The sequence below is a fragment of the Aythya fuligula genome, chromosome 2, assembly GCF_009819795.1.
Source record: "Aythya fuligula isolate bAytFul2 chromosome 2, bAytFul2.pri, whole genome shotgun sequence".
In the NCBI taxonomy this organism is placed as follows: domain Eukaryota; kingdom Metazoa; phylum Chordata; class Aves; order Anseriformes; family Anatidae; genus Aythya; species Aythya fuligula.
The window spans coordinates 147,042,041-147,114,129 of record NC_045560.1 but is presented as its reverse complement, the minus strand read 5'-3'; the positions used below and the strand labels follow the sequence as shown (position 1 = coordinate 147,114,129).

At 41.1% G+C, this 72,089-nt stretch overlaps 1 protein-coding gene across 1 annotated transcript; it reads left to right on the top strand.

Annotated features, from left to right (window-relative positions):
- Window positions 1-34,484: 34,484 nt before the first annotated feature.
- On the top strand, window positions 34,485-52,003 carry HAS2 (hyaluronan synthase 2). The gene is made up of 4 exons (XM_032182144.1): window positions 34,485-34,739; window positions 43,542-44,168; window positions 48,708-48,809; window positions 50,904-52,003. The coding sequence occupies exons 1-4, from the start codon at window positions 34,713-34,715 to the stop codon at window positions 51,831-51,833; spliced, it is 1,686 nt and encodes a 561-aa protein (XP_032038035.1). The 5' UTR covers window positions 34,485-34,712; the 3' UTR covers window positions 51,834-52,003.
- The last annotated feature ends 20,086 nt before the right edge of the window (window positions 52,004-72,089 follow it).

Here is a 72,089-nt window from a genome sequence, read left to right as displayed (position 1 = left end):
CAGTACACAGCTCCATGTGTCAGTACAAAACTGGTGTGGTAACACCATAGAAAACCTGTGGTAAACACTGTAATTGTACCAATGTGTTGCTAAAATCTATTTGGGTGAGCTATGGTCTACTCCATTACATGTTAATTGCAGGGATGGGAAACCTGGGATTGAAAAAGGTTGATGAAAATTCAGCACCAAGCTGCTCTCACAAATGTGCTGAAGAGGAATATCCACTGCCCAAGCAGTGGTGGATATATGACTGAAGCTATGGGGAAATAGATTTACTTCCCATGCTTCTCTTACAAAAAGAGATGGGGTGGTATTGTGATAACAGAATGGTAACAGAATAACAGATGGTAACATAAAATTATTCTGTTCATTGAGTCAGGACAAAGAGAGACCCCATGGCAAAAGGCAATATATATCGTCTTGAAGGCTCTTAGCACATGTTCACAAGTGGTGGTTGAACCCTATAATCCTTCTCTGGGGCCTGGTATATTAAGTGCAGCTCATGAAAAGAAAAAGCATTGGAAGCTCTGTTGCAAAGACAGAGCTGAAAAGAGGCCACAGCAGGTCCATGAACGTTGGAGCATGAAGTGGAAATCAACTGTGTCAAAATGAGGCAAGCAAAAACCTTCATTTCTCTCTGGCTTACCATTTCCAGAATATGGGCTGTACTGCCATAACAGATCTCCCTTAAATCTGCCCCAGAGTAAGCCAGACAGCTGCATACATTACATCATTATCCACAGACAACCAAGATTCTCCATGTTCTAATCTTATATTTTTAATAAACCCACCAATCTCTCACCAAGCAAGCAAAGCAAAGATTTGACAAGACTTATTTCTGTAGGACTGACTCACATGGCGTTGTGCCTCCTCAGAAAGGGCAAAATGTTCAGACAAATTTATGAAGCAGTTGCTGCAATGAGTGAAACATGCCTACGTGGACTTGGGCTCATAAGAACACTGCATATGGGTGGAGATTAGCAATGAACTGGGGGTGACCAGACAGGAGACTGTTAAATGAAAAATGTCTGGATGTCGAGGCAAGAGGCAAGAACCTGGTATAGAAAACAAGGGAAGTAGAAGGGTTCTTGGAGATGGGAAACGTAAAGAGGAAAAGACCACTGAGTTGTGTGGAAAAGGGTGAGGAAAAGACCTTCCCACTCCACCTCATCTCTTCTTCCTTATTTCTGATATTTCACATTTAAATATCCAGCTGACATTATTACTGGAAAATCTAAGCAGTTAACTCATGGGCCTCTATACCTTGTCCCCAAAGGGTTGTGGTCTGCACTTTTTGGAAGTGTCACTTTAGTTCTCAATGCCAAGACCCAGGGTCCCTGCCAGCAGTAGCAGTGCTTCCAGGCAGATGGGGACTCTATGCACTGCTGATTGGCAGCATGGCCAGGTGTAGGATAAACCAAGCATCCTGACTGCTTGTGAATCCTTGCCTGTGCAGGACAGGCTTACCCTCACCACCTGGATGATGTTTAGTTCATCCTAGCTGTAGCAGGCTACAGAAAGATACCTTTCTCTTTTGTGCTTCTATAAAGCATCTTTGGATGACCACTGAATGCGCTTGTTGCTTTCCCCTTTCACCTCCCTACACAAACTCACCCAGCTCCCAGTAGACTGGTTTCTCTGAACATTGCGCCAGTGGTGAAAGCTCAAGGCTGAAAAGCTTTATTTTTTTTCCTTGTTATTAGTCAGCCTTACACATGGCACAAATTTTCTCAAGAAAGATCCCTACTTATATTTCCTGTACAGCTGGTCAGTTAAGCCAGAACTGTTTCCCAAATGCATCAACAGATGTGTCTTTGCAGGCCTAGAGAGTAACATCTTGGACATGAGTATTTCATCTTCAAGGAAGTGAATCCACTTTTAACAGTTTTAGTTTAGATAAAAGTCTTTAAACTGGATTGAGTTGGTTTCTCTAGCCATCAGCCTCATCAGTTCAGTAAGTGGTTAACTCTTTCACTCCTGTGATGCCTTTTGGGCTGAGGTTTGTTATTTCTTTGTGCTGTTAATCACCTGATAACACTTCAAAAGACATGTAGGTACCTAGGACTACATTTCTCATATACTTGCTAGAGACAAAATCTGAGCAGCTTCTACTGAGCTACAACAATAAAGACATTAAGGAAATCCAATCAGTTCCACAAATACAAGGTGCAAGACCTCCTTTTGTTCAGGTAAGTATTTTCCTGCCTCTGTTCAAGAGAAAACAGTGGTCAAATGGTTAAGCTGTATGCCTTAAGAAAATATTTGTTAGTTGAGCTACAGATACTGAAGTTACACCTGAGTAAAGTCCCTATTATTCCCAAAACGAAGTGGAGCATATACCACACAGACTAACTTAGGAAATTGTACCTACTGATAGGACTGTCTGTTCCGAGTAAACATTAGCAGACATCCCATTTTCTCAGGTAGTGTAAATTTGCCAGCTACATAAGCCTGTTTCCACAATCTGTAAAAGGTCTGCTTCACTTTTCTCAATATCATAACTGTATTTAAACAAATGCCTTGGTAACGTTCAATTCAAGCAGCTGGTCCCTTCCCTCTCTCTTTTACAGAATACCTCAACCACTCTTCCGACAGAGTTAAACACCTTCCTACAATCCACACCTGGAGACCACAAGTATGCAGAATAACAAAAGTTAGTAGCCCAAGGTTAATTTGATATCATCTATTTCTTCAGGTGAGTCATACTTCACAACCCACTTTCTTATGGTGTTTAGTCATTAAAAAAAAGAAAATCTGAGAAGGCTTCCTCTTAAGTGTCTCTAATTCCCTCTGCTAGTTATCACTAACATTCAAATTTGAAGGCTTACACAACTGTTTTATTGTAATTCTTGGAACTAAACCCTTGTGCATCACAGCTTTTGTGCAATAAATATATGCTAAAGTAAAATTAATATCCTCTGTTTAGTCTGAATTCATTGGCACAATGCCTAGAGTGACTAAGGAAAGCGACTAGCATTTATAGAACAAAGCTGGAATTAATTCTTCTAGGGAAATCAACTGGGCTGAGAAAAAGTGTGAGAGGTGGAAAACAATGAGACTCTCACTATCCACAAATCAAGAATCGTCATATGTAAACTGGGGCCCAGGAGTTGGAAAGAAGATAACATGTAATAGCTCAGAGAATAAAGGATCTGATCCAAACTTCTTGACTGTTAGTAGAAGTCCGTAAGGTTCTGTCAGTGGGGCTTGGATGATGTCTGTATACACTGAGCTGCTAGGAGTCATACATCCAAATTCTATTCTCATTCATCCTGGTGTAAAAACAGAATTAATACATCAGAATACAAACGGATACACTTCTCACCATGGGGCAGACAAAGCAGCTTTGTAAACAAAGCGGCTGTACACACCCAAAAAAAAATATATACGACCCCACCCATTCAGTGTGATGACAAGGAAAAAATTGCCTGGATTATTCAATAATATCCCAATATAAATGTTTTGGTCAAGACTTTGAGCCATAGAAATGTAGTTGAAGGGCTTTCATAGCACAGACTGTAAAGGCTGCAGTGATGTCTACCTTGCTGTAAACTAGGTCTGTGCTAACAAATTAATTTTTGCTATGAATTCAGTAGCAAAAACAAACTCACATACCCAAAATGCTTGAAACAGAATGACTAATTAAGTTCTACTAATCTGTAAGCAGTTTATAGTTGAAACATTTGGGGGTTAAGTAATGTCAGGAGGGGTGTCATATTATGGGTGAACCTGGAAGCAGCTGAGCCTGAAGGAAGATGCTTTAGATTAGAGGACATGGATACCTGTTTTGAAACCAAAATTTAATCACTGTTCCTATAACAAGTATTTCCATAATATTATCACATCAAAGGGATGAGCTGTGTTTCTTCAGATAAGAATGGTACATAAAAACGGTAGCAACATTGAACATCCCAGCTCTACTGAAGAAAAATTGTCTTACAAGCTGCAACAAAGTAATTACAAAAGGTCTCTGTATTAAGACAAATTGACTCAAGAGAATGTGGTAATTTTGGCTGTTATTGTTCAATATGTATTGTATTAGAATATTTCCCTAGATCTACCAACTGAATATTTAAATTAAAATATAACACTTATCTGCATGTATAGAGAAAAGATAAAAACAATGGATATCAAGCAAATGGGTAACATAAACAACAAAAAAAGGTTGGAAACCTAATCACAATTGTACCTCTAGTTTCAATTCCTTGAGAAACAGCAATTTAAATGTGTTTATTAATAAGTATTATAGAATAAAGGGCTTGGTGCATGAATTACGATTACTTTGATTATTTATTTATTTATTTATTTAATGTGATGCAGTTAACCACTAATCAAACAGACTTTCTTGTATGTTAGTATGTAATATCTTTCTGGTATCAGATTGTTTCTAAGAACAATAATAACCAGCAATGATATCACATGAAGTTCTAGTTGAAGGAGAATGGAGCACTCGATAATTGATTAAAGACATCCTTCAACCCTTGAAAGAGTTGACAAATAAAATCACAACGAGTTTTATGGCCCCAAAAGGAAAACAAGTCTAAAAGAAATTCTGGAGGAAAGGTTTAACTATTCATACACAGTTTGAGCAGGTCATGATATTTTACTTATCATTAAGCCTTGGCACTGTAGTTAATAAAACTACAGGGGATTATATCTCAGCTGTCAGTAATACACCATATGATTGTAGTTGTTGCAAGGCAGTAACTAGATCCGAAAAGTATGATTATAGGGTGCTGTGTTGTTCATTATCAGGACTCTGCAATGATGTTTGTAGAGATGATGCCATGTGTTGCTTACTTCTCTTTAACTCTATTTAATGTCTGTAATTATTGATACATGCATTTATTACCAAAAAGTTAGCATTAAGTATAAATAGCATTAATAAAGACAACTTTTTATGTTTACTGCTATTAATATAGCATGATACCGGTAAAGCAAAGATCTGTATAAAACTAGATTTACTTGGAAATTCAATATTTCCATTCCCATTTCTGTGCTTTAACCCAGCAGGCAGCTATGCACCACACAGCCATTTTGCTCACCTTATCCTCCCAGTGGGATGGGGAAACTGGGAAAAAAGTGTGTGTTGATATAAAGATGGTTTAGTGGGAGAGAAAAGAAGAAGGAGAAGTAGAAGGAGAAGAAGGAGAAGGAGAAGGAGAAAACAAGTGATGCACAATGAAATTGCTCACCACCTGCTGACTGATGCCCAGCCCGTCTGTGAAGAGCTGGTGCCCCCGCCATGGCTGCCCCCCCCTTCCCCCCCACCCATATTAATAGTTCTGCATGATGTCAGATGATATGGAATACCCCTTTGGCTAGTCTGGGTCAGATGTCCTCATTCTGTTCCCTCCCAGCTCCTCATGCACCCCCAGACTCCTCACTGGTGGGGCAGTTTGAGAAGCTGAAAAGTCCTTGACTTAGTGTAAGCACTGCTGTGCAACAACTAAAACAACAGTGTGTTATCAATGTTATTCTCATCCTAAATCCAAAACACAGTGCCATACCAGCTACTAGGAGGAAAATTAACTCTATCCTAACCAAAACAAAAAAGAGAGGTTAACCTAACCAAAAAGAGAGTTTATGATAATTTTGTAACAGAGACTAAATTAAGGGAAACAGAATCTATGGTCAAATCACGGCAGCTTAAGGTGTTCTGTGCATCATCAGAGGAATGATTACTGCATATGTGTAGTTTTATTTATGGCAAAATAAAGTTTAATTAGGAGCTCATTCCTATGAAAAACAAAAAAAAAAATGACATTAGCTCATTGCTGTTAGACTGTTATATCTCTTAGTTACAAGTATGTGCACATATATTTACCATCAATCAGCTTGCCTACAGGAACACATTAAACCAAGATAACATGATGGTGGTATCTTGGGCTTAAACCAGATATCTCATCTGTTCAGTTTTATGAAACTTGCCAGTCTTGAGACAAGTGTCTCAAGAGTGTGTTGCATTATTTTCAAACACTTACTGCAAAGAGTACCACCACATCTACATAACTCGAGGAAAAAAAAAAAAAAAGTTATTTAATAGGTATTAAGTCAAAGGAAATTTTGAAGCAATGTATTTTGCAATTTGAGCCTATAATATACACAGAGGTAAAACTTGCTATTTCTACATTCAAATATTAGAAAGAAATACATTGAGGTGAACACACATACAAAACACAAAGTGGAGCTATAATTTCATGCCTCACTGTAGTTATTTACCTGGAGTGTGGTAAGGAGTTTGCTGCTTTGCAAACTCAAGGGGAACCAGGACTCTGAATGTGGTGTCCTTTCAGCAATGCCTGAAGTGTGTAGAAACATTTGTAAGACTGGCACAGCTTTTAAAGGCCCAAAATCAAGGAGTGGGTTACTGAGACTCACTTGGGAAATGATAAGCAGGATGATGCATTTGCTAATCAAAGACAACCCTAGGTGAATTCAAGAGAATCCTGTAAAAGAAATGATCATCGCTAATAGCCAGGTCACCCCTTTGGCTCCTTGTATGGGACTGAGAAGCAAAACTCAGGGGCAAAATTGTGCAGAGAGGCAAAATAAGGTCACATGGCCCGCAGGAGGAGGCTGAACTTGGTATGGGAGACAGGAGTAAGGTGACAGAGGTCTTGGGTTTTGTTATGGCCTGGAAAGAGAAAAGCAGGGCTTCTGCAGGAAGTAGCAAGGTTTGGAGAAGACGAGAGGGAGATAACCTTTCTTCCACAGCTTTGTTTAGATTTGGAGGTGGTCCTAATGTTGATCTTGAAGCCATTTTGGTCTGCAAAGCAGTTTGTTTTTCCCAGGCCCTTCTCTTTCCCTGGATTGCCTTTTAGAAGACAATGTGAAGAAAAAACAAACAGTAATTAAGTTCAGGTAACACTAAATGTCTGACCCGAATTCACAAACACAAGGGGTCTTTCAAGATGAGTCTGGAAACTTCATCCCTAAGTCAATTGTCTCAGTATTGTTGCAAACTTCAAGCTGAGATCATCTAACACACTGAAACCACGGGTAATTGTATAAAGAAAACAAGGTACCCTGAGGATGGTGTTTGAACTTTAACTGTGTACATTCTGGCTTTTGTTGGCTTAAAAGAATACTGCTACCTATGCTTATTGCAAGGTCCTGAAACAATTGATTATAATATAAACTTTGCTTTGTTCAACAAACTGTAATACTCAGTCCTGAGAACTAAAAAGCGCCAACTATGAGGTGTTAACAGTTCAAAAAAAAAAAAAAAAAAAAAAAAAAAAAAAAAGGCAGATCTTAAAAGGTGAGCTTATATTGATCTATTTACTGTAATTTGCATATATATAATGCAGGGGGGATTTTTCTTTATGCTACAGGAAACAAGGAGTTTACATCAAAGAGCTCTGAAAGGTGTTCTGTAAGTTCACAGAGTAAGAAGCCCCTTTGGTCTAGATATCTGGATAGAAATCTCATGAAAACAGGCTCTTCCATAATGTTTCCAGTCATTTCTAATCCTAGCTGGCTCAGAAACATCAGAGTGATAACATTTCTCAAGTTATTTCAGTAGTCCTGGTTTTGGTCAAAGCCAGGAAGTATGTAAACTTCACAAACAGAAGCCTAAGAGCCTCAGAAGAAAGGCTTAGTTCAGATTTAGTTCAAGCATGTGTAAAAATTTAGAGCAATTCTCCTTTTATAATATTAATAAAAATGCTTTGTACTCCCATTCCAGAATCATGTACCCCAAGGCCTAGTCTGTACTTCAATTTTTAAACTATGCAATTCTGCAAACACAGAGTTTCTTGCTGTCATGGTTAAAGCTTTTTAAGCTGCTCTACCTATATGAGGCATTTTGTGCTACTATGGATTTTCCTGATTCACTGAACCAAAATAAACCTCCATTTGGAGTATGCTGGTTTGGCTATAGAAGGGAAATATTTCAACATATACATGACTTTCTACCAGAAGGAAAACAATGTGCTTTTCTCATACCATGCTGCTCAGTGACCCTTTCTCAGTTGCCAGGGGTGCAGGCAGTGTTGCATTGTGCATCCTTCTCTCCTTGCTGCACATACAATGTCAGTGACAGACTACAAAGAGCATCTTGTGCACATCCCTCTGATTACATTTTTTTTATGTTATCCTTTGTTCATGCCTAAACTGGGAGTTTTTCGAATGTAATTCACTCTGCGTTATTTCATAGCTTACTTTTAATCATCTTAGGCTTGCCTGAAGCTTTGAAATCAATCCACTTGCTTCACACTGGGGCTTGTGAACACCTAAGCCTTGAGACCGGCATTCTGCATTAAATGATCAATTAACTCTCCTTTTCTTGCCTAAGCAGAGTGTGGAGATCTGTATGGCAGATGCAGTGACATCCAGTAGCAGCCATGTTAAAACATTAAGAACGTTGGTTTTCTTCTTTTGCGTAACAGTTTGTGACTTAATTTAGAAGTGACATGACTACTATGGAAATGAGCATGCCCAACCCACATCAATCTAAGTCAAGATAGGAGATAATTGCTTATACCAAGTAATCATGACAATTTGTGCTTTACAAGTTTCCCATGTACTTTAGAAGAGAGCAAATTGCAGTCCAGTCTGCAGTTCAGTGTTGAATTTGCCAGTAGAGTTATCAGTCTGAAGAAAATTCAGATGTTGCCAAACAGTACTACTCAGTAGTATTGTTTGTCTAGCCTCGAGAATAGCCTAGTCTTGAGAATAAATGACAAAACGTTGCCAGGAGGAAGAATACCACACAAGCCACAAGACACAAATATTACAAAACCCCAAAGGTTTATTTGAAGTCCCTTCATTAAAGTGTAGAGATAAGAAAGTATTAGGAAGGAGAAACACAGCTGGTCTGTGACTAGAGAACAGCTGCAGAAACTCTTCCCTTCGGAAAAATAAATAAATAAATAAATAAAAATCACCTTAAATTGCTGTTGGCTTCAGCAGGATGATGGTCTGATGGAGCAGACCATTCAACGTGGTCCTTCTAGCCCATCACAACACTTCTCCATGTTTCATCCTCCAAGTCACTCAGATACATGTCGCAAAGACAGAAGGTTTTTTGTGAAACAGAAGTACTTAAAATTTGCAAATCATTTTGTGATCTGTGGATGAAAAATGCAAAACATTATTGCTAATGACATGAATCCCTAGTTCCTCAGATATTTTCCAGAAACCTTATGAACTCCTGGTGAGAGAACCTTTCTTTTCTTCACGTCAAACTGCATCCTGTACTTCAAAACACACCCTATATATCTGAGTAACAGACTGAGTAAAACTCGCAAAAAGTCTTAACACAGGGAAAAAATAATAATTAGGATAGCTCTAAATGCAGCTTAATAAAATAAAAATATGCTTGGATACCTCCATTCAATTCTATTTACAATTAATATACTTGGTACATGGATGTTTCTCCCCACTTTAAGTAGAAGTGTTTCTACCCAAGTAGGCCTTGGGTTTATTATAAATGTATGACCCTATTAGATTCATCTGATTCTTGCAAGGTCAAGGACTCAGAATGAAGAAATAGAAGCCAAACTTTGGGAGCTACCAGCCATGTGCAATTAAGAAGATCTGAACCTAATAAAGGAAGAGATCTGAAAGCAAATTTTTCCAGGGGCAGTTTGATTTTAAAGTATTAAGTATGAGGGTAGATTTCTCTTTTCTTTTCTTTTCTTTTCTTTTCTTTTCTTTTCTTTTCTTTTCTTTTCTTTTCTTTTCTTTTCTTTTCTTTTCTTTTCTTTTCTTTTCTTTTCTTTTCTTTTCTTTTCTTTTCTTTCCTTTCCTTTCCTTTCCTTTCCTTTCCTTTCCTTTCCTTTCCTTTCCTTTCCTTTCCTTTCCTTTCCTTTCCTTTCCTTTCCTTTCCTTTCCTTTCCTTTCCTTTCCTTTCCTTTCCTTTCCTTTCCTTTCCTTTCCTTTCCTTTCCTTTCCTTTCCTTTCCTTTCCTTTCCTTTCCTTTCCGTTCCCTCCCCTTCCCCTTCCCCTTCCCCTTCCCCTTCCCCTTCCCCTTCCCCTTCCCCTTCCCCTTCCCCTTCCCCTTCCCCTTCCCCTTCCCCTTCCCCTTCCCCTTCCCCTTCCCCTTCCCCTTCCCCTTCCCCTTCCCCTTCCCCTTCCCCTTCCCCTTCCCCTTCCCCTTCCCCTTCCCCTTCCCCTTCCCCTTCCCCTTCCCCTTTCCTTTCCCTTTTCTACCTAGATAAAATTTAACCGATAACTACATTTCTATAGCATGTGCTTGAACTTCAGTCACATATTTGTAGTCTCAAAAAAAATAATAAAGAGAAAGAAACACAATCCCATTCCTCCCTGAGATACCTGGACTGTCCTCAGAAGTCAAAAGAGACCTCTGAAAGTTCAGTGCTTTGGAGCCATCCACGCCCATCCTCTCCTTGTTGTATCCTGCTCATTGGTTTTGATCCAGACTCGCAAATCTTGCTGGTAGGAAGGTTATTCTGGTGCCCAAGAAGAACAGCCATCCTTGAGCTCTATCTGTCCCCTGAGGCAGCTGGCTGACTCCACAACTGCCCTGGTCACTGTTAGTGCTTACAGCCAAAACCCCATTTGCCATCAGTCCTTCCCTTTGGGCTGCTCTTGGTGAGTGCTTTCTGCTGGCAGTGTCTGTGGCTGGCTCTTCCTGCTGACTGGAGTTACTGTAAGCTACCCTGGTAATTGCCTTCAGTTACTTTTTCCAACAAGGTATACTCCTAAGCTGTCTTTCCAACCACCTATCTGCCGCTTCACCCATTAATTTTCCAGCTGCTGCTCCAGTTTGTAGCGGAAGCTCTCACAACAACCCCTGCAGTGATCCAATTCTTTTATTAGGATTAGTGATATGCAAAAGCCACAGGCTCCTCAAAGCCTGAGGACACCCTTTGTACAATCATTTTCATCCTATGAAACTTAAAATCTGTCCAGCATCTTCTCTCTTTTCCACCATATCAGCATAGCTGTAACTAAACCTTCCCCAGTGTGCAAAATGAGACCGAGCTTTCTCCCCCTTAAAAACCTGGCTGTTCATAAAAGAAATGCTTTTATATACTGACAAACATGCTCATACATTACTTTTACATAATCCTATTCCATTGGCCTTTTCCACACTTCTGAACAGATACCTACCAGGTGTATCCCTCTCTCAGTGCATCTCTGCAGCCTTCAAATCAACACTTATACCGTAAGTGTCATTGGCAACATTGGTTTTGATGACTTTGATTTGATTATTATTATATTATTATGTTGTCCTTCTAATGAATTAATAATTTTTAACGCTCTATGATCCTGAAATGAAGAACTTTATATATATGCAAACATTACCAAACTTAGGCCTCTCTCATTCAGATTACAACTAAGGAGATCCTTCTAAGAAGGATATGCATTTATTTTGCAGAGTCAAAAACAGAGTCACATCACAGGCACAGGTTTCTTCCTTTCCATGGCACAACTCATTAGTGTCTTCCCTTATTTTTGGAAAGAAAAAGAAAGAACAGCAAAACAAAATAGTAGGCAAAATTTAATGTGTACCTTCACAATGAACCTTAAAAAGCTAAATATTTTGTCCAGGCCAAAAAAGGCAACAGAAAGAATTAAAGCTAAACTCTGCCTGACAAGCAGCTAACAGTTTACAGAAAACATATACATAACTAAACGCTAAGTACTCTGACAGACATAGCAAGAAAAATCAAAACTTATTACAAAATGTTCAAATAAAGAGTCAATAAAAATGTTGAACAGTGTTAGACATGGAACAGCCTGTTAAGGAATTTCCCTAAGGAATATATCCATTTGGTAGCAATTCCCAATCAACAACTACTTTTTGAAATCTGCCAGCTGGCCAGATCTTAATCCATTTAATGTGTGCAATATAGACATTTTAACTACGATGGTGCTAAATTAAATAACTTTGCAGGAATGCAACTATGCTAAATCTGAACAATTATGTTTATTCACCAACATCTAATCTTCCCCCCCCCCCCAAAAAAAAAAAAAAAAAAAGAAAATATCTATTTGAATTTCCACTAGTAGAAAATCTATTTTCCACAAAATTGTGTTGATTAGCATAATAATATACCCATTTTATAATTCCTTGTTGATTGGTCTTGTGTGCTTTATCTTTATTTTGCCTGGCAGTGAAAGCTATCTAGTTTAAATTTAAAACTGAAACATTAGGAAAACACTCTCCTTTAAAAATGAGAGTAGGAAAAAGGCATTGACAGAATCTGTAAGTTCATCTTTACAGAGGACACTCAATGTCAGACTTGGCTACTTTCTGTCTGGGATGGTTTAAGGGTAGTGAAATTAGCAATACTGCAACAGGGGGGAGGGCAAACCTTTACACACAAAGGGCAGCAGGATCATGAATCATCAGAGAAGTACATTGTACAACTTCCATGTATTACAGTTTCTCAGGAGATTGATTTTATGAATCACTTTCTTTCCCTTTTACATTTTTTTTTCTATTCTTGTTATAAAATTAGCAGTTGTTATTAATACGGTTTAGACTTTTAAGAATTATTTGTTGTTCTTTTTTAAGACGTATGATTTTTTTTTTTAAACTGATATTTTTTCTATGCCTGAAGAAAAAAAAAATAGCCTTAAAACTAATTGGTTGTTAATGGCAAACGATCCTTTGTGAGTAGATTCTTCACAAACAGAGCTCCTGAGCAGTGATTGTGTTCTTCCCTGGGGGAATTTTGTAGTGAGTTTGAAGTAAAATAAATCCAGAAAGTGAAAATATTGATGTGGCCTTTTCCCTGAGCACCATTCAATATTTAATTGAATTTAAATTTAAATATTAATTCAAAACATTCAACACATAATTTAATTGAAATATTTAAATGACAGCTCCAGATTGTAAATGTTATGGCTTCGACCTACTGAATTCTATTACAAAAACCAACATTAAAGTAATTTACAGCTTTTGAGAAAGATGCAGAAAAAATGATGGTAGGGAAGATGTTACAAACTTTGTTATATACAATCTTAATGACTTTTTGAATGAAAGTCACAGAATCACACAGAATTTCTAGGTTGGAAGAGACCTCAAGATCATCGAGTCCAACCTCTGACCTAACACTAACAGTCCCCACTAAACCATACCCCTAAGCTCTACATCTAAACGTCTTTTAAAGACTTACAGGGACGGTGACTCCACCACTTCCCTGGGCAGCCTGTTCCAATGTCTAACAACAAAGCAATTCCAGACAATTTCATTTTTTATTTCTTGCTCTCCAAGAGATAATCACATCCTTAACACTATAAGATCTTTAATATTATTTAAAAAAAAATGTATATTAAAGCAGGAGATAATTGTGTTCTTATGAAAATTTTGTGTAGCAGAACAGAAAAATGAACAAAGGATGCCTTCAAAGACAAGTATGTGGGAAAAAAAAAAAAAAAAAAAAGAAAAGAAAAGGAGGAAAAGAGCAGAACAACTGGGAGGTGCAACATTTTATTCTAATACGAAGTTTTTCACTGGTTTGCTGAAGAGTTGGAGGTATAGAACATCCTTTTTTCCAAGATACTTTGAGGCCTTACAAATTCACATTAGGCATTAAGCACATCAAGACTCTTCTGCCCTTCTGTACCTGAATAGGTCATCTCTTACTTTCAGAGTGATGAAGGCGTAAATAATGTCAAAATGAATTTCTTTGGGAAAAGTGTGACCAGGGATGGTGTCCAAAGGGATGAAGATCAATTTTTGTTTTCTCTCTCTCTCTTTCTCTCTCTCTTTTCCCCCGATAATAACACTTTTAACAGGTTTTGAAATTGCCACCCATTTCCGGTAAAGAGTGCTTGAGAGAGAGAGGTCAGGAAGACTCCAGTTCCTAGAGGATTTTTAGTACTGTGTACAGGAAATATAACAAAAAGAAAAGATCACAGATAAGCAGACTAAATATTTGGAAATTGTTACAGATGACTGAGCACATACGTGTTTTTGTGCTCACGTCTGAACTTGCGAACAGTTTGCAAAGAAGGAGTGTCCAGGGGACAAAAAGTAGTTTAGCTACACTCAATCTTTCAGAAGAGGATCTCGCTACTGTTCAATGTCAAGGAAAGATACGTATTGACTTTCAAGGGAAAATGTCAAGCCACCCCACAGGAATGCAGACGGTGGGAAATCAGCTCAGTTAAAATCTAAATCTGTCTACAGTCACAGATGGGCAGTTCCAACCTGATTTTTGTGTCTTGGCTCACCTCTCATGGTCCTTCATCCTTGCCTAGGCCCTACATGACCATGGCCTAACAGTATCCCTTCCTTCTAAGCTTCCTTGAGGCTCTTCAGTTTCTGGTTATCTTCAGTCCAGTTCCCATTTCTATCTTGTAAATGCCCCAGAAGGATGAATCTGCCAGGCCTGAAGCATGTCTGAAGGGGAAGACCCCAGCTCTGCGAGGTGGATCAGCAGGTGCAGAAAGATGAGGTGTCTTTTCCAAGGACAATACTGGCCACAGAAGTCAGCTCTCTTCTGTCATATTGTCATGATCCACTGAAGATAATTTGCCTGTCATGCAAAAGGAGTTGCACTTAGCAGTGGATCACTGATAAATATCTTAGATTCATAAAAATTTACATGTATGAATAATCTAATATATATAAAATAAATGGTTCATGACATGCTAGCAACATAAATAAGAACTGTTCCTTTCTTTAAAAACTATTACCATACCCAGATATGATACTGATACTGCTGTTATAAGCATTTAACATGGGAGGTTTCAAGAAACAAAGATTTATGAAAGAAGGCAGTGAATGGGAAACCAGAAAACCTTTACAGTACACATGGTTTGATGTTTAAGAAGTGAATATATATTTATAGTGCTTAAGAATTATCAAGGGAAAATACTCTGGCTTGTTAACACCTAATCGGGGGCTTCACACTGGACTGATAAAATTAAAAGGGGATTATGCTAAAGCACTGGAAGTTGATAGAGTGTTTTGTTACTGATAGTCTCATTCTTAGGAAGGCTAACAATGTTTGTATAATCTAATTAGAAGGGAAATTGAGCACAAAACATTATCATGTCTTGAAACTGGGGACTCCAGATGAGTTAGTGGAAATTTTAACAGGCTTGGAAGGAAAATTATGATTCGTAGCACACGTGTGACATGGAAGGTTTGAACTCCTGCATTTAGGAAAGGGGAATTATAAGAAATTATTTAGAAAAACACATGTAGCTCCCTGGAGCTGCCATTGTTCCCTTTTCTTCAGAAAATACTTCAAAGAGTGTTGATCCAGTGTGAGCAGAGGAAGCGGTGTAAGCAAATACAGGGAGCAAGCTGAAGCACTGCCATAGTGCCAAGTCTTGGAGGAGCCATGCTGCTGTTCACCTTGCCCTGGAAGGGCAGAGTTGGACCCATCCCATGAGCGCTCCTATAGCTGCATCCAGATAGAGCAAAACCTCCAAATGCCCCAGAGTAGGCAGACCACAAGGTCCAGGAAGTCTGCATGAGTCCCAGATCCACAGCAGTGGGATCCTCTCATCTTTCACTGGGAAAAATCCCCTCTCATTGTGTGTAATCACTCAGCCCGCAACTGTGGTGCTAAGGTTACTGTTGACTGACCGCAGGAACTGTAATCACTGCGTCAATCTAACACTTTTTCTGATGACTTCAAGGCAACGTGGAGACAAAACTACTTGAAGCTGTGGAAAGCTTTACTCATGTTTTTATGCTGCTGGAGCTTGTCATCCTTGGGTACATACATATGTGTGTGCTTGTGTGTGTACTAATACGTATTGATTTTGAAGCCCATCGAAGTCTAGAGGGAGTTTCCTATTTACCAACATTGTTTTTAGCTTAAACCCTGTGGGACTGACATTTACAGGAGCTAGAAACTGGGCAGGGACTCTAGAGATCAAGTTTATGCAACTATTTTTTCCATTTTCCTCTTGATGACCTAAGTCACCTCTCCCCATGACTCAGTTTTGCCATCTGCAAGGGGGTAATAAGCTTCACTTTCCTTGGAGAAGGATTTCTTTCTGAGGAGGAAAATCTAAAGACAAAAAAAGGTGAGGTAACCTGACTGCTCTTGTTCTGCACTTGGAAATCAGGCATGAAGGCGAAAATATGTGCAGTGAAAGAAGATGGCAATCATAATCCATGTGAGTAAAACGCTTTAGCTTCTGGAGGGGAAGCTGAGCTCTCATAAGAATTTGTTTATTGTTAGCAGACCAATTTCTCATCAGCAGCTGCAGAGATTAGTAATCTGCAGCTACCCAGAACAAAAATCTATACTGTCTGCACTCAGCGTGTGTCAGTACCAAACCTCTGTTAATCACTGAGCTAATGAACCCACCATAGCAAAAGCTGATTCCCAGCCTCAGACCCGTGCTCAGCGAACATAAAAGTGCAAAACTCTCCTTGCCTCTCCTTCAGGAAGCAGCATGAGATTGAACTAAACTAGGAACCATGCTGGAAAAAGAAGTCTGGGGCCTAATCTAATCAGTGGAAATTCTCCTCACCTCTATAAAGCCAGGTTTTAGTCCTGTACCCAAAAATAATTTTCATGGATTTTCCAGTGTGTATCTGTGTCTTTTAAGAATTAGCCCCAATCAGCTTTCCGTGAGCTGTGGCAGCCAGAAGTATTCTCATCAGGAGCATTTGTAAGCATCTCCCTCATCACTATGTTGTATGAAACCAGTGCCCATGGCTATTGCATCCATTCCACAGCTATTGCAATCATTCCACAGAGCTATTGACCTCACAAGTGCATTTAAGAACATTTTTTAACCATGGCTAAATCAAGGTTATATGCTCCCTTGTCTGGAGGGTGTTTTGGAAGACAGTACAGCCACATACTTGGAATAAGTGAAGCAAGTGAATCTCATATGTTCAATAAAATTTTCATTGGCTTCTACAGCTACTGGGATGGGGCCGGGAAGAAACTGAAGTCCACTCACATAACCGGAATCAAGGAAGAAGACAAAGGATTAAATAACATCTCAGCTCCCCACGATCTAGTAACAGGAGTTCTTTGGCACATGAGTCTTCCATTAACCACGCTTTTGGAACCAGCCTGATGGTCAGGGAGGGCTTTCTGTTTGCCTGATAGATTTATGATAGGATTTCACTGGCCCTCTGCTCTGTGTTTATCTGTCTCTCATTTCCAGTTAAGCATTCAAAGCAATACCCTTGGGCTCTGACTGCATGAGAACCAAAACTGCTGAACTGAAATGGCTGAAATTTGCACATCTTGCTTAGGAGTTCATGAATCCTTGGAGATAAGTGAGGAAGTCTTGTTGCTGAACGAGTTTAGATAGGCAAACTGGCCGAAGCATCAAAGTGATTCTCCATGGCTTGCCACTACATGCTGGAATTTGGGGAAAAATAGAAATGGGAATTAAAAGCAGCACAGACAAAGTAACAGTAGGGCTCAAGGAGTGCATGAAGGGAAGGGTGGGCATCAGAGGTGCAAGTCAACAAGGCTGACCTCAGACCGTGTGAGGAAAGATCATCTTGTATGCCAGTAATAAAACAGATGGGGATGTGACGTAACACTGACTTCCCAATACCTCGTTGACTAATAAAATGACCAATACCATAATAATACTTTTCACCACAAAAATCTACAAGTGCCTAAAGACTTCAAAGATGGTAAATTCATTTAGTAGACAACAAACATTGAAGAATAAGATAAGAGACCCATAGCCCAACACTCCTACTTTAGAGTTACACAGTGAATCATTGGGGCATAATGTGAAACATGCTCCGTATTTTAATCAGTGGATATTTCTTCTCCACCCACAGTAGGAATAATAATCATTTTGCATTCTTTGTGGTGGTATCACTCATTAGTGAAAGAATATAAAGGAAATATATAGCATCAAAAGTAACAAGATTTAGCCCTTTTATAAGTATTTGCTCTTGAAACAAATAAACAATATTGAAAAGATACATTTTTTTTTTCTTGGTATAAGGCTTTACATTATTTTTTTTCTTTAAAAAAATAAAAAAGGAAAGCAAATCTCAAAAAAAAAAAAAAAAAAGAAGAAGAAAAGATTACAGTTTTCCCTGCCCTCCAGCCACCGATGTAAACCACATTAAATATTACAAAATTGCCTAATGTTGAGATGTGAATGGTGATTGATCATAGCTGTGTTGGTTGTTTTAAGGAACCAGGCCCACAACTTTGATTTGGTTTCACTGAATCGGTCAAATCCAAACACAAATTCAGCCTTTGTTGTTTTATTTTGGAAGTGTGGCTCTGGAAGTCGCCCCAATAACTTTGCCTATTCATTCATTTGGTTTTTATAAATGTAAATCAGAGATCTGGAGTACTGATTACACAGTGATTTTTCAAAATTATTCCGACCAGAATACTTTTAGAATACTTTTTTTTTTTTTTCCTACTGTGGGTATTTATGTGATTTTATGTAGTCTGATGTCATTTGGGATAGGTCAGGTCATCCTGAATTTGCCTCTAAGTGAACCAGCATAAAATTACGGAGAGATTAAAGTCCATATTTTCATATCTTTCCATGTGTATATTATTTAGATAAATATCACCAAAGTACAAACAGGTTCTACAGAAATATAACATCCAAGATTTTACTAGAAATGGAAGCTGTGATTTTTAACAGCCTGGCTTAGTTTTACAGAAAATTGTGAATTTATATTTCATTGTTCAATTGTTTATTTCCCTGTTGTCAGACATTTTATTTTTATTGATAACATCTGTAACTGAATCCACATCTGTTTATTAAAAGACAACTACTTTCAAGTTGTCTGTTCATGAGACTTTCATCCTATTTTACAAGGTGTATTTCTTACCAAAACAAAACAAATGAGCAAACAAAAAATCAAGCTCTATCTATTTGCAAAAGAAAAAGATATATTCTAATATGTGAAGGGGGCTAATATAAAGAACAAAAATATTGCTCTCCAAGCAGACTGCTGCAAAACAAGTTCTCCTTCACATCATCATACAGTTTTCACAGAGGAAGGCAAATTTCAGCTGATCTTCCCTTCCCATTGCTCCAACTCAAAATCAGCCAGGACTCAACCTGGTCATTTTCATGTGGGAGAGAGGAAACTAATCATCTTTTGGATTATCAATCTTAATTTCCCAGCTCTCCTCCACTGATATTTCTCAATATGCAAAGTTAATTATAACAATTTTGCAACATTTGTCTACACCAGTTACTCTTAATGAAGCAGATTTTGACTCCTGTGAAAGCCAAGATTTAGGGTCTTAAGGATGGGCTTAGCTTAACTGCTTCCAAAATTAGACATTCTCTTTAATTGATAACCCAAGGTTTCTCATGAAGCACTCATTGAATCTTTCATCCAAAGAATCTTAGGAAGGGATAAATTGTTATCAGCAGTGTCTACCTTTGTCTACTGAGTATTGAAGGAGAATTTAAATGATCATCTTAAGAGTTGACACCTAATACTTAGATATATAAAGGAGAGATGAACTCAAGCACAAGAAGTACGTCAAAACTACTTAGAAGTTTTTGAAATTTTTATTTACAAATAGCATGAAAAAACTTCACCTGGATATAGATTTTAAGTAGCTATCACCATTCTGTAAATCCACATCTACAAGTGTTAGAATGAATAATCTAAACAAAATGTTAAAAGTTAAGTATGCCAACTGTATATTTGGACATTTAAAGAAGTGGTAAGTAATTTAAAGTGTAGTAGTATAGTAGTATAGTAGTACTAGTATAGTGATGCATGTGAGATGGAGGAGAGCTACTATTGTTCAGTGCTTTCAAAATGAAACCATGTGTTGAAAACCTTAAATTAATGGGAAGTTTATTCTATGTTTTTACTATTTCTATTATTGAAAGTGTTCTTATTATTTTTGATTTTGGTCTGAAGGTTTTTTATCCTCAGAAAAACAAAACAACATCAAATCTTGTTGCCTCATTTAAATTAGAATCTAAGAACAAGATTCAGATGTCCTAAAATTCTGCCTCAGGTGGGACATACACAGAGTCTCAGCACCTAAGCCCAGGCAAATTACAAGCAACTCTTCAGCCGTTAGATTGGCAAGAACCTAATATTCAATTCACTTGCTCAGAAACGTCCCAGACTTCAATAACAGTATCCTAGTTTTTGCCTATATCCAGTGGCACACTCTAGTACCTAAACTCTGCAAGAATCTACAGTAGCACCTCATACAGATAAGTGTACTCTGAACAAGCCTAGAAATAAGCAGACTCATAAATAAATAAACACTAAAAGCAATGCAGAAAGTTAGCTGGAGGGCAGTCATAAAAGTGGGAAGCAGCCCCATCTTACCCAGGTTCTTGAGTAACAAACACTACAAATTTCTCGTGGAAATCTCAGAAACAATAATGGAAGGGGTTTTGTGCATTTTCAATCTTTTTGAAGGCCACACAATGAAGAACACACACACAAAAAAAGAGCAAGTGTGTGTGCATGTGTGTGAATATATAACTGTGTTTGAGGGTCTATGTGTGTGTTCTGCATGGAACTGTACTAACTTTTAAAGTTTTTGTTTGTTTGTTTGTTTGTTTTCTGGGCTTCCTCATTGGAAATGGGGCAATAAAAGGATGAGGAAAACCAGTCACTGCTGCTCTTTATCTGCAAAGTTATTAAAATGGTAGATCCTGCCTGTCTCAAGAATCAAATACATATAAACTGCTCCTTGGAGCATAAATTTGGAAATATCTTGAAAGATAGAGGCTACTTTCACTCCAGTCTTATCATGCATATAGAGATATAGAGAACTGTCTACAGATACAGAGAACAAAACTTTTCTGTTGTTGATACTACCAAAGGCTTGGATCTCTTAAATGATAGCCAGTAACAAGAACCAGCCTAAATTAAACAATAAAACTCTGCACTACAACAAAAACACCAAATCAACAAGTAACACATTTTTCAGACTAAAATATGAAAATTAAATATAAAAGGATAGATGGGAAGAGGTATTTGCCACCTCCTAAAAAGATTTTTAAATCAAAGGGGGACATTGTGATTAGATTAAGGCCCCAGAATGACAGCAACCGAGCTTTTTCTTTGAACTTTGAGAGGCTCCCAGGATGGAGTGGTGTTCAAAGACAATTCCTTTGCATGAATAATATGGGGGAGGGTTTAATTACCACCTCCTCCTCTCATTCTTCATCTTCTCTAGCCAGAAAGCTCAGGTTTCAGCAGTTTTGTTTCTCACTGACACTGTGGCAGACTGGGGGAAGGGAGGAAACACTACAAGGCTGGGAAAAAAAAAAAGGGCTGCAACCAGTGAGCTGTAGCAAAATAAAAGGAAAGGGCACTTCCTCCTTCATATATAAAGCAGTTAAATAATAATAATAATAAAAACAAGAAAGAAAGAAAGAAAAAGCTATCCCACTGATACCTTGAATTGCTGGAAAGGGCACTATCGGAAAATGCAATTTTTGTGCAAAGCAATCCTGTGGTTCAAAAGTCCTCTCACTCAGACCTTTCCCCTCATGGCTATACTGGAAGCACAGTATGTACTGATCTGAGCAGCACTGAACGTGGTTTCACTGTGGCCAAGTCACCTTGAGCAGAACTACAACAGATGCAGACCAAAAGTGAGTAAATCCTCCTATTCCCTGTGTATGTAAACACCAAATCCATGTTGCCCTTATCTTTATGTCATCACTTTTTCTCTGTTTAATGGATATGAAATTATGTGTTGTTCCTGGCCAGTAACACTGAGCAACTGGAAGGGTAAGTCCTTTTTACATCATTTTGTATCTTTTTAAATATAATGGGTTCAAAACGTTGACTTGAGCTCATAAAATATTCACAGTTGGGAGCAGAGGTGAGAAATGTTCTTGGTGATTATTATTAATAGCTTCTGGACACCCGCAGTATCGCTTGTCTGTGTAGATCTCTTAATATATCTGCAATAGGAGTGCCCTCTCTGGGCAAAAGAGTAAGCTCTCAGCACACGTCTGAGAGATAGGGATCTGGCTGCATTTCCTCACCCTGAATGGCTCAAAGCTTTCTCTGCAATACTCAGCAGCACATCCCCTCTGGCTGCTTCATTCCCAGCTCTCTTGCAAGCTGAGGCTCTCCGAAATGTGGTGTCCCCAGCCCTCAGCACCACACGCACTTCTTGACGCGAGCTCTCCCCTGCCAGGGCTGAGCATGAGTCAGTTGGAACCGATCACTGCCTTGTGCAAAGCTCAGGTTGGGCAATAGCAGCTGTATGATGAAGCAGATTCCTCCCAGGTTGCTCTGTTTCCAGTGGTTTCTGACTAACCTCCCCCGGCCCTGCCAGGCATTGGCAGGTGACCCTGCTGGGAGGGGATGGCTGCGTTTGCTCTCCTCTGGCTCCTGCCTTGGGTGGGCGTGAGAGGAAGCAGAGCAGGCAGTTGGAGTGCACTTGGCTGGGCCCACCCAAGGACGTCTGAGACCAGGGGAACAGGCTTGTCGTCTGCCTGATGTCTGAATTACCCAGCAGGAGAAGCCTAGAGTGCCAAGGATGTTCCCAGGACCTTGGTCTGAGGTCAGGTTCTGACATCACATCTGCTCCTGTGCTAAATAGTAAGAGGCCCCCTAAAAATCCCTCAGGCTGAGCAGAGGCTATCTGAAGACTCAGCATAGGGACATTGAAGCTCCTTGCCAGGTACAAAGTGCTGGAGCCTGTCCACACTGTGGCTTCCCTGGGCTTGCTGTGCTTACATGGAGAACCACATTGGCCCACCCAGAAGCAGCCCCACAAATTCTTATACAGGCAAGAAACATGGGCCAACAAAGACACTTAAACCTGGTCTGAGGGCTATTTCAACCCAGTAGAGGTGACCCATGAGCCCCTGTTTTGGTTTGTTCAGTATGCCAAACCCTGCCTAGACATGGTGCTGCTTGGGTGTTTTACCAGCAGGAGAGGGAGATTAGAAATGCTCAGTTGAGCTGCTGGTTTCAGCAGGAATATAAGAAGCCATATATTAAAAAATAAATAAATAAAAAATAAATCACTTGTATATTTTACTTCAATTAAATACTTCTCTCCGTTTTGGAGAAAGGACTGGAGATGTGCCAGTGGAACATATCACCACAAATGGGCTTTGTCCAGTCCTGTGCCTTGGTGAGCTTGGTTGCTGATTTGCATTTACTGAAACACTGACCAGCTGCTGAGGGGGTTGATCAGCCACCCAGAAAATGATGAAACAAATGACAGTGGAGGAAATGGAGATTCCCAGTAGCAGACATGAGATAAGGACTCAGGACACATCACAGCCCTGCCCTCCTCGCTGCAGCTGGCTTGAGCAGCCCACTAGGACACTTGAGGGAAGACCGACTCCTGGAAGGGAGAAGATAAAGAAAGAGGCACGGACAAATCATCCAAGATTAATGACGGAAAAAATGAAAGGATTTGTAAAATGAAATCTTCACAGTGCCAGAATCATTACTAAGCCACTGCAACTCCCTATGACTAAGAGCTGTAAAACTTCATTGGCATTTGTAAATGTAGAAATCCATTGCACAGGAAAAAAGTGGCCAAGGTGATGGGATATGCAAAGGGCATTAGTTGCAGTGGTCATTTTTCATTCATGTTTTCGTCAATTTTTGCAAAAGTGCTTATCATCTTGTCTCTATAACTTTTTCTAACCTCCTCTATTTTTATTTATTTGTTTGTTTTAATCTTTCATTGTTTTTGACTGCCCATGCCAGTTTCTAGGAAATAAATCGCAAAGATAAATAGGTGTCAAAAATATGAAGATATTGTGAGCACTGGTTAAAGAAAGTGGCTAATAAATGCCAAAATAATTTCCCTTATTGAAGCAAATATGGACACAGCTCTTCATAGACACCATAGCAGCAAATTTTGACAGGAAACAAGCCTTGATGGTGACAGCATTGCTTGCTTTAATACAAGATGATGTCTACAGTAATTTATTGATAACCTTTTTGCAATTCTTTCGCTTCAGGGTCCCCTCCACAAGTCATCTATTGTAGCATCTTTGCCTTTCATTTTTTTTGTACAGTACATCATTATCTGAGCAAAATGAGTCTGACATATGTGCAAAACAAGTCTAACAGTGAGGCTTCCCAGTTTTTCAGCTGCAAATGGAGACCATAAGGATAAGACAAGGATCAGTTTTTTTGCCTCACAGGGATGATAGGCACTACCAGACTGCTTATACACCACATATTCCCAACTCAGGTGTTCCCAGCAGCTCTCAGCTGAAATACCACCCTGCTTTTGAGTGCAGAGCTGGCACTGTCTTCTGTGGCTGTACAGGGCTGCCAAAACACCAGCATGTGGCAAATCACAAAATTACAGAGTGGATGAGGGACCTCTGAAGTCTAACCCTCCTGTTCAAGGACAGACACACAGCAGGGTGCCAGGTCCATGTCCAGGTGGCTTTTGAAGATCTCCAAGAAGGGAGACTCCACAACCTCTCTAGGCAACCTGTTTCAGTGCTCAGCCACACACACACTACAGAAGTCCTTTCCAATACTCCAGTGGAACCTCTGGTGTCCCAGTTTGTGCCCATTTCCTCTTTTCCTTGCACCGGGCACCACTGAAAAGAGCCTGGTTCCATCTTCTTTGCACCCTCCCTTCAGGTATTTTTAGCCATTGATAAGGTCCCCCTGGTCTTTCTCTTCTCCAGATTGAACAATCCCAGGACTTTGCTCATAGGAGAGGTGTTCTATTTCCTTCACCATCTTTGAGGCTCTATATTGAATTCTCTCCAGCATGTCCATGTCTCTCTTCTACTGGGGAGACAAGAAGAGGCCAAAGTACTCCAGGTTTGGCTTACCAGTTCTGAGCAGTGGGGAAGGATCACCTCCCTTGAACAGCTGGCAACACTTTGCCTAATGCAGCCCAGGATACTGTTGGCATTCATTCTAGGAAGGACACATCGCTGTCTCATGTTCAACTTGGTGTCCACCAGGACCTCCAGGTTTTTTTTCTGGAAAGCCGCTTTCCAGGTGCTCCTTTGCAATGCCAGGTTTGTGATGGACAAAGGGCTAAAGTCCAAGAATAGGGGAAAATCTGAAAAGCTCTCTAACACATCAGACTCCCAGGTATGAATTATCATCACTCCAAGTCTCCTTAGCTTTTGGGTGCATCAGCAAACTCCTTTTGAACATAAAGGTGAAGGCTTCTCATTTTTTTGCTGCATCCTATGGGAAATATCTAATGCTGCCTCCTTTTCTTCGAGCTTACATTAAGCTTACAATGTTTGTCTGAAACAGGATTAAGAGGTACAAATCCACCTGATGGTAAGTAAATATTGCCAGAATACTGAAATACATTGTCCCTTTTTTCTTTCATAACAGAGAACAAACTGAAAGGCAGGATACAACATAAAGGTGGCTCTGAGAAGGAGGATTTGAGGTTTTGTTTTTCCACTGCTCCATTCTAGAAACAACAAATAAACCTCAGGAAGAGGTGAGGTGGCACCCATTATTGTGGTCTGAGTGTGAAAATAATATTGTTACACAGGTGCTATGGAGATATCCTCAGTTGGGGCCTGGAGCTGGCCTTGAGCAAGAAAAGCGTCCTCAGAAATGGCTCTGTACTCACTCTAGCTTGTAAACTCTTCCCAAGTGTAGTTCTGCTTTTCCCGTAATTTCTCTGTTTCCCTGTCTTCACTTGGGAAGGGTCTCCTTCCAACTGGGAGTCCAACTTATACAGATGAAGAAAACCCAGGGACTGCAACACATTGCCATAATGCCGTCATGGCATGGCTTAGCCCCATCTATGTAGGCAAGATCAAACAGTGTCCTGCAGAGTCAGGATGCTATTGCTTTACAACATGATTCTTCCCCCTTGACAGATTTGGCCAAAAGCCAGCCAAATGGGTCTGCTCGGAGTGAATGGACTTAGAGTCACAGACAGAAGTTAGAGATTTATGCTACTGAAGTTGTTTTAATCTCCAACATACTTACATCAGAAATCAAATCAAGACGCTCCCCCTCAGTATTACCCAGACATCTGCAAACCAAGAGTATGAACTTTGTACCTTGTATGTCATCACTGTAGTTAAACGTCTTGCATTTTTTCTCTCAAAAATGTGTTAATTGAGTAAATTAATCATTAAAAATAATTAATATGAGTTAATATTAATCTGCAGAAAATGTGGGGAGAAAACTCCCTTGGGAACACCCCTATATGACCATACATGTTATCAAGAAACCACATTATGCTCTTATTTTCTATTTAGCTGCCCATTCAAGGATGGCTTGAATCCACCAGCACTGTGAATAGGAGGGGAGAATGAGAATAAATGAGCCTAATAGGGCTTGGTGAACCTAGCAGGACTAGCAAAGGACTAAGGCCCCATTCCTCATTTGTGTTCAACGACTGTGTTCTAGAATTTGCCAAAAGTTTGGTGCACATATGTAGGACTGAATACAATTGAACTTATGCTGCATACGCAGCCACCACAACTGAGATGAGTCATAGCATATGCTCAGCTCAAACCCACTGAAGAAAAAAAAAAAAAAGTGCTAAAGTATTTATACAAATATATATATAGTTTAGTGGTGTCTAAGCAAGTGCATTTGACTGTGTCAAGAGATGGACTGCAAACCTTAAGCTGATGCAGCTCAAGTAATATACATAATATATTATGAAAGTCTCTGTTTTCCATGGTAAATAACATGAAGTAGAGTTTGTCCAGTGGCCTTGAAGGGCCAAATTATGGTTTGTATTCACAAAATTGAAATTTCTTCTGGGATAACAAATGATGGCAGTGTTCAGCCTGCCTGTGCATACACCATGGCCTGGAAAAGCACTAGCTGGCACAAGCCAGAACCATGCCAGGGAGGATACTAACAGTGAACTTAAAACAAGGTCGACTATGGGACCAGGCTGGGGCCTGCAGCTGGTCTGCATGGTTTGGTATGGTAGGCATAGCCTTACATACTGTCAGATGAGCACATTCAAAAGGAAAAAAAAAAAAAAAATCACTTTTTATTAGCTACAATGTTCCTTTAAGAGTCAGTCCACAACACAGCACAACAGATCTCAATTACCCTCTTTAAGAAGTTGCCATCTTCCACTGATGATGGAAAAAGCTTGGAAAAACCAGCCTGCCTGGACTGCTTTCAGCCATGTGGAGGATTGGATAGTGGGACTGCATGCAGCCCGTGGTGCGGACAGCAGGGCAGCCAGGCTAACAGCTCTCCCAAACAGCTGAATGGGAAGTTCATTGCACTGGAATGGGCAGCCCAGCGAAGTGGTGGAGCTCCCATCCCTGGAGGTATTCAAGAGACTTATAGATGTGACACTAATGGGCAATGGACTTTGGTAGGTCAGGCTGATGATTGGACTTGATGATTTTGAAGGTCTTTTTGAACCTAAATGATTCTATGCAATGTTTCCATTCCAGTCCTACCCAGAGGATCTCCTCTGGAATGGAAATCCATTCCAGCTATAGAAAGACTTTCACCCACTGTAGCCTGGGCAGTCATCATCATTCAGATTGCATCAAGCACCAGCAGGACAAACTGAAGTCTGCATCAGGGCACACTAGCTTTGCCAAATCTCTGTTGGTTCACTACTAGTTCTGATATGTCACCTGCTTCCATGAACACATTCAAGGAAAGGCCTCATTGTCTGGGCTTTGGTTTGACAACAGGCATGAGAGAGCAAAGTCTTTGAAATGTGCCCTCATAACCAGAACCGAAAACAACTTTTTCAGTAAAAAGATTATGAGAGCAAGTTGAATCAGCAGGCTCTGCCTCCTGTCATCACTCAGAGGTTTGCTTTGTTATTAGCATGTACACTCAAACGCACTTTTGCAAAAGGTGCGTGACATGCCTTCTAATCGTGGAGGAAAGGAAGAAAATTATTTGGCTTGTGTTTGGCTATGACCAGGTCTTGCCTTCTTTGTGTGCAAGCTGTTGGGGATCATTAGGACTTTCTGATATTTATTATTTATAAGCAGGCTTGCTCCATTCAGGTTCATTACCTGCTCCTCAATGCAACACTACTGGACACTTTCACACACTCCAGATTGCATTGCATAACACTGGGCCAAAACCAATAGCTCAAAAAGCTCAGCAGCCATACACAGCATCCCAGACTCCTACCCAGGCCACAAGCTGAAAAGATCCATGAAGGCCAGAGAGCTCCCCAGAGTGGAACTGCACCCTTCCCAACTATTTTTAGTGTAGTCATATAAGATATGTTACTGTAGGAGAGTGAGGTGGGGCCCATCCCGAGGTCTGTACCCTTTCTCGGCAAGGTGTGCAGGTCGCAGGCACCTCGTGCAGCCACACTGTTGAACAGCCAGCAGGGAGGTGCACAGCAGCCCACAGGTGTTAGGTTTACTCCTGATTTTCAGCTATTTTTGACTGAAAATACATCAGTTTCATTCAGAGCTACAGGTCCAACATGGTACTTCCTGATAGAGACACAAGACATACATGTGCTTTGATATCTGGCAAATTTTTGTACAACACTGGCAGAAAATAAACCTCTAAGATGTATGGGTGTTGGGAGGTATATCTGCTGGGGCAGCTGTTTAGACACTTGCAGGTGGTGACCCATCCCTCACTGAGCTGGTGTCAGTAGGGAATGGCTGTCTATTTAATAGCATTCACCTTCCTGCCACCAATACACAAAATGAGTTATGTTCTCAGGAAGTTAGCAAGAAGCCATGTAACGATTGAAGTTAAAATGGCAAGCTTGGGTTAATTGGTTGGTATGTACCAGCAACAGACAAAAGACCACCCTAGGAAAAAATGTGAGGGGTGTTCTGAACCCCTGCCTAAATCTCATACGGTCCAAGAAAGTCTCACTCATTTTTTATTTCAGTCAATGAAAATTTCATTTCAATGAAAAAATGAAATTAAATGAAAATTGAAACTTCATTTCAATGAAAACTTTATTTCATCCAATTAAGCACCTCTGAGGGTCCAGAACCCTGTGTCTTGGTTCCGATTTAGCAGCTGAGGAGGACTGCAGTGCCCCAGTTGGCAGCCCTGTTGGGAGGACAATCCCAAACACCGAGTTGTTGGAGGTCAGGATGGTATTCCAGGCTGGCTGAGCCCAGAGGCATGGTTTCAATACCCTGCAAGGCAGCAGGGCAATTATTAAAGGCAGAACAATAAATAAAGGTCACTAACTCCAAGCAGCCATGGGAGCTTCAAAAAACACTGTAAGGGTGGACAATTTTGTCCAGTTTCTCCATCTGAAGGCATCTGAGAATGTGCAGGAATATTCTCCATTCTGTGAGCAACCTGGTGGGGGGAGAGTCCCAGCTTCCTCCCGGGTGAAGAGCTGGTCCTCTTCAGGGAAGGTCAGGCTCTCATACTCATCAGGCCCAGTGCTGCCACAAGCTTGGTAGTGGTGAAATAGCACAGAAGAGCATGTGGCAACCTTGAGCTGACCAGTTCTGGTCAGTTTAGTTTACTAGTACAGTCATTGTTTGTAGGTCTGTTATTTCCAATTACATGTGCTCTTTGTTTTATGCGATGCTATCTTTGGATCCTACATGGAATATAATGTTGCTATTTAAAAATAACTTCAAGTCATTCTAAATTGGCTCTCCTACTGTCACAGTAGAACTATAGGCATGCGATTAAGTCATTTTTCTTAAATTAGACATCACAAAAGAAACCTCTTGCTGACTCCACTTTTACTTTTGCTCCTTGCTGGCTACACATTAAAACTCCTTACTTCAAACCATCCTGAACAGCATTTTTGCTGACATTCACAACCCATTCTAGCCAAGAGTTCAGAACACATCCAAAAAGTGCATGACTTATTCCTAGTCTGAACCTGGTTCTGCTATTAACTTCCAACTGTTGGTTTCAGTTATGGATTTCTCTGCTATACGAAAGAGAAACTGTTGGAAAGTTTCAATTTTGCATGAGTGATTTCATTTTAAAGACTAGTGGTTTCCTCCAGATCCTATCAAGTCTCACTTATAAATAATCTTGGATTTAAATGCCCAGAACACTGGTAACCTCTAAAATAGTTCTGTATATAGTGAAAGCAATCACAGCGTTCTAGGTGTTTCTGCACCCAGTCTTCATGAGGCTCAAAAACTGCCCATGACATTTATATTAAAATCTGCATGTGGATTTCAACTGCCATAAAATCATAACAGAGCATGATTGGTTTTTCTTTACACCTATATCAGTCCGTAACTTTCCCACTTCCAGCAGAATCTCCTACACATGGAAATAGATGTGGAACATCTATGACTGAGATGTCAGTCCAGTTGTTCGTAGCTTGTGGAGTTTAGGGACAGAATGAACTGCTAGATCACTTAGCCTGACAACCCCGTTATGGAAATTCATATCAGTTATTCTTGTACTGGGTCCAATAAATTGCACTGAACTAAAGTGTAGCTCCAAACGGCATCCAGAGGATTTCAAAAACATAGGAATCCACCCCTCCCCTTCATTGTTCAGGCAACTGTTAAAGAAAGCCCACTATTAGGTGTCTCGTGTCTAACCTGAAAATGTCTATGCTCAACTTCTAGTTTGTCACTGTTTTTATGAAAAAGATCCTTATTATATCCCATTTTCTTATTGTGAAGACAACTATGCATTGCAAACAGTTTGCTTCCTGCATTTATTTCTGATAAGGTCTGCACAGTAGCTGACCTGTAATAAACGAGAGTGTAAATCCTTACCTTAGAGAAGATGTGAGATAAGAGCCCTTCAGCATGGATAGGCTCAGCCAATTCAGCTTCACTGAGGGACCGGCTCCATTTGTATTTTCCTGGCAGCAGTGCTACTCAGGATGCTATTTAGGTCAGTCCTGCTGACAGCAACCACTAGCTTCTGGTTTCCACCCAAGAGCATCCCCCCTTCCCCTCACCCTGAGCAGCCAGTTTGTACATGCACTTAGGAAATGGCTTTCATGCTTTGTAGTTATCTCTAACAAAGATCTGTTCACTGAAGCAATCAATTCAGTCTTGCAAACTGTGCTAGTCTTCATGTGGTAGTAAGTGAGTGTGTGTGTGTGCTTGTGTTTAGGGAGAGGATTAACACATTCAAGAAAGAAGTTGATAAGAAGGTGATAAGAAAGAAGAGGCAGGAAAATGCACATGGAGCCCATCCCCTCAGGCTGAAAGAAAGCACTCAGTAGTCAGTGGAGAATGGCTAACATGCCATCAATTCATCCCCTAATTTGTTCTGTTGTCCATTAATTTATTGAACCATAGGCTATGTCAAACTCCCCCCAGAACATATTTTTTCTGATTTCTGTCAGGCAAACCCATTGCCTCATTAGAAAATGAAGTCAGGTTAGTTCATTAAGATTGCTCTCTTGCTGCTGGTGATCATTTACATTTGTGGCTGATAGCAACAAAGTCCTTTTTCCCCGCTTCTTGTGATTATAAATCCCAATTAGAAAACAGGATTGTTTAATAGTGGTAACCATGTAGACGTAGCATAACTTATAAACATAGATGTGTTATGCTTTTGATGAAACACACATACATCCATTTTCTACAGCATTGTGTGTATTGGCATTAAAGATATCCTCTTACTTTTAATTCCTTCCTGGTACGCAAAGCTAGCTTCAGAGACCTACGTCTTTCTCGCTCTAAAAGCATGGTCACACAATGACAGCTATGGCTGAGAAGGAAGTAGCTGTGGACATGAGAGACTCACCACTCCCATTATGTCATTTGCTAAAGCGAAGTTGCAGTGTGATTTAAGTGCTGCTATTGCTGTCCCTGTAATACAAGCTGGACACGAAGATTTGTGCCTCACTGGGATCTGTCTCTTAATCCCTGTTCAAACCCAAAGAAGACATCATTAAGGCAGTGGGACAGTGTGAATTTTCAGAGTAATAGATGCAATCATCAGCAGAGGAGAAGTGCAACCTTTTTTAAACTATTTTTAAAATGGAATATAACACAAAGAAATATTAGTTCAAAAGACATTTGGTTACAACACAACAAAGCAAACAACCCCAAACCAAAACATTATTTCAGAAATGATGCTAGATGTGAAGTCCCCTGTGTAGGACACAAGTGTCCCTGTACAGAGGGGGAGGCAAACAAGTGGCCAGGAAGCCCATCAAAGTCTCACAAAAAAAGCTCCCGAGGCAGAGCTTTCTGGGGTGGCCATGTTCAGGTATGGACCTGGGCCATTAGATTGTGTTATAATCTAATTCTCTTACCTCTGGAAGCACCAGAGAAAGTCTGATACTAGGAACCCATGCTTTAGGACTCAAACAGATGCTGATGTCTTGGTTACAACACTGTAGACATGTCTGATGGTAGCAGAGCATGGCGATTGCTCCCTGTCTACCTAAATGACCAATGCTCTATATGTTATAAGTCTGGCTGATGCTAGGATATTTGGGCAGTAGGAAGGGCTAGCATGAAGAAGGGTTTTGGTAGCTCTTTGACACCCCTGTGCCCTCTTGCCCAGCTTGGAGCAGACATGGCAATTCACCCATACCTGAGAAGAGCTGTGCTGCACCCTGTACCATGAGTGCTGCAGCGCTGGCCATTTGAAGGTGGTTGGACTATGGGAGTGGTGCTGTGTAGGGAGGAAAATCTGAAACGGAGACATGCCTCAAAACCCTGCTAAACTTCATGCTTGCTAAGCCTTTCAAGAACACTCCAAGCCATCACAAACCAAGTTTGTTCCTAAAGCATTTGTCCTGCCTCGTCCCTGCCCAAGTGACTTGTTCATACTTTTTTGCTGCTTCCTTTGCTCAAGTGGCTATTTTTTAGCCTAGGTCAGCTCTCCTGACAGGTAGAACAGGGAAAGGGGCAGTGCAGGGGCAGGAATAAGGAGCCCAAAGCAGGATGGTGAGACAGCTGCTTTTCCTGGCTCTGACAGGCTAAAACAGCCACAAAACTCTGGCCTAAATCAGAAGCAGCCTTGTTATTTGAGGCAGACGAATTTCTCCAAGAGCTCAGCTTCCAGGCTAATCTTAAAATCTCTCTTCCCCTCAGCAACAGCTGAGCACACCCAAAAATCTGACCAAGGTACCAGGGAAACCTCCAATGCAGGTGACTGCCAACTTTACACCATTTGCTCAGAGAGGTTGTGGGGTCTCCTTCTCTGGAGATATCCAAACCCCACCTGGATGCCATCGTGAAAAAATGTGTTAGGTGACCCTGCTCGGCAGGAGGGTTGGACCAGATGATCTCCAGGGGTTCCTGCCAACCTCAGCCACTCTGTGACTGTGTGACTGTGTGATTTACACCATTGTGGGTGACACGGGTGGTAGGGGGGATGGTTGGATCTTGGAGGTCATTTCCAACTTTAATGATTCTATGATTCTACTATTCCTCAGCCCCGAGGAGCAGACAGGAGGAGCTTTCCCACACCGGGAAGTGAAGCGGGCCGAGGAGTCACCCCTGATTTTCCCCATGGTGTCTGGACCGTCCCCATTGCGGCCTCCGCGCCCTTTGTGGGCCCTGAGGAGGCGGCGGGGCTGAGCGGCGGGCCTCCTGTCACGGCCCTGCCGCTCCTCTCACTTCAACAGTGCCACCTAGTGCCTCTTTTCGGTCATTTCAAGGGAAAATGGGGGGCTGGAAGGTTTTGAGGGGAGGGCTACGAGAGAAGGAGCCCATCCGGATGAGTGCAAGCCGCTAGGAGCCGGCACAGCCACGGGTGGGCTGGAGGCTGCGCTGCCCCTGCCCGGCCCCGGTTAACTGTGAGGCAGGCAACAGAGCACCCAGAGAAAAGTGTTGGTGAAAAAAAAAAAAATAAAAGAAAAACGACACGTTTTCCCACTTCTTGAATCGCCTAACGTGTTTCCGGGCTGGTTTTAAACAAAAGTGGCACGGGGGGTTAATGCCAGAGATGGGGCGGGGGGGGAGGGGGGGGCTTCCTCGGGTTGTACTACAGCAAATGCTTCCGAGACTTGAATGGTTAAAGCAGAATTGGAAACTGCAAAGTTCATCCATTCTAGAGGCAATTCCCTTATTAATAAAAACCAGCAGCAGCTGAAGCTGTCCCCAGCCGAATAGTGGCTGTGGGAGGGGAACAAGTCCCAGACCCCGAGCCCAGAGATGGAGGGGGGGGGGGCTTCCCCAAAACTGCGGGGGCACGAAGAGGAAATCAGGTGGTGGCAACGTGTGTGCATTGCGTTTCTTGCAGAATTGGCGACTTAGCTAGCTGAATTCCAGCCGCTGAATTGGTCCTTGGCTGCTGAGATCATTTCAATGGGCAGGGTTGGCTTTTTTTTTTTTTTTTTTTTTTTTTCCCTCCTTACAGGAGTTCCCTCCCCTCCTTCCCATCCTCCGCCTATTAAAACAAACTCAAGTCTCACTTGTTAAAAAGAACCCCATAACGTGGAGGAGGCAGAAAAGCAGCAGCAGCAGGAAAGAAAAAGAAATCTGGATAACATTAACCCGTTTGCTGCTGCTGAGAAACCTCATTGAAACAGTTACTCGGTCAGCAAGGCATCACCAAAGAGACTTTATCTGATGCTGTACATCTCAAACTTTCTGACGCTGCCTTGCAACTTCTCCAGGCTCCTGGCTAGCCAGGTTGAAATACGATCTTCAGCTTCGACCACGAGAAACTAACTCCTAATTTATTATTTTCTTTTTTTTAATTATTATTATTGAAAAAAAAAAAAAAAAGAAGAAAAAAAAAAAGAAATCCCACAACTTTGAACTAGAAACTGAAGCAGAAAAAGACAAATACGTTGTAATAGGGAAAAACACGTGGGAGAAAATGAGCAGGACTGAATAGCCTTAAATGATTATTTTTTATTATTTTCCTTTTTAATTATTTTTTATTCCTGAGCGTCTGAATAAGTCCCTGAAAAGTGCGATTTGATCTTTTACCTCAACTTGGAAACTGTTCATGCGGGAGCAACGGTACGTGAGACCACACAGCTGGCTGGAGCCCCTCTATGACCAAAGGACAGAAGGACAACAAGGTGGTGATTTACGAGCTTTAACGAGCCCCCTTTCTGTCATCTCGGCAGCAGAAGACCCTCTCCTCCCATCCCAAGGGAGGAAGGCTGAACAGAGCCCCCAGAACAGGAGCGGGGCTGGGAGGGATCTCACCGTGCCTAGGCTACACCTATTTCAGCAGTGAATAGGGCCGCAGGGAGGATGAATGAGGTTTTCAGCTTCGACCCCCCCTCCGCATAATCCCTTTAAGATATTGCTGAGCGATACGATTTGGAAAATAACGATGATAATAATGAAGCAACAGGTTCGGAAGCCGTTCCCCAGCCCAGGTCGGCTTCTCCCCTGCCTGCAGAGGAGAGGGAGGGATGGGACGGCAGGCAGGGAAAGCGAGGGAGGCCGTGGGGAGGCGGGCTAAACCCCGCCTGGGAGCCGGAGCGGAGGGAGGGGGGAACAAACGCGATCAAGATGTCTCAGCGCGGAGCCCCCGGGGGAAGCAGGGGGGCTGCAGCCTGCCCCCAGACCTCCCGACCCCTCCGCGCAACCCTAATTGCGGGGAACCTGGGCTGGGGTGGGGGTCGCCCCCTGGCATAGCTGCGGGGGGAGGCAGCCCCGGAGCAATATTACGGCCCCTTCCCCGCCCGGCGGGGGTCTGCGGGTGCGGAGCGGAGCCCGCGACCCCCTCCTTTATTTCCTCCCCTCCCCCTATTTGCCCCCCCCAATCTTCACGCCCCCCTTCTCGCCCCCGTCCCTCCCCACGTGGCAAAGCGGGGGATCCCCCCCGACGCCCCGCCCACCCCTTGTGACGCACCCGGAGCCGCCCCCCCCCCCATTGGCTGCGACGCGGGGCCGGGGTTTCCCCCGCCGGAGGCTGCCCCCCACGCCCCAGGGCTGCCCCGGGGGCTGTGCGATGCTGCTGCCCCCCCTGCAGAGCCGGCCCCAGCCGCCTGCCCCCTGCACCTTGCCCCAAATTCTCAGCTCCTGGCTGCCCTGAGCCCCGCCACCCTCCCTAATGTCCTGCCAAAGGATGGAAGGGATCCTAAGGGCGGCCCCCCCTATCCCACACACCGTCCCTGGTGGGTTTCGGCGAGCCACGATGCTTCTACGATCCCCCAAAGCATGGGAATCCCTCATAGTCTCCTTACGGGTTGTCTTTCCATAGGCACTCGCACACTTCCCAGCACACGCGACGCGTAACATGGTGCCCCCAGATAGGTCAGTCCTTTTGGGTGTGATTGCAGTGAAATTTGTCCTTTTCCCCCAAAAAAATGAGCCCAAGTGCAGTCCTTACCAAGCCTTGAGTTTTGCCTCAGCAGAACTTTATTGAAACTTTATTTCATGCTAATAAATCTATGTGCAAGGGTAAAAACACCTGGGTGAAGGCTTTCCCAGTAGGAAAAACAGCTGTATGGGGTTCAGTGGGGTTTCCCTTGCTAGTTGAGCTAGCAGCAAACTCAGCTGGTCGTATTTATGGTGTGCAAGCAAATCAGATATGTGCTTCATTTTATTACTACTCAAAGTTAATGTATAAAGCAGCAAATTACCCTTGCATTCAGTGTAGGAGGACTTGACTAAGTCAACACGATATTACCTGTGCTTGATAAACAAATTACAAGATAATGAGCTATGAACATCAAATAAATATTTACTTGCCAGACTGAGGCATGGAGTAGTCCGGTTGTGCCAAAAGCGTCTGTGGATCTCAGAACTGGTAACCAGGAAAACTGAAACCAGAATATTTTTACCTGCAAACTAAAATTTCTCAGCGCAAATATGATTAACTTCTTGGTTTTATTTCTTGGACCATTCAGTTTGGGGTTTGGGCTTTCTTTTGGTCAATTTAACCAGCATATCACTGTCTACATTAGGGACAAATCCACCTAGCAGTTACTCAGACCTATCAGAGACTAAATTCGGGCACTTTAGGGGAAAAACATACATTGAGAAGACGGAAGGCTCTTGATTTGCTGATCAAAGCCTGTGCATACAGATACAGTTTACCATCATTACTAACCCCGTTCTTTAAAACCTAAACCCAGAGTTAATTTTAGTCTTATGTGAGCCCTTTCCAGAAGATCATGGCATGACAAATCTGGAAGTGATAAATAACTGAAAGTACCAGATATGGTAACTCCGCTGTAGTAAAGATGTACAGATGTACCATAATTTTTCAAGTTTCCTCTCTGTGGCTGTAAAGGAGAAGAGGGTGTCTGGGCAGCTATTTTATGCTTATAATTAATGTGTACCTGGAATCATTTGTACTTCAAAGATAAATGATTTACTTTGCTGCCAAAATAAGGCTAAATGTTTCTAAATATTGGATGAATATTTATAACACTCAGACAATGTTTGTGTATAAACACGGACTATATGTGTATAAGGCCACATACAACGTGTACATGCACATGCACACTTGCACTCAAATACACAGTTATTCCAGCAGCTGATCTGTAGAAATCACTGCTATTATTCTCACAAGGAAGGTTTCTTTTTTCATGCTTATAAAAGCTGTGTGCAAAGCAGCCCTCAGTAGCTGTATGCACGTATACTCACATGTGTCAGCTCTTGTGTTGCCAACATCAGTGATCTCAGGCACCCTGCGGAGTACGAGTTGCATGTTTCCTACAGACACACTCCTTCTGAATCTACATTCTGATGAATATAGGAAAGGAAGTGGCCTGTTTTTTGTTTTTGTTTTTTTTTTTTTGGTTGGTCGTTTTTGTTTTGTTTTGTTTTTAGGAAAAATAGTTATGTGGAAATTGGGAACCGGTGGGTCCCATGTGACACCAGAGAGAGTAACACTACAGGTATCAGTAGCCTCAGCCTTATGAAGAGTACTGTAGACCTCCAAGAGCCTCCAGCATGGTCACTATTCCCATTCTACAGGAGGTGAAGCTGAGGCAGAGAGAGGTGAATTCACCTGCCTAAGGTCACCCAGCAGGTGAATGGCAGTACTAGGAACAAAATCCCAGTCATCCAGGTCCTGGTTCACCCTCTCTGATTCCCTCATGTAAGAAAGGCAGGGCTTAAGCAATGACCAATCTGTCAATGTTCAGAAGAGAGATTAATCTATATAATAAATATTTCCAATGTATGGATACATTTTCATTGTGAATACTCCAGAAACAACAGCTTCACAGAGAAAGTTAGGTTTATTTATTTCTTTATGCCTGCCTTACAGAACTGGAAGACAAATTTTCCACTGGTTTCCCTCTTCAGCAAAATACTTAAGTGCGCACTTATCTTTAATGGCACGCTTACATGCTTTGCTGAATCCAAAGCCTCAGCACTAGGGCTCAGAGGACCATGACTAGCAGACACTCAAGAATTCAGCTTCTATGTAAAGATGAGACACTTTCAAACATTTTCAGTGCTCAGCGCTTCCGATTGCAACAAAGATTTGCAGAGAAGACTGACGGGCAGATGTTATACATGGGGTTGGTCTGTACTATTTTAGCTTGAATCAGGAGTGTGCTATTGAAGCAAATGCTACAGTTCCCCTCCCCTTGCTTTGGTTTGTGATGCAAAGTGACACGGAGCACATGATGCATTCCTCTTGAATGAAACTAATTGCAAGATGCACCGCTAGAGCAGACTGTTCGGGGTTTGCAGTCTTGGGTCTGACTAAACTTGGTTCGGAGTAAAATCAGAAACATATGGAAAGTGGAAGTTAGGCCCTTACCACCCCTTGCTCTTTTTTGCAGGTCTGTTCCTGTAGTATTGGACAGTATTTGCTGATATGGCCATAGCTCTATGAGTCTAGAGAGAGGCACTGCTCTTTTGAACCCTTAGAGATGAAGGGGATGAAATAATCACACTTGTGATTGAATATTTATTGCTGTCTCATGGACCATAATGACCTTTGCACTATAAGGTTTTTGTTTGTTTTTAAGATCTTTTATTCAGATCTTTTGGAGTTAGTAAGTGATAATTCTTTCAAACAATCTTCCAAACCATTTCTTTTTATGTATGAGCTTCCTGAGTCTCCCTCTCTTGTTTGTTTGTTTTTTAATCTTCTGAGGGAAAGCAAGCCAGAACATACCAATACGTTTGAGTGCTGTATATGAGAGACACCTTCTTAAACAGATGATGCAGTGAGCTGCATCCCATATATTGCAAGAAAACCTGATTTCATTTTAACCTTTTATCAGTCAGCAGTTCCCAGTTCAGTATTAACAGATGCAGGGGTCCACCTGACTGCATCCTTAGTCCTCAGAGCAGCTACACATTGGCTGACACAGAATAAATGAACAGAGTGCAGAAAGTATTGATGTGTTCAGATACCACTACACAAAGATTTTCTGGATATGAATTTCCCCTTATTCTATTTATTACTCTTTTGAAGTATTGGCAATAAGTGCAAAGGAAGTACTGTTTTTGTTAGGTTGTTTGTTTGTTTTTGTTTTGTTTTGTTTTGTTTGCTTGTTTGTTTGTTTTTTTCCTGAGTAAATATGCAGTGCAAATCAGGCCATTAGATCCTGCTGTATTTCAGTCAAATATCTGTATCTTAGGAAGGTTAGACCTGTGTAGCTAAATATTTTCCAGAATAGAGAGAGCTCAAGCATATTTTGCTATGCTCATCTGATTGGGGATCTAAGGCAATATTCAGCTTGCGAAAGGGCTGTGATCTTTAGTGTTAGATTTAGTCCCTCAGTTACTATGTACAAGGTAGATATCAGTCAACTCCTTGTTAATCTGGAAGTTTTAATGAAAATAATGCTAGAAGACTTCAGCTTTAAGTTGACAGATGTTAATAGTAATGTACAGTAAGTTCTTCCTCAACAAAAGTGTGGCAAAATATAAATACTCTTTATGTGCATTTATCAGGTTACCAGAATAGACACTAAATAATTCACTAGGTGGACTCTGATGCCAAGTACCTGCAAGGGTTTCTTTCTTGGCTGTGCTCTTTCATAGGAGTCTCCAAACACAGGCACATATGTTCATTGCCTCCTCCTGTACACTCACTACAAGACATGTATATACTTGGGCTGCTTGGTGAATCAAAGTTTGTGTCATTAAATCAGCAACAGCCTACACACCATTAGCATTGAGCAAACTGCTTTCACATTTCTTTTCTACTAGGTGAGCTGTTAAGCACTGACTGACCAGCTCCATTCATGAAAATAAACAGCTGCAAGATGATAAATTGCTCAGTAGTAGACTTTGAAGCCTCTCTACGTTCACTTGTCATGTGTGCACAAACGTTGGCCCTGTGCTGGGTGCTATACTAAAGCTTGTACTGGGTTCAGCACTGCAGGGTCAGATGAAGGTGCCTGTAAAGGGTGCCTGAACTACAGAGTAGGATTAGCAGTCCTGTCTCAGGCTTCCCATGCACTACATGGGAGACGTATGCACCTCCAAAGGAGCCTCACATGGTGCCCTGGGTATAGTATTCTTGAATCTTCAACCTTATTGCCCCTGGAAATGTCATTCAGGGCTGACACAAACAATGGAGCATAGGACCTCTTCCAGGGCTGAATAGCTTTCACTTTAATAAGAAAGAAAGAATATTGCAGGTACTACCTTCTTCCTCTTGCTTTATAGAGCTGATTAAAAAAAACAGTCTGAAAGTGCAAGACCCAGTTTTGACTCCAGAGACAGTAACCCACGAATTCACCTTCCCACCAGGCCAGGAGTTCTGTCTTCCTCTCTCCAGCACCTGTTCCCACATAGCAGCAGTTCCATGCCCCTACAGAAATGACCTGCTATCATTTTTGTTGGTCCAGGAATATGCGACTAGCTGCAGGTCCTCCCATCTGCACCACCTCATCCCCAGTCCATGGAGGACTGTTCACATTTTTATTCTTTTATTTGTTTAAAAGTGCTGCGGTGCCGCTTCTTTGGGTCATCCTTACTGGGTTAAATCCCTCAAAGAACTGAAAACCCAGTAGGCTGAGGCATAAAACACTGAGCTGGGCTGACCATACGAGGTGTGAGCTGTTGAACTGCTGTGGTGATGGCAACATTGAAGATAAGCATTACATTTTGCTGAAAAAGTATTGCTAGCACTTAGAAAGAGTGATTATCTAGGAAATGATTGAAAAGTAATCATGGCTTTGAAAGTGAATACAGGTATTTGTCCCTTACCAAGCACTTGACATTTGTATCTTGACTCAGCATGGCATTATCTTAGGTGTACGATGTTCAGAAGCAGGAGCGTACACTGCTTCTCTGATAATACTTGTTTCTAGCTTTATGTGACAAGATCAGGAAAATTTAGACTGATATGTTACTACAGATGCCCTTTTACACTTCACTGCGTTAGGCCAGACTAGTTTTTTACAACAGCACTATCTGACATTAAAATCTGATGCAGCTATTCCCTACCCGCAATGCTTCTATTTGACTCAGCAATTCAGTTTTGGCTTCAGACTCATACAAGCATCATTTCCTTTTAACTTCTTGGCTCAATTATTGGAGAAGGGTGGAGAGGTTTTGGCTTCTTTGCTATTGTTTGGGCACGTTCAAGCTGATACAGATCAATTCTGCTGGGCATGATATCAATAGGTCACGTGCTAAAGCTTGAGAATATTGAGCAACTTTTTACAGATTTTGCCTGAGATTCAGTCAGTTAAAAGACATACATAAAACCTCCAATTGCATATACAAAGGGGAAAGTTTCTTTGATGAAAGCCAGGAATTTAGATCAAAACACTGTTTATTTTCCCAAGGTTGACAGTTAAAGGACAGAAAAAAAATGCTATTTTATTAAGACCAGAAATCCATTTCTTGATCTTAAAAGAGTGGTTTTTCTGAGGGAGAGAAACTGTGCTGTAATGACAAGATCAGAGAATGCATTTCTTTTTTTTTTTTTTTTTTTCCTTTTGTGCAGAAACACTTCATAGGAAAAGAAAGAGCAATAACAAATTAATATAAAAAGAAGCGCGGTACAGTGTATAGTCAGTCAAATGTAAACGCTGCAGATCTTAATCTAAATCCGGTGAGCTATACCCATACAAGTGGTCCATTGATTTCAGTCATATAATTCCTAATGTAAGCAGACTTCAGCCCCTGCTCACTAATAGGCATTTTCTATTTCTGGCAAGAGAAGAGAAGTCATGGACCCCAAATAGGAAAGCCTCATACAACTGCACCATTAATGAAGCATTCACCTTGATGTTTCTGACCTTCTGCGTACTTGGGGGATTAATAAATACACAGGCTATTTGACTTCAAGGTAATCTAGAAGGGATCCATTACTTAATCTGTTTTCTAAAGCCTGTCTATTTTGAGCACTGGGTTTTAATTCACCTATAGTGGTGGCTCATATAAGCCATCTTTTATTAGGCTTCTTGATGACCCCTATTGTGAAAGACTTCCAGACAGGCCAGAGCAGGGTCTGGTGCTGGTGGGTGATTACAGCACCTGTCAGAGCCCAGCCATAAGTATTCAAGGAAGTCCTAGAGATAGGGTCCGATTTCTTTAACAGCGTCTCCAAATATACATTTAAGAGGCTTCCCCTTGTCTTGAAATTTAAGACCCTAAATAGCTAGTGGAAAAAAACATAGTCTTTGTAATCTCAGACTTGATGCTCGCCTGGTTTATTTTTATTTTGTAATACATTCTGCATTGACAATTTCTTTTTTCTTCCAAGCCTGTAACATCTCAGACAGAAATATGATTGTTGACAGCTATGCTGCTGCAGCTTGGTAGTATTTCTTCACAACATTTCACAAGAAAGAGTTAAAAACATATATGATGTAAGGAAGTGCTGTTCCAGCTTCAGTTTTGGTCAACAGATGATGAAACAAACATTATCAGGCAGGATGTTAGCAGAAGGGAAAATATGAATAACAGTAAGAAAACACAAATATTAAGTCCATCACCTTAAGAGGCCCTAATCCAGCAAAATATTTGAGCATGTGCTTCAGACTCTTTGGCTTACGATGTACTTACTAGGTTAGCCTTGAACAGACATTATCCACTTTATGTTCCTAAGGTCAAAGGTATTGACATCAAACATCATTGACTTTTCTGTAGTTATGACAAAGTTGTTGCTCATCCATGGCCTAGAGCTTAGGCTGGAAGATCTTACAGCCAGGTGACCTACACGTGCAGAAGCTGTCAGAATCAGCTGGTTATCTGATGAATTTTAAGTCCAGGGTGAAACCTTGGCTCTGTTAAATTAATGTGTACTTTTTCCACAGACCTAATCTCCATCAGGCTTTAGCCATGCTCATAGATGCGTATATCTATGCACACAAATGTATGAATAACACATTTTTGCAACGGTATTGAGAAGACCTTTTAAAGCAGATGTCTGATTATATAAATACAAATTACAAACATAGTCAGACATCTGTCTAAAAATTATAAAGATATTCAGGCATCTGTTTTAAGAATGTCTTTCCAATATTTTTGCAAGCATAAGTAAGTGACAGAAGTGATTCAGGGTGGGGGGATGCAGTCACGACATGGTTGGGGGTGAGTAGAGGCTGCACAGACGTTCAGCTGTTCCTTCCACCCATGGCCATATGAAGTGAGTAGTGGCCTGAAAGTCCCTTAATATGACAGAGTGTCTCATTCAGCAAGTCACAGCTGCCAAAATAAGACCCTGACACAGACAACACTTAATGTGAGGACATTAAGAATAGTAGAAAACCTCCCTGTTACTTCAAGGTATATGTGACTCTTACTTTACGTGGAGGAAATACTGTAAAGGGAATAAGATGTAAGCTGAGCAGGTGATGCTGTAAGTCCATGACACAGCCAGAAGCATGAGGTGCATCTGTTGGTGCTGAGCTTGTTGTCGTCACGTGCACCTCTGACAAGGTCTTGTAGTGGGAAGTGGTAGCTCTGCTAACAGTTTCCATGCTTCCTTCCAGATGTATTGTGAGAGGTTTATATGTATCCTGAGAATACTTGGAACCACACTCTTCGGGGTGTCCCTCCTGCTGGGAATCACCGCTGCTTACATTGTGGGCTACCAGTTCATCCAAACAGACAACTACTACTTCTCCTTCGGACTCTATGGTGCTATCCTGGCATCACATCTCATCATCCAAAGCCTGTTTGCCTTCCTAGAGCACAGGAAAATGAAGCGGTCGTTAGAGACTCCAATCAAGCTGAATAAAACAGTTGCCCTTTGTATTGCTGCCTATCAAGAGGATCCTGACTACTTAAGAAAATGTTTACTTTCTGTGAAAAGATTGACCTACCCTGGAATTAAAGTTGTTATGGTAATTGATGGGAACTCAGAAGATGACATTTACATGATGGACATTTTCACTGAAATCATGGGTAGGGACAAATCTGCCACTTATATCTGGAATAATAACTTCCACGACAAAGGGCCAGGTGAGACAGAGGAGTCTCACAGAGAGAGCATACAGCACGTATCTCAACTGGTCCTGTCCAACAAAAGTGTTTGCATCATGCAGAAATGGGGTGGAAAAAGAGAAGTAATGTACACAGCATTCAAAGCACTGGGGAGAAGCGTGGATTATGTACAGGTAGGTATTAAAGCACTAGGTCGGTGCCAATTCAAACACACTTTGAAAGAAAGCAGCTTTTGTATATTTTGTGCTGCATGTTAGAGGCCATCCTAGTCCCTGATGAACACAGTGCTCCTTTCAGTCTATTTGGAAACAGCTTGACCGTTAAAAGTGTATTTTGCTACCTTTTAAAATGGTCAGCCTATCTGTGAATATGTTAAATCTGTGCACCAGCTACTGGAGAAATCTGAAAAACTTCCTCAGACTTCAGTAGTGCTCCCTCATCACAGTGGTTTTGCTTCAGGCAAAGCCAGTGGCCTCTTGAAGAGCCCTCCTCGGCTCCTGTAAGTCAAGGTCTCAGGTAAGGTTTTATTTTGTGAAGATATTAGCAGCCCTATATGCAAGCAGACAGACAAGTTTTTGGTGGCACTAGGGAATATCTCAGTGGTGAAGTCTGTAAAAAAGATGGGGATATGCTGAGGTCCTTGAAGGCTGTGCAGAGCATTTAAAAGGGTGAATGTGCAGTCTTGAAAGAAAGATTTCTTCAGCTAAAGCCTGAAGGAGCTTTTGCTTCATCACTTACAGCTGCATTACCTCACTCACCGCGACTTGGCCTTTAAAGCCCTTATGACACTATTCACTTAAAAATGAATTAGGCTGGGTCCTCTCTCCTGGTTTCCAAAGCAGCAGAGACACATTTATTTCCAGCTGCCTTGGATCCCATGAAAGATTTTCTATGTTTGTGCCTTACACATGGAAGCACTCCTCGCTCCTGCAAACAGCCCTGCAGAATGCTGTAGGCTGTGTGTGGAGGGAGGTGCGTAGGGCCAGGCCAGATCCTGGGGATCGTTAGTTGCATATCAAGACCTGTGAGGTTCATTTGACTAAATCCCACTGATTATTAATTAGATGGTCTTCCTAATTAATCACGCTCAGCCTTTCCTGCCTTCTCCTGACCTCAGAACATTGCTTTGCCTGCAGAAGCCTCCTCTGGTGGGGCAGCAGAGACGGTCTCCCTTGGCTTGGGGTGGCTGCATGTGTTTCTGGGGTCGATTCTGAGCCTTGTGCAGTTGTGTGTGCATTCCACACAGCATGGTGTCCACGGGGCACAGAAAGGCAGCAAATCCTCCATGCACAGGAGAGGCAGAAAGCGAAGAGTGCCAGGAGCCACCCTGTTTTCAGAGCTTTAAGAGTTATCAGAGGTTTAAGAGAAAGGAAAAGATTTAAAGCCCATCCCCAAGCACTTACAAAACTTAAACTGATTTATTCTCTGAAAACAATGGGCTTAAATTCTCCATTGTCTGCACTTTGGTTTTTGTGCTGTGAGGGACTGTGATGGGATAAAAAATGCTGTTTTTCTGCATTAGCATGGTTTTATAATCACTTCACACAAAAGTATCATATTGCAGAGAGGAAACAGATTCAAGACAACTTTCCTCCCTCTTGCATTTGTTCAGAGAACCTGGAAAAAGTGTTTCTATTTCAACAGTCATACCGTAAACTGAGAAAATGGAAGAGAAGTTTCTGGTCTTTCAGTCAATTAACACTCCTGACCTGACTCAGAAGTCCTGATGAACGTGTCAGGGGCTGTAATGCTGCTGTAAGCAGCCACCAAAGGCTGCGCTGATGATTGATGTCACAGCCACATCTACATTATAAGAGCACCATCTTGGTGGCCCTGGCTGGCCACAGTCTTGATGTAATGCAGGTAACATGTGGCTCTGTTTTATGAATGAATGAAGGCTGAGATTTTCCACATGGTTCTTTAGGGGGTATCCACAGTGAATTACTTTAAACAGGCCCTGCACTTTAAGGGCTGAGCAATCTGCATCAATGATCAACCACTTTACAAAGTGGAGCAGTCAGCACGAGTGCTCACCCCTGACACTGTGCACTGGGGGCCTCTTGGTCCTTAAATACACCTCAGGGCTATGGGCAGGCAGTCACAAAGCAGGCTGGCTACCACAGATAACCAAGCTGTTGCTCATTAGTGGAGACTCACTAAATACCTGAAATCACTCGGGAGGCTTTACTTCCCTCCTGGAGGAGGTTAGGAGGGTGAAAGTAATTCTGTAGATGAGTTAAACTGGGAGACATCATCAGTGCAGAGTTAGCTGGTACAATCAGGGTGCAGCTCAGCTTGGCTGGATGCAGGTACCTATGTGGGCCATCCAGCACAGCATGAGACCCCTGGAGCAGCTTGGTTAAACCACCACTGGTTGTAGCAAGCATCTGAACAGCTTAGCTCAGGGCTGGAGGCTACAGCATGCAAGGCCAAGCGTCCCTTTCATGCAACTCTGTGACCCACGGCAGTAATTTCTAGGTCACCCTGCCCTTATGTGGAAAGATGGCAAATTGGCTCATGGGCTGTGCCGGGCCAGCCCTGGCTGGCCAGCCCTTGGTGTGTTTCATTCACGTTCCTAAGTTGCTTTTCTCAGGGCATGTCCTCTTTTCACCTAGAAAAACCTCATTCAGAGGGAAAATGACAGCTTGTCCCAGGAATGCAGACATGTCCACTGTGCTGGCATGGCCAGGACACATGCTGGTCATTTGTAAATAAATCCAGTGTTTTCAGGATTCCTCATCTTGTCTTAGTGGTGTTGGTCGTGGCAGATTTCTCTGCTATAGATAAATACATCTGACGGGTGGAGGCTGCTCAGCCTTACAGAGTGACAGGCACAGGAGGGAAAGCCAAGGAAATGAGGAGCGGCCTGACCCCATTCAACCACTCACGGTCACAAAAATGGGACCAAGTATCACTGCCTGAGCCCTGGGTGCCAGCAAACTGCAAATTCATGATGCAAAGCACTCAGTGACAGGTCTGTCCAGAAAGTCCCAGACAGAAATACAGGCACCCTTTCTTCCTTTTATAAGAACTACTCTGCTCCCTTTCTGTCACCAAGTGCTGTCACTGATGACAGCTTCCCACCAAAGCTGGAGGAACATGTTGGCCAGGTTACAAAGGTGCTTCCTGGGCTGAGTCCTCCAAGGAGAGGAGCTGGATGCTCTGAGTTAGTGGGAGCTGGAGATGCTTGTGGCTTTTCTCCTGACAGAAATATGTGAGTTCTCATCAGCTTTCTCCTTTCAGCCCCCTCCAAGAGAGTGTGGAGAGGAAGCATTTTGGCAGATGCTCAGCTGCATCACGAGCTGAACAGCCTGGTTATCCCGGGTAACTTCCCATCTCAAGTCTGGCCCATAACAGAGTCTCTAAAACCTCTCCTCCCATTTGCAGAACAGAAATGAAAATTTCAGCTCCCCTAGAGCAAGGGGTGCTTAGGCTGAATTTAAAGGTTGGATGACAGGACACCAAAATTAGGATTTCTGATCTGATGCATCACCAGAATTTGACTTCAGAGGCTATTCATACAGAGCCATTGACTTCTGCCCCTACCGTTTCCATCTGAAATCACAGAAATCCAAACTGTGGATAAACTGAAAAGAGGAGGAGAATTTGTAGGGCAGGATCTGGCTGGCCAGAGGAGTGTTTGTGGGACAGCCTCCTCTGCTCGGGCCTCTGAGCTTCAGTGAAACGAGCTTACAGGCGATCAGGACACCTCTTTGAGCAGCAGCTGGGAGAAGGAGGCACCCGCTTGTTTTAAACAGGCTGCAGCCCATGTCATTTGCCTCAGAGCAAAGGAAAGCAGCGCCAGCTGCCTTGCAGACTGGCCAGCCTGTCTGAGCCCTCCTCCTACTCTCCGGGGGAAAGCCAAGACCTAATGTACACAGTGTCTAGTTGACTAGGAGTATTTGTGTGGTTGAAACGCCTTGTGTGTGTCATCTATTTTTGCCCTGGTCTAATGGAGTGCTGCATTTTGGGACTCACTCTAGCCTTACTTATATATATTTTGTATGAATGCTGGAGCAAAATAGCAAATAATTTCTGTATATCAAATGTCAAATCCCTGCACTACTAATAACACACCATGCATCTAAATCTAAAAATAAGTTTGTTCTGTAATCCAAAATGCGTATCTTAAATGAATTACTAAATCCTTCTGCAAATGAAAGAACTATTAGGTTTCTTTCCAGACTCCTAGCTGATTTTTTTTTCTTTTTCCTTTTTTTTTTATTTATTTATTTTTATTTTTTCTTAAACAAGCATCTGGAATTTAACTCCTCACTCCTTCTCTCTTATGGTAGCGGGAAACATTTGACTAGGGTGCTAAACTATGCAGCCAATTCGGGGAAACCCTATGTCAGGGCTCAGCAGGAATCTGCAACACACCCACAAACATTGTCTTGCTCTGCAGTGCTCCATCTCTGAGAGCATATCTCTTATTCAAAGCAGCCAGCCCAATGTGCCAGTAAAACAAATAGAGCTGATACAGAAGAGAAGATTGTTTGCATGCACAACCCTAACAAGCACTCTGTTTCATTCAGCACCACTCCCTGCTGCCTGATACAAACGGCCTTTAAGAAGTGTCAATGCAGACTCCAAAGAGAGATTTAATTGCATTCAGGAGAATATGTATATAGAGTTACTTATCACTCAAGTGATTTTTATTCTCTTTTCTAGTGTACTCCTTAACCCATTTTTGTTCTTTGTCTTTCTTGTAGGTCTGTGATTCAGATACTGTACTTGATCCAGCCTCATCAGTGGAAATGGTAAAGGTTTTAGAGGAAGATCCAATGGTTGGAGGAGTTGGAGGTGATGTGCAGGTGAGTACAATGATTTTCAGATTAACAGGGGTATTTCAACGATTATTTGCATTGCAACACTATTCCCTGCGTGGAATACACTGAATACACTGTGGTACCATCACAGAGGCTCTTATGAGACCTTAACTTTTCTATCTGTCGAACAGAAACCCTAATTCTCAGCTATGAGCACTGTATGGTTTTAACACCCATAGATAGCAGACAAGTATTACTCTCCTCCATATGTGTGAAAAATGGGACACTGAGACTGCCAGGGCTGTTGCAGCATCTTTGAGTATCTGAGTATGACTGTTTGGTCAAGGTGCCACAGAAAATCAGGGGCGACCTTATCGTTCTTTATAAGCACATTAAAGGAGGCTGTAGCGAGGTGGGGGTTGGTCTATTCTCCCACGTGCCTGGTGACAGGATAAGGGGGAATGGGCTAAAGTTGTGCCAGGGGTGTTTTAGGTTGGATGTTAGGAAGAACTTCTTTACTGAGAGGGTTGTGAGGCATTGGAATGGGCTGCCCAGGGAAGTGGTGGAGTCACCATCCCTGGAGGTCTTTAAAAGACATTCAGATGTTGAACTTAGCGATATGGTTTAGCGGAGGACTTGTTAGTGTTAGGTCAGAGGTTGGACTCGATGATCTTGAGGTCTCTTCCAACCTAGACAATTCTGTGATTCTGTGATTCTGTGAAAATCTTTAGGGCAATAGGGAACAGAGAATAGGTCTCCCAAAGCCAAATCCATCACCCCAAGCACTTTAATTATGTTACTCTTTGCAGCCAAGATTGTCACAAATAAAAACTTTTTTTTTTTTTTTTTAAATGCAGTGCACTATGCTCTCTGTGTACTGTTGGGTTTCTTCAGCATCTCTGTCAGCCAGGACAATGCACAACTCCAAAGTCAGCCCAGCTCCACTTCTGAGAGGATTTCCAGCCTTGATGAGTCTGGCTGAGAACCACAGCAAAAGGCTGTTCATTCCTTTTAACACAATTGCTTCTGCTACAAGTTTTAAAGAAAAATGCATATGAATATGTCAGTTGGCCTTGGGATTGGCTCGTTGTACTCAGTCGGGCTTTTATGTGAGACAGAGAAAGGGCTATCTATATGGGCAGGCACTTACTGATGAATGCCCCAGTGGTCAGAAGTATTTCAGGCATGTGGCTCTTAATTCCAGAAATTAAGATTCCCACAGAAGCCTGAATATCTTTGTGGCTCTGGTCTGGCCACAAAACAAATATCACACTTTTCCTCACACATGTGAGACACTAGGCACGTGTGGAGGGAGTTCAGCTATGACATAAGTGCATAGTTAATAAGCACCTGCAGAAAGATGTGGGAAGAACATTTATCCTCTGGGAGGAAAGGAAGTAAAATGAAGACTCTGGCCTTTCTTTGTCTCAACTCACTTTTCAGCATATGCCAAATAAATCTGAGACAGTCTCGAGCCCATCCCTAAGCCCTGCTGCTTCTAAAACATTCTGCAATGAAGTTGAAACAGAGACAAGATGGCCTCCAGACATGACACAAATTGGGGCCATCCTGGAGGGCCTAAAGTCACATAGTCCTGGATCAAACATCTAGGGCAAGCTTTATAAGACAAAAAAAGTAGGCCAAAGACAATGTGCTTAGCCTCTCATACCCCAGCATAGCTTTAGAAGGGCTGGAAGAAGTCTTGACAGAGCGAAAGCTGTACACAGAGGCAAGGCTGGGGAAAGAGCTACTCTGCCACAGGCTGGGAAGCAGGAGGCCACATCGTGGACTCTGCCATATCCTCAAGGGAGAGGCCAAGTCCAGCAGCAGGTCCTTGACTGTGGGTGAAGAGAAAGGAAAAACGAGCCAGGAAAGAAGTTGTGGAGAAGAGGCAAGGTTGTGAGAAAAGAATGATCATTTAGGTGGAACAGGTTCCTGAAGGCCTCACCATGCCTTTCCTGTCAGTGTCCTGGACTGTATAGGTAACTCCTGGATTTGGCGCAAGTTGGACAGAGGAGTGAGGTTTCCCCTATATTTTGGCTAACAGTATTCTAGTCTCTACAAATTCCTTATTGATCCAATGTGTATATTTTCTTTCTCAAGAGCTTGTCTAAAATGCAAACTTTTTGTATTTTGCAGATTTTGAACAAGTATGATTCCTGGATCTCCTTTCTAAGCAGCGTGAGATACTGGATGGCATTTAACATAGAAAGAGCCTGTCAGTCCTATTTTGGCTGTGTACAGTGCATCAGTGGACCTCTGGGAATGTACAGAAACTCTTTACTCCACGAATTCCTGGAAGATTGGTACAATCAAGAATTTATGGGCTCCCAGTGCAGCTTTGGAGATGACAGGCATCTAACTAACAGAGTGCTAAGTCTGGGCTATGCAACAAAATACACAGCTAGATCCAAGTGCCTTACCGAAACACCGATAGAGTATCTCAGGTGGCTGAATCAGCAGACCCGCTGGAGTAAATCGTACTTTAGAGAGTGGCTCTATAATGCAATGTGGTTCCACAAGCACCATTTGTGGATGACCTATGAAGCTGTAATCACTGGATTCTTTCCTTTCTTCCTTATCGCCACAGTCATTCAGCTCTTCTACAGGGGAAAAATTTGGAACATCCTCCTTTTCTTGTTGACAGTTCAGTTAGTGGGCCTGATAAAGTCTTCCTTTGCCAGCTTCCTTAGGGGCAACATTGTCATGGTTTTCATGTCACTCTACTCAGTGTTGTATATGTCAAGTTTACTGCCAGCAAAGATATTTGCAATTGCCACAATAAACAAAGCAGGGTGGGGCACATCAGGAAGAAAAACCATTGTAGTTAATTTTATAGGACTTATTCCAGTCTCCATTTGGTTTACAATCCTCCTAGGTGGCGTAATTTTCACTATCTACAAGGAATCAAAAAAGCCATTCTCTGAGTCAAAACAGACAGTGCTCATCATTGGCACAATCCTCTATGCATGTTACTGGATTATGCTGTTGACTTTGTACTTGGTTCTTATCACCAAATGTGGCAGGCGGAAGAAAGAGCAACACTATGACATGGTGCTAGACGTATGATTTTTCTGTGGGAAGTTACCCAGAGAGTTTTAAAGCAACACAACGACCTTGTAGTATCTGTGGCATCAGATGGATGTTGCCAAGGGAAATGGATCGCTGCTGCTGGGAATAGGACATTTGTATTCCTCTGGGTTCATTTTCATCCTGCCAAAGTAAGAAAAAATAACAGAAACAAGAACAATAGAAAATGATTTTTTTATTTTTTTTTTTCCAAGGGGGGAAAAAAGCCAAACACACAGTTTCGACCTGTTCACAAGAAAATGGGAGAACTTTTATGTTTATGCACTTTTCTATTGTGCATCTGCCTGACAGTGTTACGTTCTATATACCTCACTGGTCATGCTTATGTGTGTGGACAGGAAGGAAAGGAGTTTGGAGAATCAAAAAAATGATCTTACAACCCCTTACAACCTAATTTATGAACTTCTTTTTTTTATAGCTCTGTTTATAGGAAGGGTCTTTTGTGTTAGGCTGCCAAATGTAATGCCAAAGGTAAATTTTAAGAGGCCATTGGCTGAGCTGTATTTTTATATTATTGTATTATTTGTGTGTGTGTATTTTTAAGCCTTTTTTTTTTTTTAAATCACATATTTTATATTTTACTATCTGCCAAAAAAAGTTGCCTCCCCAACAGTTTGTTCTTTAGCCTCTTTAAATACATTTGGGATAAAAAAATCACAATTCCTTCCCAAAAATTTATGCTGATTTGGTATTGTTCATAATAGAAAGAATAAAAAGTCTCTCTGCATTTTTGCAACTGCTGAATGGTTATTTCTGTGAAAAAGTATTTAAATATGCTCTTTGAAGACATTTACTAGAAAAGGCCCAACATTGTCAGTTTTCAAATACAAGCATATTTGTGCATAAAAAAAAAAAAAAAAAAAAAAAAAAAAAAGGCCAAAGGGGTAGATATGTGCAATTTTGGGCTTTGTATTGTTTTGGATATCATTGTAATAGGGAAATTTGCTACTCTACTGAAAGCATAATATCTCTGGCATACACAATAACCATATGGTAAACCAGGCCTCAATACTATTGCAAAAGGCATTGCTATAGGAGAGCTCCCTCTGATTTTACATGGAATCTGAGGAACCAGAACCTCTCATCTGAAGAAACGTTGGACACCCAAAACTGACCTTATCAACAGTTGTAGTTGCTCATAAATTGCTGGTATCAAGCAGGACAGAATTTTTAGTTTAAAAAATACATGAAAGGTAAACATATCATCACTTCCAAAATGTGGGTGCCTTACTATAAAACATCTGCAGTGTCCTTCATAGAGTTTACAGACAAGATAAATGTCAGCTTCTCTAACTTGCAATGTAATACAGACCCCTGTATTGAGCCCAGTAATGTGTATTTGACTAAAGCATATCTACCTGAAAAGAAGCCAACTTTTATTAGAAAACATCAAGTCTTAGCAAATCTATAACTTCCTTGGTGCCTAACAATCCATCTTGGACATTTATTTTGGACCATGATTTTAAGAAATAATATTCAGGACTAAATCCTGCAGTCTTTCACCAGCCAAAGGAATGTGGCATTGAGCCCTAATATACTTTATAAAGAGCAACAGAAAGCCAGCTGCATACAGATATGTACCCTTTTTAGATTCTGGTATTAAAAGCACTGTGGTAAAGCAGAAATCAGCATATGATGCTTAAAGAACTTAGAAGCATTTTCAGCTTCTTTTTTATGCAGACATGAATAGATTCTGCTGTAGAATGAACTGCACACACACTACCTTTTTTGTCTGATTATCTTGAGGTACATGATTGCTTGAAAGTCATACTAATGTTTTGTTAATGATTGGAGAGTTGATTCATGTTGATTACAAAATAGAACAGTATTAAAAAAAAGAGCAAAAGAAATGGTAAAAAAAAAAAAAAAAAAAAAAAAAAAACTTGACTATGCCTTTTAACTATTTATGATGTAAGTTAAAGCTTGGGTTAACATTCAAATGTCAAATAAATCCTCTCATTCTATAAAAAGATTGAATTAATTGCCTGTATTTATTCTAGCAATTATTCAATGTACTTCCAATATAGGTTGTATAGTATAATTGTTACTTTCATAAATAAAATATTTTTGATAAGATTATGACTAATTCGTGGTGTTTCTGATCAACACTTCTGCTCTGAAGCCATAAATCTGCATGTGTTTGAGAATGTTGTTATGGTGTCGCCAGCCTGATTTCCAAGCAGGAATGTGCCACTGAATAGCAGAGCACTTGGGGAGTGTGTGCCTAAAGGAGGCAGGGACTGGTCCCTGGTATGAGAAGTGATTTGGGGACCTCCAACAGAAGAAAGTCGTTGAAAAACTGGAGGAAGTTCAGTGTAGGGCCATCATGATGGTTGGGGTTGGAGCACAGGCTTTGTGAGGAGAGGCTGAAGGAGTGAGACTGGTTCAGCTGGAGAAGGCATGGCTTTGGTGGGAAACACTTTAGATCATCTCCAATATGCGTAGGGAGGTCATCAAGGAAATGGAGCCAGGAACTTCACAGTGGTGCCTGGTGGGAAGATGAAAGTCTCTGGGTTTAAATTGAAACAAGACTGGGTATAAACAGAAACTTCTTCCCAGTAAGGCCAGTCAGGTATTGGAGCAGGCTGCCCAGAGAGATAATGCAGTCTCTGCCCTGGGAGACCTTCAGAACAAGGCTGGATAAAGTCCTGAGACACCCGGTCTGACCTCAGAGCTGGCCCTGCTTTGAGCAGGAGCTTGGGCTACAGACCTCCAAGGCTCCTTCCAGCATGAATTCTCCTGTGATCCTTTCTGAAGCAGGTGCTGACAGTCTGCTTCCTAATGATAAGTCCTACCAGACTGAAACCAATTCCCATCTCTGCTCCCCACGCCTATTCCCTGACCCAGAGTGCAAATAGCTCGCCAGCAGCTGGTACTAAATACCCAGAAAAAGCACAGCCCTTCTCCTATATCCCCACTGGCAATGGCAGAAGGATTGCAGGGAATAAGTCATTTAATGTTTACTGTCAAAAAATAAAATAAAAATAAAAAATAAAAATAAAGGTTGCAACAGAAAAGCAGACTGCAGAACAATTCTTAAAGAATTTTATTCCTAAATAAAAATCAATTTAATTTAGAAAAATTCTTAAATAATATTTCCTCTGTTCGTTTTCATCTCAAAATTATTTTGTGGTATTTTCAACAACTTGCAGAATAAAATAAAATGTGTTTTTCATTAATACCAAATGTAATTGTGAGCTGTCTCACAGTTAAGAGAGAGAATAACAAAAGAAAAAATTGTGCTTAAAAAAAAAAAAATCTTAAAAAACACAAGTATTTTTCAGCCTCTAATAGATTATGTCAAACACTATAAGGAACTCCCACAAACTATAAATTCTACAGAAAACTTAAAGTTATATATTAAAAAAAAAAAAAATGAATTGACACTATCCCAGATTATAACCCATTTCCAGAGTAGAGTAATCTGGGTTTGAAGGCATCTGCTTCCAAAAACCAGGTGTGAAGCAGAACCTGCAGGAATTAGAGGTACAGCACAGAGGAAGGAGCCCTCCTGTTCTGACTGCTAACAAGCTTTGGTTTGGCCAAGAATCAGGTTTCTTTCAGTGGGGAATGCATGAATATTTAGCAGAACTTTTCTAGGAGGTGGAAAAAATCCTGTAAGACATGTACTGCCAAACATGTCCCGATGCACAAGCTGTTGCGAATGTGTCTGTTAAAAATTTTCATCTGAATTTTATTCTTAGCAAGAGACAAGATGGTAAAGAGGAGACAAAATACATCAAGAGCAGTTGACGAGGTCTGGTACTACTGAGGCTTTGCTGGAAGAGGCACTTTTCTCTGAAGTTAATACAATTAACTTAAACATAGTGCATTTTTTTTCCCCATCTTACCCTTGGTCTAACTTTGCTGCTTCAGTTTCAGATCCAATGGAAGAATAAGTGCCCCAAATTGGGCCTGCTTCTTCCAGCTATGTAATTTTGTATAATAAAAGATTCTGTCTCTCCCAAAGAAATCCATCTTGAATTTTCTCCTAGAATAGCCCTGAAATTTCCATAAGCTCCAGTGACTGCATAGAGGAAAATGGCCTTGTAGTTGCATTTACACTAAATAAATAAGAGATGCAGGCCGTGTGTCTGAGCTTTGGTACATGATACTCAGTACTGTTTGAGTGTAAGCATGGTCTATGGCTTGTTTTTGCCCTGGGTCAGATAGTTCTGCCGCAAACAATGTCGAGCACAGTTAGGAGAGATACATGCAGTGGAAACTAGGATGCTTTGTACATCTTAGGTGTGATCTCTACCATCAATTAATCTTTAAAAAAATAATAATAATGCAAAAGAACTTACACAGGAGAAACACTGTGTGCAAGTGAATCACAGGAAATTGGTTTCTGTAAGTTCTCTGCTCATATAATTATCTATTTTGCAATTTTCAGTAGAGAGAAAATTTTAATTATGCCTTGATCCTACAGTTTGCCATGGATACATAAAACCCTGTGGCCACAAAGAACTGTGGTGGATGGGACTGAAAACAGATAGGCAGATTATTCTAAATTCATTATAACATTGTTGCCTGTGTCTGCTTCCAAAAACTTCACTTATGTTTTCCGTACTTTTTTTTACTTAATGTAGCTTATGGGTTGAACCCGTTCGGTGAGCTGATGCTGAGGATCATCAGTGACTTCCATCTGCCCTCTTTCTTTGTTGCCTTACATCTTGCCAGCAAGAGTCGGTGCTGGCCTGGTTTCTGCCAGCATCTGTGATATCTGGATAACCATACCGCACTATGAGATGTATTAGAAGATACACTAGTATTGAAAGAGAAACTGTGCAAGATGCTATGAGAGGGTTCCTCCAAGAGAAATGAAATGTTAACACAGACTAAAGAAGCACCATTTTAGAGTACACAAAACTCAATCATGATGGATAAGTTGTGTGAGAAGACATCACATGTAAGACTACAGAAAGAAGAGAAAAGCAGAAATAGAGAATCTGGGAAAATGAAGATTTTAAAAAAGAAAGGTAAGATGTTTTTATTTATAAAGATGACATGTTCATGCAGAAGTTTTACTTCCATTCAGACTTTAAAAGACTTCTTCAAACACTAAGTGGCATTAATTCTGTGACTTTAGATATATGCCTATATTTCTCAAGGAAAGTCAAAATCTTATCGGATAATACACACATTAAAGCTACCTGCTGAAGCAATGCTGCAAAGCAGAGATTCTTTTTCCTTTTTATTTTTATAAATTGATCTTGTCTTTAAAACGACCACCAAGGAGTGCTGGCAACTTGTCCTGGAGACAGGAGAGAAGGAAACGTTACTGCTCTGACCTGCCATCTGGCTGAGCACATCGTGTAAGGAGATTACATGTCTGGGTGCAAAATTTGTGGTGCTTGATTCCAGCCAAGAGAAAGTTCAGACAAAACCACCTAAAAGAGGTGTTCCTGTAGCTCTCACCATGCCTGTGTCCCAGGAGTTTAATGCAAAACAAGAATAAGAATTGAATTTAATTTTTGAATCATTATGAGCTCTCTTTGGTCACTTCTATCCATTACAATCTCTGTCAAATATGAAAACTAAACAGGTATAAGCCAGGTTTACATTACAGTAAAAACATGCACTGTGAAAGCCTTGTCTGCACAAGAAAGTTTATCAGATGTAACCAAATTCTTTGTGATTTTACTTATTGTAGAATAACTGCTATTTTGTTTGATTTATGTTTCTTAGGAAATTATGCCCACAGTAAAACTGGAACTCCTGTTTACTGGCTTGAACAAAGAAGAAAGCTACACTTAAATTGTGATAATAAATGGGTTTAATCAAACTGGCAGAGGAACGTGACACTTTTATGTTGATCTGTGCCAGAGACATTGTAGTCTGACATGAATTACTTTAAGATAAGCCAAGATGTGAATTTACAGTGCATCAGACTATCCATAAGGACTGCCCTGGGCAAATCTTTGCTCTGCAGTTAAGTGTGAGGTAGCTTAGCCTGCAGCGTTGGAGGCTTCAGTTACACTGTGTTTTCCACAGGGTAGGAGAGGAAACATTGAGAGACAATGTACGATGACTAAGGCAGTGTAAACTCATGCCCAAAGCTGCTCAAAGAATCTTTTAAATATATCTGTACCTTAAACTGCTCAGGACAGCCTTATAGATAAACCAGGGCCTTGTGTGCTCAGTGACACCCAGGAGAGCTAAGGTGAATTACTGAGATTTTGAGCTGGCTATTTAAACTGTGGGAAGCATCTATTAAGAATGCATTTTCAAAATACAAGCAACTGTGCTTTGATTTAGTAACTCCACTGTAGTTTTGCATAGGCTCCTAATACAGTTTAACTCCTCTGTGGTTTTGCATAGGTTCCTAACATAGTTTACCTTTGCACATTAAAAGTCTGATCGAGATGTGTTCTCACAACCACAAGCGTGCTGTAAGGAGCTGCCATCCCACAGGCATTGGGAGAAGATACGAGTATGTACTGCCTCCTGCAAAGCAAATTAAACTGGGCTGGCTGAAGGTGTGCTCCTGGACATGTCCCTTCTCTACCTCATGCAGAACTTGGCACAGACCAGAGCCAAAACAGCTGCCTCATGCCACCAGCCCCATTTTCCTTGGGCTGTTCTTGGTTAAACAAGGAGCTGGCTGTTGGCTGAATGGCTGCATATGTCCATGTGAAGCAATCCCAGTGCCTGACAGATGCATAGGTTGCTTATACTAATTACCCGAGCAGTAAAACAGCACATGCTGTATGTCCAGTCCCATCTATGCCAGGAAGGAAAGAAGGCAGGTGTGCAAGCACGACATCTGGCCCTGCAGCAGTGCAGGGAAAAGTGAAGGTTTCATTGCTAAAAGCAGCATAAGAAAGCTGTAAATATGCTATCACCCTAGATGGCACATCGCTATGTGGTCGATGAGCATTGCTCCACCTGCTTTGCCTGGAGGCAGTGGCACATCAGCCTGTTTCCCCCTGGGAAAATGGCTGTGTACCTATACTGCATTATGCAGGGAGCAATTGCTGCAGTGCATGCTCAGGCCTCTTGCCCCTCTGGAAGTAGTTCACTGCTCTTCTGCTGACAGATGGGTGCTTTACACATACTGCAACATACAAGCATGCTCAAAGGCAGCAGCCAAATCCATTAATTACATTTTTTTGTATGTATTAGTCTTTAATTCTAGTAATTAATTGATGGCCATTTGGCTCGACTCAGTTCCTGGATTAAAACACATGATTTTATCAGTCAAATATAGAGCAGTGTTCCTTGCAAGTGTGATTAAAATACCTCCACATCCATGTGCCCGCAGCAGTGTGCTGCCCAGAATCTCACGTCTATATACATATTTACGTATATATTTATTTATATTATTTAAATATATTTATATTTATATTATATATATTTATATCTATATATAAGTATCTATATATAAGTACCTGTTGGGTAATGCATATTGTCCACAGCTGCCAGCTCAGCCCCTCTCTTACTTTATCACTGATCTGATTGCTCCTTATGTTCTTAATTATTCTAAAGGGGTGTGAGGTTCTGGCCAAGTTAATCATGGCTGGGAACCAATGTTCATGTTTCTCCTGCAGCTTTGAAGTCTGCCTAATCTATTCTGTTATTGCTGCAATATCTGAGATGTGATGAGGGCTTTGTAAGGAGGCAGATTAGACAGATTGCAAAGTTAATGGGGACATATGGGTGTTGTTTCTCAGCCATTATTCTTTCTCTAATTGTGGTGGAAAGAATCTGTCAGCGGAAATGCGCTCCTTAGTAATACATTGCTGCAGCACATTGGTAAATGTGGAGAGTGCTGGTCTGTAGGAGCGTGTTCTGTGCACACTATTGATTGCTCCCTACCTTGTGTTTGTCTTCTTGAAAACACCTAACCAGTGATGGAATCATTTGAGAATATATCTGGCATCAACTTTGACTTCCTCAGCATTATATGCAGTTTTCTGATCAACCCCATATTGAAAATCAAGAAAAAATTTGTTTTGTTTGTGGTTTTCTGCCTGTGACTTTTGGATGACACACTGTGTGTTAGTAAGCAAAGCCCCAAGAAACTCATCATCACGGCTAGAGACACCTGCGTCATTTTGTTGTTCAGCCACTTCCTCAAATATAATGTGTTACATCTCCGTTTAAATCAGCAAAGCCAGGCAGGTATAAAACTAAAGTCTTAACCACCACTAGCAATTACACATCATGTTTCATAAGATTAGGCAGGAAACACCCCATAAATTCCAGTAGTTAACACTCATTTTAATTGAATTGCCCCCGAAGTTTGAACTGAGCCGGTATTCTTCTGAACAGTTGTGTTTCCCTAAACAAGGCTGCATAAACAGCAAACAGATGTTTTCCAAGGCAGACAAGGCCACATTTCTAGTGATGGGAAAGTGATGCCTCTATTTTGTGCATTTATCAAACATTTGCATCTAGAATAATTGGGAAAAAAACCTTCCTTTAGGCTCAGCTACATTAAATTCATTGGCATAAGCAGATGTTTGAAAAGATCTATGTATTTTAATGGGTATTAAATAATTTGGCATTGATTTGTCCCCTTGTCTGCAAACAGGACAAGTCATCAGGATGCAAGGACACGTGTAGATAAAAAAGCAGAAAAATGACTCATTCTTTAGATCCATTTATGCTGCAAAACACACTGTGCTCTAGAACTGTGTAATAGCAGAGCTGCATTTACTTGTTTGTATAAGGTAAACTACTAAAATAACTTGACTTGGACAATACTCTGTGCTAGAAGACTGGTATATAAGCCATTTTTACATGCCAGATATCTTAGATCAATTAAAAAAATTGCTAAGGTGTGCAAGATGCTCCCACTGTTACACTTCTAGCCAAAGGCAGTTTTATGCTTTGCATCCTCTCATGCTTCAGTACAAGACCAGCCAGGTTAACGCAAACCTTGTTCATCATGGGTAATTTCAGATTAAATATCTGAGTATTGATGTTCAGGTAAGTAGCAGTCTCAGTCCCTTGTATGATCCTTGTTGTGGAGGCAACAACAGCAGCCAAAAGCTAGGGATATTTATTCTTTGAGAGTTACTGCTACATCCAGAAGACACTGTCTTTGCCCTGATACATAGATTGTAATCCAGCTAGGATTGTCCTTCGCTGTTGCTGCCAAACCTCTGAAAGGGAGGAGCTGCATATTTTAAACCCTTGTCTACACATGTCAGTTTATTTAGTATATGCTAAGTCATTTATTTTAATCATTTATTTAATCAATGACACTCCTGGGAGTTTACTCAGGCACACCTGTTGTTGTTTGCTTTTCCTTTTAAACCTAGGCTATTTGGAATCAAAGCCAAAAAAAGCCATTCTTACACCACAGTGAGTCTATCCAAGAGCAGAAGAGTGCCTCCCCCCATGGATTGTCCTATATCATTATGTTCATACAAACAGTAAAACTCAGACAAGCCACAACTCATTATGAACAGGAACATATAAACACTAAAACGCTAGGAGGAATGGTGTCACATTACTTAGATAGGAGCAGAGTACTTTAGAAAAGTACTTTCCAACCCACAACCCTGAGAACCCTCAAAAACTGATTGTGGTCAGAAGAAAAAAGCTAAAAACAAGACCGGCAGGCAGAGTCTAGCTTGTAACTTCTGCAGTTTTGCTTATAACTTCCACCCATACGCTAACTATAAGTTGAAGAGGTTTTTTCAATCTCTAATGGCTATAATTTCACTGTTGAGTTTCTTTTTCTTAAATTCACCCCTAATTATGCTTGTGTTTAGCAGAAACATAAGAAACTGTTTAAGAAACTCTGTAGCCCTATGAATATGCTCCCATTTAGAACACTTCTGGTAAAAATAAGACTCCTCAAAAGACATCTTCTATGTCAAAATCTGAAGACATCTGGCAACTCCATAAATATGGCTCCTGTGTATATAAATATTCAGCAAAATTAGATTTCTTCCAAAGGAATTCTAGGATTTAGGAGCACTTATAAAACTGGGTGAAATATTTCACAAATGAGTGGACAAGCATCACCCATGCTGAATGATGGCAATGATAGACCCAAATTCTGTGACATTGTTACCAGCTCCTAGAGTTTGAATTCATTTTCAACCACCATTTGACTGATCCTCAAATGCCATTGAAAAACAAATAATAAATGGATTCCAGACAGACCTTGATTATGTCCTAGCTAAGACTTACCCTGATTGAAATACAATTTTATTTTATTTTATTTTATTTTATTTTATTTTATTTTATTTTATTTTATTTTTAACCAGATGTCATATACATGTTGTCTATATATTTTCACCAACTATATGCCCTATAGAGGTTCAACCAACGACATCCTTTGGATCAAAAATTTGCTCAAAACATTGTCTTGCAATCAGTCTTGAAAGTCACACCAAAAAGAGAAGTAGCATATTTACAGCTTCCCCCTCTTATGCTCTTACACAACAGTTTTTGAGTAGTTTGACAGGATTTGTTCACATTAACCACTTGTGCCACTAATTATTTTCTACCTTCCTTGCTTTTCCCATTTTAATGATGCTATTTGGTTGCCAGTGTCCAATCCTATCTAGCCTCCCACATCTCAGAGAGTCACTAGCAGTCCACAGGAAGCTTTTGGTTAGCTCAGTGAATGCTCAAGGACATGTCAGCTAGCATGCATATTAAAATCTTTTCTTTCGGACAGATGTATAGACATAGGGTAAGAGGCAACAGAACATTCATGAGCTAGGCAGGCTACCTTCTGCTCTGTAAATTAAGCCTTCTTCATTTCCCCGAGCATTGACTGGCTCCCAGGCAACAGTCCAGACCTCCAAATTCAGGCAAAGGCAAGAACCACAACTACATCTCAAGGAATGGAGGCGAATAATGGTTTTGAGGCTTTCTCTGTTCTCACACACCCTAGCTGATCTCTGCTTTCCCCTCTACATTTACTACAACAATTGAATCTTTAACAATTGAATCTTTAATTTCACCTCTTCTTTCTAACAAGACTTTTTATTTTTTTTCAGCTGTTTCAACTACCAGAGCTGAAGGCATAACGGGACAAATCTGCGAATCTGACATCTGAGGTAGCTCCTACAGCATTCTTTGGGGCTGGTTCAGAGCTTTTTTCATCCTCTCTTTGAAAGTATTGTGTAGAAATGAAAATTTGGGCCTGTGTTGTTAAGCCTTTGCATCAGTTTGCCTATCTGTAAGCTAGAAAAAAAGTTGATTCCCTTAATTTTGTTTTCTAGATTGACATGGGTCTCAATGAACTCAAGCTGTGTATATTCCAAGTCAGCAGGGACCCTAAGATAATGGGAATGACCTAATTGACACATACCACCACCCATGCACTTCATAAAATTTGGTCTCAAATTGCCTAGTTTTACATTCATAAGTAGGCTTTTCCCAATATAACTACGCATTAAACTACTACAAGTTTCTGGCCCGGTATTACATAGGTTTGTGTCTAGTCTTGTGAGGTCCTAAGCCCATATACATAGTAGCAGAGGAGGCACTAAACTCATCTACAGGTCTAAATTCAATGTGTGTTTTGCCTGAGGAAATACTACTTCTTATTTTTCTATACTTGTTTTAATAAAAACTTTTTGAAGTGCTAATTATTCTTCTGCTGCAAGCTTTCTTCTTGCTATATACAGTACTTTTTATGATATTTCTGTTTTATCTATTTATTATTTTCTAATGAATGGCTTATTATGAGCGGTTCATTCCTTCCTTTGCTCTTTTACCTTCCTGTACCAACATTTGAGCTTAGGGTGGAAACTTCCACTTCTCTGCTGGAAGAGATCAGACAGTTGACATAATTCTTGCCAAAGTATGCAGAATTTCTATGGGGGCTTTTTCTCCAATCATTTTTAGCCTACTTGATTCCCTTACACTTTTAGGCAAGATATGACTGGTACTTCCAGAAAGGGTGTGTTTTTATTTTTTATTTTATTTTTATTTTTTTTAGATTTGGTGTTGAGACAAGATTTTACAAAACCAGGTAATTTCTGTTAGCTGAGCTGCACTCCAGAGTGCAACGTATTTCAGCAACTGTCTTTTAAGCACTTCACTAAGTGTAAAAGTAACAAGCATCTCAGTGTTCTCCATAATGAAAGGATTCTTTGAGAGTTAAATGCTCCTTTAGTTGTTTTTAATCAAGCTTAATACCTGTGAAATTTGTGGGAACGACAGTCCCATAGGCTAACAGCCATACAACAGGTACAGCCAGAAATTCTGACTCCTTTAATATATTTATACCATGCCATCAGTTTTCTTTGCTTTTGACCTAATCAGAAGCCCTTGTCTGTCAATTTTGCTCTCATGGCCATTTAGTTGGAGTTCTCCCTGCTGACTTTCAGCAAGAATATTCACAGGTAGCTTTTTGGCATAGGAACCCAGTGAGAGGGTGTAACATACCACCTGGTTATCTTATGACATTTAATTCACTGTGGTGCCATGTCTACATTTTCACAGCTGGCAAAATGGACTTGCTGCAAGACCATTTCCCAGGGCTGTGTTAGGCACCTGCAATTATTTCATTGGGCTACCTTGTCCATTGGATACTCAGATTTCAGTAAAAATTTCCCAGCTATGTATGTCTTGAAGAAAAGACAAGGAATGAGTGGAACAGGTTTATATATTTGCTTCAACTTTGCTTGAAACAATAGGCTTAAGGTGTAATTTACCCTATTCATTTCAAAGAGTTGTTAACTAGATGCCCAGTGCTGATAAATGTCATCACGCTGTGTCCTTTGCACAGTACGTTCCAGATCAAAACTCCGGACTGCCCCACATGTACCCGTCTTGTTTCACCTGCTTACAGAGCAATTACATCCTACACACATTTCAGCTGCAGTAAAGCCAGGCAAACTCATCTTAGGTTGTTTATCCCAGGTGAACACGCTTCAGCTTCATTTGGGAGTGCTCAAAGAGCACGGCAAAGCTGGAGAAAAGAAGAGATGGGAAGTCACGGGAAACTCAGCAAAGAGCAGGACTAACAGCAGGGGAGAGCAGTGACATGACCCAGCCAGAGGGCTAACCTCTCAATGGGTTGCACTCAAACATGCAGCAGTATCTGTATTGTGCAGTAAAACAACTCACATTTATGTTTAATGTTACAGCTGCTCTTGTAAATCTGGCTGCAGATGCAATGAGCAGACAAATATATTCTAAAGACCATATGAAAACATAACTTGAAATGTACCATGACTGCCATGCAAATCAAAAACACAAAATCAATTTTAATGCACTGACCTGCATCTTCCTGTCCCTACACACACTCTCTTTTATTTTATTTATTTTTTTCTTTAATCCTTTCCCACCATCCATGCCTTGGACTCTCTTCCCCCCTTTCCAGAGCAGTCTCCCAGACACAGGGTCATCTTCTCTCATTTGCTCACTCAGTACCAGGGAGACATTTTCAGATAATTCCTTCAATGGTGACAGACACATTTTAAGTGAGGGAAATTAAGGCAAAAATTGCTGGTTAGTTTAAAAATACATAAGTGCATACATGCATACAAAGAGTGAGCAAGAGAGATTTATATAAAATATATATATATATGTTTCAATATAAGGGGAAGAATAGGGATCACTTTTCTAGCCATAAATCATTAAGGATTCTGAACATGAACAGCTTTTAAAACTTGAAATGAACAACACTCTGCAACTTTCATTTTTTCTGGTCACAAACTATCACATCGCTCCCAGTGATCATCTCTCTCTCCCATCACTGTGCTCTCTCCTTTGCCAGCTCCAGACCTGTCCATTTCCTCTCTCACCAAACACAGATTCTTTGGTAAAGTTCATTTTCCTTCACACATGATAAACTTATGTTTAGATTAATATATATATATATGTATATATGTGTATATATATATATATATAAAAAGTCAAGCAAACTGTTTTCAATCCCATATTCCCTGAGTTCAAAGAGTGGGAAAGATGTTCTTAGCTAATCCATACAGTCATGAGGGACATGGTCTGGACCCCTGGAACAGCCTTTGCTCTTGGCAGGATGGATGTGCTCTTTCTAATCTAAATGAGAAGTTGAAGTGAATTCCACTGTATTAGTGCAAAAGCAAGGTAAAACTGAAATGCCCCACCGTATTCCTTCCCTCTGATTTCCAGCCCATTTGAGCCAAATCTAACCATCAAACTTCCCTGAATGGAAGCCCTTCTCCTTTGTCCCTCAGCTCCAGCTTGAATGATCCCAGATTTTCCCCAGATCTTCAAACACGTCCCCTGCCACTCCCTAGCCTGTATAGAAGAAGGAAAACTGGCAACTTCAAGAGCAGCGACCACTCCTCCCTGCTCAGAGGCCGCACATGTCCGCTTTGATGTGGCTGACCTCCTCGGAACAGGAGAATACTGCTGCTTCTCAACTTAGATTTCCCCCCGAGGCAATGAATTATCCTGACAACTGGCTACAGACTACTGACACCTCCCCGAAGGGCTCCGTCCTACTGTGGGAACCGACACTTCAATGGGAAGCTTCGATGTATATCCCAGGCTGGAAGTGGGGCACTTAGTGTTTAATGAATGTTCCTATTTTGCCCAGAGACAACCACAGGCTGGAGGGTTTGAGCTGGTATCTCAAAGTTTGAAAGTGTTTTGGTCTGAGGGCTCAGCCTGGCTTGTGATGAGACAGAAGCCAATTGTGAAATCTGGAAACAGTCCCAAATTTCTCCAGTTTCTGAATGGACATTGAGATCAGTTTGATGTGTAAGTTTAAAGTATCCATGGATCATTGTGTCTTGCTGCCTTTTGCTTTATCTTTTGTGCCATCCTTCCCATGTACATCTCCTCCACTTTCTACTTGAGGAGATAAAAGTTTATCAATTATTCTTCTTTACTAGGCTCAGTTAGCAAAAATGTTACAAGGATGAAATGTGTTGAAAATAATCTCTGGTCTAAGATATTTCTAAATTAACGGTATTTTTTCCCCTCATATACTTGTTCTGGAAGAAAAAAAAAATCAAACTGCCTAAGGAAAATATGAAAAATCTGAAAGATTAAATTCTGTTTCAAGTTTTACGTGCTAAATGCACTTACATCCTTTCCCAGCTGTAAACTTGCACGTTCTCACATTCTCAATACAGTAACACTTTCAAAAGCCCATTCACAATGTGTGGTTTAGGGCTGGTCCATGCTGTGGACTACTGATTTAAGGTAAGAGCAATTTTTTACCTTGTTATATTTTACTAGGAAACATGCAAATGAAGAAACCCACCTGGATCATTAGTTTAGCCCATAATCATAAGCAAGTCTGTATAGTGCAGGTGGCCTGGAAAGACCAGTCAATCCACCGCAGCCATAAAGTACTTCCCCTGGAAAGAAAAGGAGGATGAAAAGGCATCAGCGGTGTCCTGGATCAGGTTGGTTAAAAGTACAAGGCATTCCTTAGACATCAAGCAGCAATACCTAAAAGCAAAATGCCTCTCTACCTGCCATCTTGGCCTGAGACAAAGCCCCTTCTAGCCCCAGATTTAGTGGTGAGCCTAAATAGAAGATAAGTAGTATGCCAAAACACCCACCCGTAGAAATATTTTGGAATGTCATTAGGAACAGACAATCTGTCAGCACTAATCCACCAATTTCAAATGTTTTAATTTACTTATTTATTTTGATCAATGGATGCAAAGAAGCCTTAAATAGGACACATCAGAAGCTAAAGTCTCAGTTTGTATAAGTCATGCTGCTTAAAAATCTGTTCAGCAGATTTATACTGATTTACAGCAATTTAACACATACTTTAACAGTGCCTCTTTGGCATATCTACCTTAGCCACAAAATGCAGATGCACAACAGAAACACATCACAAGGTTTTGGATTGCATTCTACACAATATTCACATGAATTTGGAAAACTTACTGTAATTTTAACTTTTTTTTTTTTTATAGTAAACCAAAACAGGTACAAACTCTGCTTTTTAATAAATAAATAAATAAATAAATAAATATCGATCTGCACGCCTCAGCTTTAAGAGTGTCCCCTTCTAGTGTCACTGATGAGCATCAAGTGATTGCAGCTGATGGTATCTGCTAGCCAGAGGATACGAATGTGCTAATTTCTCCTCCAGTATAAACAATTGTTGGGGCAACTTTTTGCAATGTAAATGGTTTGTTTTGTGCATTTTATGACACACCTTGTGCCTTCAAAAGCACTAGTCATTGTTTGCTTTTCTTTAAACTCAAGTCAAAATCTTTCACAGCCCTGCTTAGCACCAAAATAAGTGAAGGTGCTCCAGTGCACGTACTGCCTGCTCAGTTTTTAAAGAGGATGCAGTTATCAAACAATTCAGAAGGCAACAACTGCATGTCAGCACTTATGAGGTTTTCTTAATACAGAAGAAAAATAAATATAAAGAAAAAGTATGTTGGGCTTATTTTTTGCTCTCCAGTTTTTAAGACAGACATTATGTGTTTATAGACTTTTGTTTGTGCCAAGGGAAGATGAGCTTTTACCCTGGTAGCTTACTTCTAGCTTGAAAACTGAACTTTTTTGTTCAGGTGAGTTGGAGAATGTCGAGCTGTACAAAGCAACCTCCAAGCCCTCACATCAGAAAAGTCAGATTTGATTTGTTCTGCTTGTTTGTTTAACCATAATAATTTTGAAAGGCATTAAAAAGCTGCCATTAAGTAAAGTGAACTTCACATTTCCCGTCACTGAGCTCACTTGGAGATGAAAGGCTCCTCCTGGCTGTTATTCAGCACTTTCCCTTCACATTGCTCTGTCCCACCATGGAGGTTATTAACTTTTTACAAGAGCTGCTCACATCCTCCTTTTGATGGATGGTGTTAAACTTGTATTTAGATTACAGGATTTCCCAGCAAGGCAGCTGTGGTACTGGGTGGGGGGGGGGGAGGACATTTAGTGGAAGATGGGTTTTCATATCAACTGTCCCATAGCCCCGATAAAAATCTGCATGGGGAATCTGCTTCAAGGTGTATCACAACATATGGCCCTGAGGCTTTAATGAGAAGTGATGGGTGCCCCAAACACCATGTGGCTGTAGATTTTCGGCTAGTCGTCCCTTGTTTTTTTTGTCAGATCACAGCTCCCACTGGGATGTGAGCAAGGCTGGGGTGACCCATGGGAGGAGGGCTGAGAGAGCAGAGATTGTGGGGGGAGTGAGAGGGACAAGTAAAGCCTCTCTTGCTTCTCTGAAACCCTCATCCTCTTTCAAAGTAGAAAAAAATAATAATGAGGAGGTGGAGAGGGAAGCCAGAGGGGAAGAAATTTCCGTGCCACCTCATTACTCCCTGCTCACTGTAAACTCCCAGTTGTGGCCAGCCCAGCTCCCACCCTCCTCTCCCCTCTGGCCTCTGCACCTAAACTTCTCACAACCTCCTTCCCAGCTGAAAACGTAAATCAAGACATTTGGGATTGGGAAAAAAAAAAAAAAAAAGGAAAAAATAAAATAAAAAAAGGTGTAAGAACGTCCTTTTCTTGTTTATGGATGACGCAGGAATGAACATCAAATATCGTTGGTCTTCACTTCTCTAACTCCTGTGATTTTTAGCAGAATGCTCATGACTCATGAACCCACTTTTCTGGCTAAAAATCTTACTGGCTTAATTTTTTTTTCTCTGTGGAAAAAAAGCTGACACCAGATGTTTCTTTAGACCCTTCCCTGTCCTGAGTGAGTAAACAGCAGAGACAAACAGGCTGTTCTGTCATCGTGCTCCACTCCAGAACACCAGCAGTTTTATCACTTAGTTAAGAAAAAACACACCTAAACTGCTACTAATTGCATTAAAGTTACATAAATCCTTACTTTTAATATTAAATATAAGTGTCTACATGTCAATAATACGTCTATTTATGAGCACAGGGATATGATGCACTGATACAATCGAGCTCTTGTGCTGCCCGAGCTCTCGGCTCCCCATGTGCGTGTCTGCTGGCCCAGGAAAGCTCCAGCCCTTTCTACCAGCTGCCCGCCAGTATTTTTAAACCTTCTCTCCTAAAATAACACATCAATGTTTGCCTATCTGAGCTTACAGGAAGGCTGAGCGGCAGTTTGTGGACACGCCACTGTAAATGGATTTTGTCATGGTTTTTATGATGTCATGAGACTGTTTATTGTGCTTTGCTGAGAGAGCTGGTGACAACTGCATTTCTCCCTGCAGCCCCCTCTCCTCTGGAGGGATTTTTGAACTTTTATCACCTCTGGAAGTTGGGGGGTGAAGGTGTCGACAGCAAACTACCCCTCCTGAAAGGAAGGTGGGTTTGTGGGGTTCCTTCCACCCGCTGGCATTCAAGCTTGCTGTGTTGCTTACAAATATATCCTGAAGTGAACCGCATAAAACCACCACACAGACAATTTTAATTCCTTCTCTGTCAGTACTGCTGTACTGATTTAGTAGCTGAGCACAGCACTGTGGAGCTGGCAGACATTTTATCTGGTGCTGTTGGGAAAAATCTACTTGTTTTGTATTGAGATATTTGAGAGAGAGGGAAGAGTAAACAACCTCTCAGGTCTCAGGAGATTTTTGCACTGAGACCACTACATTTGCAAGTTACAGCCCTTTCAAATGCTATTCAACTATGCATGTATAAAATCACTGCAAGGTTAGTTAATATTTATAATATCACGTCACATAGAAAAATGTTGTTTTCTTCCACACTGGTCTTTTCTTAACAAACAAATTTCAGAGAACAATCCTTAGGAGTAGGATTTTTCCTACCTTCCCATAAGTATTTAAAAATAAGTCTCACTCTAGCCTCTAGTATAGACAGAAGGTAGAGTTCTATACCTTTTAGGAGCTACTTGTCCCATACAAAATAGATACCTAGTTTGACATCAGCACTGAAACACTGGTAGACTACATTCCATCAGGACCCTGGGGTGGCCCAGGACAAGACGTAAAAGTGTAAATGGGTATTTTTCATTGTAAGCCATAAGACATTTATCCATGTGTGCATTTTGCAGCACTAAGTTTGCCCAGTTGTCTGCCTCCCAGTTTCCTGAGGGGACTCTTCATAACATGACCCAACAGTTTGCGTTGCAGCGCTGGGACGAGGAATTGTGTTTGTAGATGGTGGGGTGGTATTTCAGGATGCAAAACCCACTGACATAGGTGTATGGGACATACAGAAGGGAAGATGGTGTTATCTCATCTGTACTGTCAGTGAGAAGAAACCTTTGGAGTAAACCCTCCCGGAACCATAGATGTATCTCAAGGGAAAACATGCTGAGAAAGATTCCAAGTGTGAACTAATGCACATGCACCAGGGGTGATGAGGGGGCTGGGACAATGGAGGGAGCAAAGGAACTAAAATAACCAGGAATTTGGTCTGGAAACTGCTGTTTCAGCGATGCCAGGATCATTAACTTGATCTTAAATCTGATTTCTCCCTTGGTCTCCAACAGCCTTTGCACTGCAGTCCATTCTGTGGAAACTATACACCTGAGTCTGTCTCCTAGCTAGCATGTGTTTAAATAACTTGCAAAACTAATAGACAGATGTGGGGAGGACTTCATCTTGGACAAAAATATTTGTGAAACACTAAGATAGAACATGGTAGTTTTTGGGGCTGCAGCAGGGCTGAGTCTTCATGGTGGAGTGTCATAAAGCTGTTCCTGGTATTGTTTTGGTTTCCTTCTGAGCTTGCAGCATCACCCCACTTCCTTCAACCCCGCAAGCCATCCAGATGGATCAGGGTGATAAGTGGTGAGAAATTGCTTTGCAATTTAGCCACATATGGAAAACACACTTTGGAACAGGTATTTATCTGTCTTCTTAAAGGCAAATCTAGAGATAGCCTAGTCTGGGGCACATTTAGTTCAATTGCCCAGTACAGATCTATGGCTTGATTCCCCCAGAGTTAAATTTAAGACTATATTTGTTTTACAGTCAGGAAAATGATGCCTTATCCCTGCTTGTTTCATATTTCTTGTTTCAGATTAATTCCCAGCATATGTGGTAAGGTGCCTTTTATTGGTCCTTTTCCAATTAGGATTTTGTAACAATGTCAGACTGAGAAGTGAAGACTCATTCCTATGCACTTAAAACAGGATGAGACACATCTGTGCCCCAACATACACATGCAGACCACCTTACTGCAGCCAGTCGACACTGAATCACCTATTTCTCTTACTCTATTGCTGAAGGAACCAGGTCTGCCATAACAGGATGGTCCATAGGCTGAACTGAACTTTATACTTTTGAAGGATGGCAGCATTTAAGTGGATGATCTGAATGTGGATAGCAGTTCTGATTCTATAGTTAATCTCTACATAACATAGACATAAAGCACAAGTTAAATTCAAACACAGAT

What these genes read in the sequence shown, in the direction of transcription:
- HAS2 (XM_032182144.1), top strand. Translation starts at nt 34,713, where the DNA reads ATGACCAAAGGACAGAAGGACAACAAG. An exon ending in AAGGACAGAAGGACAACAAG is followed by an intron (nt 34,740 to 43,541) that starts GTGGTGATTTAC and finishes GCTTCCTTCCAG; the next exon opens with ATGTATTGTGAGAGGTTTAT. An exon ending in GAGTTGGAGGTGATGTGCAG is followed by an intron (nt 48,810 to 50,903) that starts GTGAGTACAATG and finishes TGTATTTTGCAG; the next exon opens with ATTTTGAACAAGTATGATTC.